This window comes from Miscanthus floridulus, chromosome 1, assembly GCF_019320115.1.
Source record: "Miscanthus floridulus cultivar M001 chromosome 1, ASM1932011v1, whole genome shotgun sequence".
Classification (NCBI taxonomy): domain Eukaryota; kingdom Viridiplantae; phylum Streptophyta; class Magnoliopsida; order Poales; family Poaceae; genus Miscanthus; species Miscanthus floridulus.
Genome location: NC_089580.1, coordinates 47,287,600 through 47,359,688, shown reverse-complemented (window position 1 = coordinate 47,359,688; position 72,089 = coordinate 47,287,600). Strand labels below are relative to the sequence as shown.

General features: G+C 44.6%; 2 protein-coding genes and 2 pseudogenes across 4 annotated transcripts; all 4 read right to left on the bottom strand.

Moving 5' to 3' along the window:
- Positions 1–32,834: 32,834 nt before the first annotated feature.
- Positions 32,835–34,434, bottom strand: LOC136482760 (putative F-box/FBD/LRR-repeat protein At5g22670). The gene is made up of 3 exons (XM_066479969.1): positions 33,576–34,434; positions 33,341–33,475; positions 32,835–33,234 (listed from the first exon to the last, which is right to left on the bottom strand). Exons 1-3 carry the CDS (start codon positions 34,416–34,418, stop codon positions 33,064–33,066), a joined length of 1,149 nt encoding a protein of 382 aa, XP_066336066.1. The 5' UTR covers positions 34,419–34,434; the 3' UTR covers positions 32,835–33,063.
- Positions 34,435–35,111: 677 nt separating this feature from the next.
- Positions 35,112–62,260, bottom strand: LOC136456234 (uncharacterized; annotated as a pseudogene).
- A 123-nt stretch (positions 62,261–62,383) lies between these two features.
- Positions 62,384–67,218, bottom strand: LOC136456225 (uncharacterized; annotated as a pseudogene).
- Positions 67,219–67,371: 153 nt separating this feature from the next.
- On the bottom strand, positions 67,372–70,655 carry LOC136482744 (protein OSB1, mitochondrial-like). Of its 3 annotated transcripts, none has more exons than XM_066479944.1 (4): positions 69,967–70,655; positions 68,731–68,869; positions 68,158–68,251; positions 67,372–68,076 (listed from the first exon to the last, which is right to left on the bottom strand). In XM_066479944.1, the coding sequence occupies exons 1-4, from the start codon at positions 70,368–70,370 to the stop codon at positions 67,760–67,762; spliced, it is 954 nt and encodes a 317-aa protein (XP_066336041.1). In that variant the 5' UTR covers positions 70,371–70,655; the 3' UTR covers positions 67,372–67,759. The 3 variants fall into 3 exon arrangements, with proteins under 3 accessions (XP_066336041.1, XP_066336046.1, XP_066336056.1); XM_066479949.1 differs by having other exon boundaries at positions 70,000–70,655; XM_066479959.1 differs by having other exon boundaries at positions 67,856–68,026.
- Positions 70,656–72,089: the final 1,434 nt, after the last annotated feature.

The following is a 72,089-nucleotide window of genomic DNA, read 5'->3' as shown; positions in this document are numbered from 1 at the left end:
CTTGAGGCTCGGAACTCGTTGGCATGGCAGGAGGCAGAGAAGAAGTCAATGAAGAAACAAGAGAAGACGAAACACTAAAAAGTGATAAAAGGAAGCACCGATAAGAACCAGAAGAAGGAAGATAGAAGCCAAAAAAGATAAAAGCCAGAATCTACTCACCCGACCACTTTCTTCTTCGCGAAGCCAAAAGAAGGCCTCGCAGGGGGAACCACGACGGCGAAAATGTCCCCGCCACCCGGCGACGGGAGTGGGATAGCCAACAACGGAGCCGTGGAAGAAGTCGGGGCTGGAGCCATGGAAGAACTCCGCACTGGAGGAGCGGTAGAGCTCGGTACCGAGGCTACCAAAGAACTCAGCACCAGAGCTTCAGAAGAAGTCGGCACGGGAGCCTTGGAAGAACTCACACCCGACCTCCGATTACTTCAAAAAGTTCAAGACTAAAAGTCAAGACAAAGAAGAGAAATTCAATGCAACAGGAATATGAAAAATAACTCACCACCGCATGATGAGGGGTACTTCATCATCCTCTTCTTCCTCAGCCAAGGAAACCAGAGCACCTGCTGAAAAGAGGATAAAAAGTACTCGGTTCAAGAAAGAAACAGGAAAATAAAGGAACAAAGAGTATTAAATGTGCTCACCTAAGAGCATGCTAGCAACAACTGGAGTACCTGAGGGAGTACTTGGTTTACGAGGCTTCTTGGAGACAGGCAGGCCAGATGAAGACCCATCCGTTCGCCCCCTCTTTGGGACACTGCGAGGACCACGAGGGACTAGACGAGGAACATATTCTTCATATACATCAACAAATCCGGAAGAAACCCCAGGAAGGGCTGTAGAGGTTTGGGACTTACTAATTGCAGAAGTTCCAGCTAGACGATCCCCAGTCTCCGCCATGGCAGGGAGAACATCAAGGGGGATCGGGTCGACAAAGTTCTGCCCAAGCTCCTGCAAAAAAGGATAAAACACCGAGACAAAGAAAAACTAAGCAAGAAAGGATGCAGCAAGAGTACATAAAGTACTCAAACAAAAAGATAGACAACTCACAGCTAGGGGCGGGTTGTTGGCTGAGAACTCGGAGACAGCAGGAGGAATGACGCTCACTCCTTTCAGCATCTTCTGGAGACGCTCGAGTACCTCCTCATCGGTCAGCTCAAGAGCTGGGACCATGCGTGAAGGATCCTCGGCCCCAGAATACTCAAAGCCAAGATGCTCCCGCTCTTTCAAAGGCTGAACCCGGTGATGAAGAAAGCTCAAAACAATACCAAAGCCGGTCAAACCCTGCTGTTTTAGCATGCTAATCCTATCAAGGAGTGGCTAGATCACTTGAATCTCAGCAGGTGACTCAAGCTTCTTGTCCCATCGGTCATTCACCATAGGACCAGATCTAGAGTGGACGACGAGGGAAGGGATCAAATTGGCAGCGTAAAACCACTCGGCACGCCAATCTTTTACAGAATCGACCAGGTCATAGTCAAAAAACTTAATCTTGAGACCCTGGTGAAACTGAATCCCGCAACCGTCAAGAATGCTGGTTTCTTCACGGCGGGGTTGAGGTTTCAGATGAAAGAAAAAGCGAAAAAGAGATAGAGAAGGAGGGATTCCAAGGAAAGCTTCACAAAAATAAACGAAAACAGAAAGATAGAGAATGGCATTGGGAGTTAGATGGTTCAGACTAACCCTGAAATAACCAAGAAACTGATAAAGGAAGGCGGAAGCAGGAAGGCAAAGTCTGGCGCGGACAAAGGAAACGAAGAGGACAATCTCACCAGGACCCGGAGCTGGAACCCAATGCTCGCCCAGAACTCTCCATTCAGCGATGACTTTGCTTTGGATCAAGCCATCGCTAACGAGCTCGCACAGCTGGTCTTCGCTTGTTGTTGGAGCCGGCCAAACCTTCTGAGCAGCCCTCATGGCCATGAACTCCTGGTTTTCGATCAAAGAAAGGGATGACTCCTCGTCCACGAAGGTCACCTGAGACTTGCTTGCGGTTTTCTTCTTTCCCATGAACTAGCGGAAGCAAAAAGGCACTAGGGAAGGTGAAGCTAGGATGGTGGTGCTCGGGTGACGGCGACGATGATGGCGGCGGATTTCTAAAAGCTAGGGTTTAAAGGCAGGAGCTGAGCAGCAAAGGAAAGGAAGATGAAAGGTCTTTAAATAGATTTTTCAGTAATAAAAACGGCCCACTAGGCCCATTAAAACATAGTGTGAGAACGCAACGGTCCATTCACCGACGTAGCTAAAACGACGGAGGGCATGAATCCACACAACGGTACAAACCAACGGGCAGATTTCAGACTTATCCATCCAGCACCACGGCAGGGTTATCAGATCGCTACAAGAACAACTCATCAAACCAAGAAGAAAGAAAGGGCTACCTTGCAAGGAACAAAGGAACCCGGTTATTTAAAGAAAGAACTCGGTAATCTCATGAACGACAGGGATCATAGCAGAAAAGTAAAAGACAACTCAGAAGACAAGATTCGTTACATTACAAGCGACTTCAAAAATAGAAGATTACAAATCTTAGAAGACCCAACGAACTCGGCACCACGAAAAGCAAAGTAGCAAAGAGGAACACGGACATGGCTAGGCTCTGGAACGACTACGTGTCCCAAATTGCTACTCAGAAGGACAAACCGCCATCAGCTACACTATTTTCTTCAAAGGACGGACATAGTGCATCCAAGGTGGAAATCGGCAGCACGACAAGACAACATGGAGCAGAGAAGGCCGGCAGGCATCTATCTACCCAAGACCGATGTGATGCTGGATATGATGTTGATCTGCACTGAACAGTCTCAGGACAGGCGACGAAGATCAACCCAGAACTGCCCGATGAAGAAACGAAGCCCACATCACAAGACTTCCTCCAACTATCACCACGTACATCCTGGCACAATGCTATCGCGGGATTAGCCTACCTCTAATCCCTATCACAAGACTTCCTCCAGTTACGACAAGACACACAGGAACTACAAAATATGCCCGGGGGCTATTCTACTTCACAAACTACCATGTTCATGACCATGAAGGTTTCAACAGAATGTCCAATGGATGAAAACAAGCACTCCAGAACAGTATTTATAGACCAAAGGAGCGGCGCACATGGACTAGGAGTACCAACGAAATAAGCCTAACAAAGGACACAGTGAAAAGACAGGACTCAATAATGGATGACTCAGGCGAGAGGAAACAGTACTCGACGATGGGCATATTCGGAAGAATATACCAGCACAGTACAACCCGTGAACAAAAGGCATTTACACTCAACCACCACCATACAACTACATCTAACAACAGCAGACTATCAAAGAATACGCCAAGACCTCGCATCCGAGTTCTTCCTGAACAAAACAACATGGATATACGCTCGGGGGCTCGGCCAGCATCATAGCTTAATCAACACTAAGCTAGGGAGCTCGGCCTTCATTTCAACTACTCCCGGAGGCTCGGAACCAAAGACAAAGGACCAAGAATATAAGAAACTCAAGACTACAACGACGACGACACATCAAGACTCTTCATCCGACTTCTTTTCTAAAGAGAAGAACTCGGAGAAAGCACGGGGCTATGGGATACATAGCCCTAGAATTTTTTGAAGATAAGAATCTGGACCCTCCAACTTTGCAAGCAAAAGCAAGAGGCTCGGGGGCTACACTCAGTGAGTGCAATTTTAACAAAAAATTGCACCCACCCAAAAAGAACCCAGACATAAGCTCAGAGGCTGCATGCCGCGAAACTACTCGGATGATGGTTTAATCCAAGACTAAAGGACCGCTTTGGAAAGATGCCACAAAACTACTCGGATGATGACATAATCCAAGTCTCAGGGACTACTTCAGAACACAAATTTTCAAACAACATAAAGGATCAAGACCCTCCAACTTTTTGTTCCAAATAGCAAGAGGCTCGGGGGCTACACTCAGTGAGTGCACTTTTTCTTCGAAAAAGCGCACGTCACCAAAAGACTTCCTCAACGCAGACCACTTCAAGACATTACGACAAAAAGAACCCAGAACGAGCCATATTTGAGTTCTTTTTAATAAAACTTCAACGAACAATTAGAGCAACTTCAAGACAAGATCCTCTAGCTCCTTGTTCCAAATAGCAAGAGGCTCGGGGGCTACAACCAGATGGATGTACTTTTTCTTCAAAAAGCACTCACCACTCGAAGATCCTAAGAAGCGCTACAAGGTTTCACTCTAGAAAGCACTCGGATGACATTTTGTTCCTACTCAACAAGACTTGAAGGAGCAAAGCGAGACTTTCAGAGCTCAACCATGAAGTGCTCGGGGGCTTGTCGATGCAGGACCCACAGGATACCCCACAAGGGAGAGAGAAGATCTAGTCCAACTAGGATTCTTCCCATGTAATCTTAGTAGTAGAACTATTAAGTAATCCTACTAGGAAATCTCATTGTAAACCAACTAGGACTCTAGCCTCCTGACTATATAAAGGAGGGCAGGGCTCCTGAGAGAAGAGGACAATTGTACAACACAACATATCACAATCAATCCAACGCAAAGGTTAACGCCGACTGGACATAAGGTTATTACTCGATCTACGATCGAGGGCCTGAACCAGGATAAATCGACTATCTCTTGCGTTAACCATCGAGTTCAGCATACGCCGAAGCCTGAACATACTGCCCCGGGTACCCCCGTGGTAGGCTATCGGTGGTGAAACATCGACAGTGGTGTTGTGAGAGGCCTCCCTTGATGACGGGACACCCAAGGAGTTGCCCGGCAGGCCCTCAAGCCTAAGACAGCTGAGGTTGATGGAAGGGGGAGATGGGGCGGCTGAGTGAGTCAGCACCAGCTCTCCTCCTAATGTGACGATGAAATCTAGGTCACCGAAACGCACGTGTACGCCCGGGGCCCAGGTGATTGCATGAGTGGCCATCCGAGGCCTAATTTGGAACGTGCAGTCCCCCTACCTGGCACGCCAACTATCGGTGTTTCGTATAAGCACCGGCAAGTAAATTTATAGTAATGCACGTTAGGCTCGGATGGTGCGCTAAAGGACACAAGATTTATACTGGTTCAGGCCGAATGTCCCTATGTCTAGTTTACTGCTGCTCGTGTTATTAGCACCGTGAACGGTCTGTAGTAAGGGGTACAAACGATCGAGAGAGGGACTGGTCCCAAGTCTCTGATGGAAGGGTTGAAAGGAGGTCAAGAGCTTCGTAGCCGCTTGACTATGTGTATGAGTGCGTGGTATTGTTTCGGTCCCGTTTATGGGAGAAGTGCATCCCCTTTTATAAATCAAGGGGCTGGCTTTACAAGGATGAGGGCTTTATCTAATCTTGTGGTTCACGTCTACCCGGCCTGGTCCTTCATTCTGTTGAGTGCTAAGGAAGATAAGTGCCTACAACACTATCGATGTCCATGTATAGTGTCAGGTTGATTATAGAATGTTGTCCTGCTCAGGGTATGGGCCATAGTACAGTGGTTTTGACTTATTAGCCTTTCCCAGCCTTGCTCCGCATGCCTTCTGGTTCTTATGAGTCTTCGTCGGATTGTCGAGGGATCGGGGTCTGAAGTAACGCCGAGGTCAAGGCCTTCTGGCTTTGGACCTGAGGGGTCGAGGAGCGGGCGCCGCTCCCTCGGGTCCATAGCATGATGACAGAATTCCCATCGTTCGTGGAGATAGCAAATCTTCTTCTGGAGTGTAGCGGTTGTCGTATATCTTCGTCGGGTTCCGTGTCCAAGGGCTGAAGGCAGCGCCTACAATTCTACAGGGTGAGGAGCACGCACCTGTACAACCTTTCGGGCCTTGCGGTGGCCGGAAGGGTCTAAAGCACCCGTCCCATCATCCCCTGGCAGTACTTTTCCTGCCCGGGCACAGGGTATGGTTCTTGGAGCCATGGTTGACCCGAACGTCTTGTCTTGCCCTATCTCTATCATCTTGAGGGAACAGGGAGAAGTGGTCAGATAAGATGAATCCAAACTTTAGATATGGAGTAGGGTGAGGCTTGTTCCTTGCCGTCGGGCGAAGCGGAGACCAATCCCTGCCTCCTGGGCGAGACCGACCTTGCCCCTCTAGGGTCGGGCAAGGCAGAAACTATCCCTCAGCCCTCGGGCAAGACTAAGCCCGCCCTAAAGGCGTCGGGCGAGATGGAGACTAGCCCTAAGCCCTTGGGCGAGGCAGAGCCACCTCAAAGGCGTCAGGCGAGTCGGAGTCTATCCCTTGGCCTTTGGACGAGACCGAGCCCGCCAAAAAGGCACCGGGCGAGACGGAGACTAATCCTCGGCCTTTGGGGCGAGACCGAGCCCACCCCAAAGGCATCGGGCGAGGTGGAACCAAGCTCCTGTCATTCCAGTAAGGGGTGAAGCAATGCTCTTATGCGTCTAGAAGTTTTTAACGTTCGGTGGTTATTGGTTCCACCTTCTGGGGTACCCCCGGATTAGGTCCCCGACACTGTCCTTTTGGGTTTGCATAGTAGGAGGGTGGCTAACTATATCTGACCAAGTGTAACTTGGTAGTTCACTTATGTGCCTACTTGTTGTGGGTTGAAGCTTTATTTGTACACAAACTTGATGTATTAATTAGTAACCTATGTTGGTTACCGCTACTGCTAGTTTATTTCACTTTTATGTTCTTGTTGCTTTGAGAGGACTGTATTACATTGTGATGTTCATGGGTGTCATGGAACCTATGGGACACATCCATTCCCTAGCAGTAGCATAGTCATACCATGCTGATGGCAGTGAATGGATGTGCCCATGGATTTCGTGGCCTTCATGATCTTAGGAATGGCCTTGTTTCAATCTTTATGTCATGCTTTCATATATTTCTATCATTTGTTGGATTTCATATATGTGTTTCCATGACTTGGTGCCTAGAGTGGGTTTTGATCTGGCCTATGATGCAAAATGTGAAATAAACTATGAGGTGGCTACACAACTGTTTCCTATTGTTATTGTTTTTCATGGCTTATTCTTGCTGGTTTTCATGACTGTCATCAAATCCATCAGAACCATCCATTCTCTAGTAACACCACTTGGATGACGACAGAGAATGGATGGCTAGATGGGTTCCATGGTAGCCTTGATGTTGTGTTCCTACTTATTTGCATTATCAAACTTACTACTTCTCTAGACTTGTTTGGTACATGTGCTTACCTGTGATGAGTACTTACATGAATTGCAGCACCAAATTCTATAGCTGAGGCCACCATTTTTTAAAGCCTATGATGTCAACAATTTAAGTTGATCAAGATGAACCACCTCATTGGTGTGGTATTTAGGATCATGGGTTGCTTCTTCTCTCAATCCCAAGATCTTCAATGCCACACTCATGGCTTGTTTCATGATTTACATTTGACTGAGGCTAATGAACTTTTTAATTTGACAGCAAATGGCCCCTTGCTATGTGGTTTTTGAGGGGAGGATCCCTAGGATTTACTAGACTTGGCATGAATGCAGCCTTCAAGTGCTTGGGTACTCTGATGCTAGGTACAAGAAGTACAAAAACTATGATCAGGCTCTACTTGATTACAATGCATCCAAAGAGCTTCAAAGAGGGCTCCAGAAACAGTAGCATAGGCATAGTGTGGCTATGCCTAATGGTGCAACTGATGGTAAGCTAGTAAGTTGGAAAAATGTGCTTATATTGGCCCTTTGTGTGATGTTGTTTGCTATTTGGCAGAAGGTAAACAAGTCTCCCTCGTGTAATTGCAATGTGTAGGCCAATGATGACAACAACCTAGGCTTCATTAGCTGCCTTTATGCTTTTGTTCTATGTCTCGTGAACCCATGTCTTAGTTGGTTATGCTTTTGGACAGATGTTGTATGTACTAAATTCACATTTGTGTTGTTGATCTCTCTGTCACATTGATTTTTAATTATATGGAGGCAGCTATGATTAATTAATGCATGGCAACACTAATTAGTCTGAGGCCAATCTGATCAAATTCACATTGCTATTGTTGTATCCTCTTATCTGATCATATTTGCATTCTCAAATCTACTCTTGTTTTCTCTACATTGCTGGTTCTGGTATTTAGCCTATGGCTAGCCGGGCCAAAATCAAACACTACCTCCATATGGTAGTTGGAGGTAGTTGGTGTTGGGCCAGGCTGGCTAAAAGAAAACAAACACAACCTCTCCTAGGCCTGTCTCACCAGTTGTAGGAAATCAAACACACCCTTGTGTGTGCTCTAGACCAGGCCATGGCTGGCCTAGGCCTGGCTGACGGGCTCAGCCACCCCTACGCCCTATATCAAACATGCCCTGTAGATCCACCCTTCAGGACACATCAGGACCACAAAACTGGATGTTGAAATATTTTATTAACAGAATTCAAGATCAAGAGGGATGTGTAACATCATGTGTACTAAGTCCACAGAAGTCAAAACATCACTTCTCATTCTATAGCAACTGAGGCTAGAACCTCTAGTTGTAGACTTGTAGTTTTCCTCAATTTGTTTACTCAAACTTACGCATAGGCAATCATGCCCTGTCAAAGAATCCCTACGGTCTGCGCATTGAGAAAATGCTCTCTTAGAGTGTCAAATATATAATATAAGATTTGGAATTGTGTAGGTAAAATATTAGCATTAGTTATATGGTTACAAGTGTTGTGTAACTCTACGACCAGGCACTTCTAAATGAGAAACCGAAAACCGAACTGAGCGGAACCGAGCCGAAATGTTGGTTCTTCAGATTTCAGTTTTGGCTTCGCTTTTAGTACCTGATATCTTTGGTTATTAGCTATGACTTCGAAGCCAGCTCCCAACCGAACCGACAAACCTAGAAACTAATCCTAGCCTTCCTAGGCCTTCCTCTACCCTAGCCCAACAACCCTGTTCCACTTCAAAAATAGAAAAACCAAGCACATCAAAGCCGACTCCTTTCCTCCTCCTAAGATCTAGGTCGGTCCTTTCCTCACCCTCAATCCTCATAGAATTGGATGGCGATGGTGGCCGACACCTCAGCATCGGTGGTGCGTCTACGCTGAGTGGGGCGGTGATCGGCTGAAAGGTCCTTGTGAGGTTTTGGTAATTGAGTGACAACCTAGGTAGACTAGTTGTGTTTATGTGAGATACATAGGTGATTAGTCCACAGGTACATATGTGTGAGCGATATATGCCATGAAGGTGAAAATGGCTTGGAGATGTTGCAAAGCTCACACATGTGATGATGAAGGAGCTCATTGCACATGAGACATGACATTGAGTCATGTGATCATGGTGGAGAAGATCAAGACAAGACTTGGCTTGATGGACCGGTTGCAAGCATGAAGGGCAAGTTGGAGGCTTTGGAGCAATGGACCGCGTGGCGGTGAAGCTTGAGCAAGACTTGGCGCTGATGGATGAAGGCAACGATGAAAAGCAAGCGAAGTCAAGATCGATGAACCAATATGATCACATGATGATATGAAGTGGATCATATCATTGTTGATCATGTTGGTGCATGTGTTGCATCGACATTGGAGGAGATGGAATGGAATGCACAAGGCAAAGGTATAACCTAGGGCATTTCATTTTGCCGGTCATAGGTGTGTAGAGAAGTTGATGACCGGGTTTAGGATAGAAGGCCGTACTATCAAGAGGGGCAAACTTGTTTGCATATCGGTCATCTAGTGCCACTTGAGTGATCTAACTTTGCATCGTCGCTAGGATCGAGTGGCGTGGCAAGTTGAGTGGCTAATCCTTTGGGAAATGATTGTAAAAATGCTAACACACATACACATGGTGATGTACACTTGGTGGTGTTGACATATTTATAAAGGAGATGAAGTTGGAGTTGATGTGGATCAACTCGGCGATGGAATGGAGGTGAGAAGGGTTTCAAACTCCACCGACACACTAGACAGAAAAGATAGGGTCTCATAGAGTGCATCGGACGCTGGTCATGTGGTGACCGGACGCTGGGTTCCAGCGTTCGGTCAGTAGTGGCTGACAGCGTGCAGGCGTCGGTCATCGACCAGACACTAGCACTGGAAGTGACCGGATGTTGACTGTGTGTGTCCGGTCAAGGTGACGTATGATGATGCGGGCAGAGTAGAGAAGCTAGAAGTGACCGGACGCTGGTGCTGCATCCGATCGTGACCGACCAGACGCGTCCGGTCATGTCCGGTACCTTACTGGAAACGACCGGACACTGAGGTTGCTGCGTCCGGTCAGTTCAAGCTAGAGCGTCCGGTCGATAGATGACCGTTGAGATCTAGTGAATAGCATTTGAAGAAGGGGACACGTGGCATGCATCGCACGACCGGACGCTGAGAGCCAGCGTCTGGTCGTCTCGACTTTTGCCCAGTGAAGGGGTAACGGCTCTATTTGTTCGTGGGGTTATAAATAGAAGCCACGGTCGGCCTTGGGTCACAAGCTGAGCACACTAGAGCCTTGGTGGCTTATGTAGTAGTGCTTGGGAGTCCTCCATCTCACATATACTTGATAGTGATCATTTGATTGTGTGAGAGAGCGATTCTAGTGCGATTGCATCGAGTGGCACTAGGTGATCGAGTTGCAAGCCGGTGGTGCTTGTTACTCTTGGAGGTTGCCACCTCCTAGATGGCTTGGTGGTGGTCTCCGTTGAAGCCTGCAAGAAGCTTGTGCGGTGCTCTAGAGAAGAGCTTTATGAAGGGCATTGTGCTCGCCCCGTGGGAGCCGCGAAGAGCAACTCTAGTTGAGCGTGTCATTGAGCTACCCTCACTTTCGAGGTAGGTTCTTGCGGTGCCCGACGTGCGGGCTTGGTGGGTGATGCCAATTAGCCACCAAACCACCAAGTGAGAGGTCGACACAACGGGGACGTAGCGTGTTGGCAAGCACGTGAACCTCGGGAGAAAAATAATCATGTCAACCTTGTTCTTCCCTTTAGTTTGCATCCTCATTACACAAGCTTGTAATTACTATTGACACCATTTTTTGCACATGTTAAAATGTTCAGAGTGGACTAATCGGCAAGGGGAAAGTTACTGTATACTTTGATAGCCGATGAAAGCCAGCTTGTAAAGATGGTTGCCGATAGCTGGTGATGCCGATAAAGGGAGGCTTGAAGACTACTGCCGATGAAACAGGGAGTATGCCGATGAAGGGAGATTTGAGGACTACTACTGATGAAACAAGGAGTATGCTGATGGGGGAAGACTTGAAGACTATTGCCGATGAGACAGGGGGTATGCCGATGGGAGGAAGGACAGTGAGATTTCCATCGTAATTAAGGCGGACAGGGAAATAGATAGGAGTTGATTTCTTTTTCTATATTTGTTAGAGTATGATTCATGTAAGAGTCACGTGTTTCCTTAGATATGGGCTTGGTGTCCTAGTTGTGTTTGGTTGTGTTTCTTTAGATCAGGGTATAAATATGGAGTGAGGGGCAATGTAAATAGAGATATCAATCAATATCAAAACCAATTTTTACTCCTATTTGCATCTACTTACTTTTCGGCGACTTCGTCAATTTGCATTATTTTCTCTTTACGAGTTCTCATTGATTCGGCGAGCTGCATCGCTTCAGTGCGACCTTCGGCGATCCTCGAGTTCTGCGTGAGTACCTCTTGGCCGTGACTTCCGGGCATATCGCTATTGTCAGGACCAAAGTGCTCGTATTTTTCATCCTTGTCGATTAGCAGGTCAAATCGACTGGCACGCCTTGGATACCGATTCGGGTATTAGCCCTTTGTGTTTGCAGATCCACTTTTGCATCAACACATCTTTTGGCACGCCCGGTGGGACAAATCAATCCGATCAATATGTTCAATTCCGAGATCGATGCAGGGAATATTATCGCGGTATCAGAAGAAGATCTTAAGGAAGAACAGAGGCAGGCTATGGAAAAGGCCGTAGAAGAATACAGGCAGCTTTGTCTGAAATCGTTTAGCCTGAACAAGAGTGGACAAGTTATCTAAAAGCAAGATTTGCTGTTGCCTCGGCAGGTTACCTTTGATTCCAACCCTGGTAAACTTCAAGAGATGGTTAATTCTGCAGTAAATCATGCTTTGATTAATCATTCCAATGTGTTGTCCAATACTGTTCATAATGCTGTGGTTTGAACTCTCAAAGAAGGACAAGCGTCACTGCATTATGTTGGGCCTGCCTATCACCAACCAGAGCCGGCATCTGTCAATACTCCATCGGCTCCCTCGGCCATTGTGGGTACAGAAGTTACTTCGTCTCCAGTATCGGCAGGCTTACCTAATATTCAATCTACACTGGTATGATCAGATCCGGTACTACCAGGAGGACGAATTCAGCTTAGTACAGATCTATCGGCATCAGCTATGTCAGGCCCTGTGTCTCAGAATAGCCAGATTCCTACTAATTGGTGGGGATATGGTATGCCTCCGGAGTCATCTGCTTTCAATCCTGGATTACCTCAAATGTTTGACGCAGTAGGTAAAGCTCCTATACCATCGGCTATTTCGCTGATGGCCCAAGTGCCTCAATATGCCACAACAACTACTGTGCAACCAACTCCAGGGGGTTTCCAGATGCCTGCGGTTCAAACGCCCAGTTCAAATCCATCGGCAAGTTTACTGCCGATACAGCAGAAAGCCCCTGTTATGAGTCAAACTGGGGTTCAGTTTATGCCTCAAGCTGGTTATAATTATCCAACAATATCAGCAAATTACCAGCCATCGGTGAGTTTTGTACCGATGGGTTCTAATAATGGTTGGTCAGGACAGTTACCTGTTCAACACACAGTTCAGCAAAATCAACAGATTGCAGGGATTCAACAAGGTTATATGCAAGCTGGTGTTCAGAATCAAGCATCGGCAGCTCAGCCGATGAATCCTTTCCAACAGGTTAATGGACCACAAGTAACGGCAAATATGCCGATTGCTGGAGATCGTGGGCCACAAAGATATGTGGAAGGATATCAGCAGGTACCTCCTATAGAAATTCAGCCAGTTCGTCAGCAGGAAGTTGATGCTTTTTAGGCCGATAGGATAGCAGAAATTATGAAGGATCAGTTTGGGATAAAGCCCAAGGTCAATACTTATTCTTATCGGACTCCATATCCTCCTGCATATGATTTAATTCCTCTCCCAAATCGGTACAAGGTACCAAATTTCACTAAATTCTCTGGGCAGGATGATACATCAACAATGGAACACGTCAATCGCTTCATTATTCAATATGGAGAGGCAGCTAGCAGAGATGAATTAAGAGTTTGATTATTTTCATCATCTTTGTCTGGATCGGCATTTACGTGGTTCATTTCATTACCACCAAATTCTATTATTACCTGGGCTGATCTAGAAAAACAATTTCATAAGTATTTCTTTGCTGGAATCCATGAAAAGAAGCTTACTGATTTAGTAAAATTGAGACAGCGCAATGATGAATCGGTAGAGAGCTTTGTGCAAAGACTACGAGATGTAAAAAATAGGTGCTACAGTCTGGTGCTGGATGATCGGTAGCTTGCCGATCTAGCTTTCCATGGGTTATTGCCACATCTTAAAGACAGATATGCTTCTCAGGAATTTGAAAGCCTCAGTCATCTTGTGCAAAGGATCTCCGATCAAGATACTAGGGTTTTTGAACCTAAAAAGAATTGGAGTAAAAAGGTATCATTTGTTGAAGAAGTAGGAGATTCTGATTCTGATGAAGAACCAGTTATCGGCTTAGCTGAGTGGATTAAGAATAAAAAGCCAATATCTTGTCCCTTTGGTAAAAAAGAGCCAGAAAAGTTTACCTTTGATATCACCAAGGCTGACAAAATATTTGATCTTCTGCTTCAAGAGGGTCAAATTAAGCTGTCACCTAATCATGTGATCCCATCAGCAGAAGAGTTGAAGAAGATCTTGTACTGCAAATGGCACAATGCAACTTCACACAGTACAAATGAATGCAAGGTGTTCAGGCAACAGTTACAATCGGCTATTGAATCTGGGAGAATTAAGTTTGGTACTTCTAATGCCCAAAGGCCGATGAAAATTGATCAACACCTCTTTCCAGCAAATACGTTGGAGGCCAAAGGGAAGACCAAGGTATTGACGTCCGAGGCTGCTGAGAAAAACGCATCAGTGGATCCCCAACATCGGATAACTACCGATGATGCAAGAAGTAAGGGATTGCTGGGAGAAAGCAGTAGTTCCAAAAAACCTCCTCGACCTGGCATTGTGATTACTCATCGAAGGCAGCAGGAGGGTTGGCGTCAGCGTAATGATCGATATCGACAACAGCAAGAAGAAAAATGTCGGGAAGAATGGCATCGGCATAAAGATCATTGGAGGTGTCCGTTTTTTATCCATTGCTGGGAAGAGGGTATTAAATTGCCAACTGTTGAAAATTGCCCTGAGTGCAATGGTTATTATGGGGTCAATCGATCAGAAAGAAGATTTCAACCTGGCAATCGGGGTTTATTTATCAATGAGCCGATTAGAAGCAGAGCATCAGTACATGATCGGCTGGGGGGCAGACTTAGTGTACATGAAAGGCTTGGTAAATGCGCTGGATGTTTTCCGAGGAATCAAGAGGAGCTTGAGGAAATGGCAAATGCAAGAGTTCCTGATGAGGAAATATTCTATAGGGACCCTAATATACGCCGTGTGGAATCGACTAGGACCTGTTATCAGCCGGTTTGGAAAACCAAGTTTCCTTGATGGTGCCCGGAGGGTCTAACAAAAACACAGAGAAGGAGGATGCAACGTGAGCGTCAGGAGGATTTATACCAAGAGGAAAATTCCTCCAATGAGAAGTCCGGTCATCAGCAGTGGCAGGTAAAACACAAAAATAAGGGTCCATCGGCAGATGTTAATATGGTATTCATGTTGCCAATTGAATTTTTGGCACTATCTGATAATGAGGAAGAAGTTATTCTCTCTGATCAAGTGGCTCAATTGACACTAGATCCAATGATGGCTGTTTTTGAGAAACCTACCGATGACGAGAGACAGCATCTTAAGGCTTTGTTTGTGAAGGGCAGAGTTGATGGGCAGCCTGTGTCTAAGGTACTTATTGATGGAGGGGCTGCGATTAATATTATGCCTTATGTGATGTATCGGAAACTTGGTAAGGGAGATCAAGACTTGACCAAAACCGATATGATGCTGAAAGATTTTGAAGGCAATGTGTCGCCGGCTAAAGGGGCAGTATGCGTTGAATTGACCATCGGCAGCAAAACCTTACCGACGATGTTCTTTGTTATTAACGGCAAGGGTGCATATAATCTGCTTCTAGGGAGGGATTGGATTCATGCTAATTGTTGTGTTCCTTCTACAATGCATCAATGCCTCATACAGTGGATTGGGGATAAGATTGAGGTTGTCCCTGGTGATTCTTCTTATATCATCGCATCGGCAGAATCAGATACTTATGAGCGAACTAAATGCATATCAGGAGAAGTTTGGGAAAAAGAGTTCCTTAGAGTTGCTAATTATGAAATTCCACCGATCCAAGCAGTCGGTTCTGAAGAAGAATTTTAATGGATAGGTTTGCCGATGATGGAAAATTAGGTCAAGGGTTCACATCGGCAGATGATTTAGTAGAAGTAGATATCGGTAATGGCGATAGGCCAAGACCTACTTTTATTAGTGCTAAGTTAGATTCCAAGTGTAAGCAGCAAATAATTGATGTGTTAAAGGAGTATAAAGATTGTTTTGCTTGGGATTATACTGAGATGCCTGGATTAGACCGATCGGTAGTTGAACATCGGTTACCTATCAAATCTGGATTTCGGCCACATCAGCAGCCAGCGCGCCGATGCAACCCTAATATACTTCCTGATATTAAGGCCGAAATAACTAAATTAATTGAGGCAAAGTTTATTCGGCAGTGTCGATATGCAGAGTGGATCTCTAACATGGTTCCTATTTATAAGAAAAATGGAAAACTTCGTGTTTGTATTGACTTTAGGAATCTCAACAAAGCCACACCGATGGATGGCTATCCAATGCCGATTGCTGATTTATTGATTGATGCTGCAGCCGGACATCAGATTATCAGCTTTATGGATGGTAATGCAGGCTACAATCAAATATTCATGGCTGAAGAAGATATTCCCAAGACTGCTTTCAGATGTCCAGGTCATGTAGGGTTGTTTGAGTGGGTAGTCATGACGTTTGGCTTGAAAAATGCCGGTGCTACTTATCAGAGAGCTATGAATTTTATTTTTCATGAATACATCGGCACATTAGTGGAAATCTACATTGATGATGTGGTGATTAAATCTGGAGATATCACAAAACATCTAGCCGATCTGCGAAAGATACTGGAGTGTACAAGAAAGCATGGATTAAAGATGAATCCTAATAAATGTGCATTTGGCGTATCGGCAGGTCAATTCTTGGGTTTTATGGTGCATCAGTGGGGCATCGAAATCAGTAGGAAGTCTATTAATGCAATTAACAAGGTGGTTGCTCCTGTCAATAAGACTGAATTGCAATCTTTGATCGGTAAGATTAATTTCATTAGAAGATTCATATCTAATTTGTCGGGTAAGATCAAGGCTTTCAGTCCATTACTTAAATTAAAAGCCGATCAGGAATTTGTATGGGGAGCTGAGCAGCAGTTAGCCCTCGATGAAATTAAGAAATATTTAACAAATCCTCCAGTGCTAGTTCCACCTCAACACGGGAAGCCTTTCAGGTTATATTTATCAACTGATGATACAGTTATCGGTTCAGCTCTTATTCAAGAATTTGAAGGGAAAGAACGTGTTATTTATTATTTGAGCAGAAGACTAGTGGATGCTGAGACGAGGTATTCGGCCATCGAAAAATTATGTCTATGTTTATACTTTTCATGTGTCAAATTAAGGCATTATTTGTTATCTGCCGAATGTACGGTCATATGCAAAGACAATGTAGTCAAGTATATGCTGTCGATGCCGATATTAAGTGGTAGAATCGGCAAGTGGATTTTAGCATTATCAGAATTTGAACTACGTTACGAATCAACTAAGGCAGTTAAAGGGCAAGTGATGGCTGATTTGGTCACTCAGCATTATGATTCAGTGGACTCTTTGGAAGTTGCTCCCTAGACACTTTTCTTCGATGGGTCCACATGTGGTGAAGGAGCAGGTATCTGCATTGTGTTAATTTCACCTCAAGGAAGGAAGTATGAGTTTTCATTGCCGATTGTTGCTACGTCGATGAATAATCAAGCTGAATACCAAGCCTTGGTAAAAGGGTTAGAATTACTGAAGGAGATACGTGCCGATGCTGTTGAAATATTTGGTGATTCTATGCTAGTTATAAATCAATTGGCTGGACTTTATGAATGCCGAAGTGAAGCTTTAATTTTGTATTATGAAAAATGTGTGCAATTGTTGAAAGAATTTAGGGATTTTCGTCTTAAACATATCCCTCGATTGCATAATGAGGAAGCTAATCGACTAGCTCAGCATGCTTCAGGGTATCAACTTATTCAGGAAGTGCTAACATCGGCAGTTAATACCGATGACTGGAGAAAGGAGATTGTCGATTATTTAAAGGATCCATATAAAAAGGTTGAAAGACGTGTAAGGTTCCAAACTACCAAGTATGTGCTCCTCGATGATGAATTATATTATCGAACTATAGATGGAGTTTTACTCAGATGTGTTGGTAGTGATGAATCAAAAACTTTGATGGGTGAAATTCATGAAGGAGTGTGTGGTGCGCATCAATCGGCTTTCAAGATGAAGTGGATGATCAGAAGGAATGGATACTATTGGCCGACTATTCTTGAAGATTGTTTTAAATATTTTAAAGGATGTCAGGGATGTCAAAAGTTTGGTAATATTCAAAGAGCGCCTGCATCGGCTATGAACCCTATAATCAAACCATGGCCGTTCCGGGGATGGGCTATTGATCTCATTGGTCAGATTTATCCGCCATCGAGTAAGGGACATAAATTTATTCTGGTTGCTACCGATTATTTCACAAAATGGGTTGAGGCAATTCCTTTGAAAAAGGTGACATCGGTTAATATGATTGATTTTATGAAAGAGCATATTGTTTACCGATTTGGTATTCCTCAGACTATCACTACCGATCAGGGCACTATGTTTACGTCAGGAGAATTTGATGAGTTTGCTGTAAGTATGGGAATTAAAGTTTTAAATTCTTCTCCATATTATGCTCAAGCTAATGGTCAAGCTGAGGCTTCTAACAAAGGGATCATCAAACTCATTAAGCACAAAATTGAAGAAAATCCTAGGAGGTGGCATACAGTATTAAATAAAGCCTTATGGTCATATCGGATGTCATGTCATGGTGCAACCAAAGTAACGCCTTATCAGTTAGTATATGGACACGATGCAGTATTGCCTTGGGAAATTAAAGTTGGCTCTAGGCAAATATGTTCTCAAGATCAGCTGACAGCTGATGATTATAATACTCTTATGAAGGATGAGTTGGAAGATGTGGCGGGTCATCGGTTAAGGGCTTTAGTTAGCATCGAAGAAAATAAGAAAAGAGTAGCCAGATGGTATGACAAGAAGGTGAAGATAAAGGAGTTTGCCGATGGAGATCTGGTCTGGAAATTGGTTTTACCGATTGGGACCAAAAGTTCAAAATTTGGAAAGTGGTCTCCTAATTGGGAAGGTCCATATCGGATAAATCAGTTTGTTCCTGGTAACACATATATTCTAGAAACCCTCGAAGGGGTTGTGTTTCCTAGAGCATTAAATGGAAAATATTTAAAGAAATATTACCCTAGTATCTGGATGGATGCATAAAAGTATAAGTGCCGATAACAGTCCTATCGGCTGGAATTACTCAAGGATGTCAATGTCTCGTAAAGTGCCGATACAATAAACAAGATTACAAGTTCAACAAGGATTGGATAGCTAATATCGCACGCAGGCGAATTTGCTCGGCTTCCTCCATTTCTTTGATATCGTCATCGGCGGTACCCTCCATGGGCTTGAGTTTTTTCTTCATGGCCAAAGCTTTGCGAGCCTGGATATCTCTTTCTTGCTGAAGGGTTTTGATGGCGTTGGGTAGCTGGCTTTCTTCTTGTTGAGCATGAGTTAAAGCTGCCTCGATTTCCTTCAATTCAGCCAATAGAGCCATCTTCCTTGCTGATAAATCCAAGATTTTCTGCTTAAGTTTAGCACCCGAAGTCTGCAAGTTGCCGATGCCCTTGTGCTTCTCATCGGCAATTTGTTTCAGTTGTAGCATCTCTTCCTTGAGTTGAGCCTGAGCTGCTCTATCGGCAATACGTTGGGCAGCCCGTTGATATTGTAATTGGCGACTCTCTAAATGGGTTGCTGGGAAGAGTACTTCTTCAACATCGGCAGGGACCTGGCCATGGATTGTTTTGAAAATTGCCTTTGCGAGGTTCAAGTCATCTACCAGTTGGGCGGTATCCTGCTGTAGCAAGTTTAGGAGAGCTTCCAACCTGGACTTAGTTTCTGCCGATATTGTTCCCAGTACAAGGGAAGAACTTGTTTCCTCTCCATCATCGTCAGAGATGTCAATAGCGAAGGAGAATAGGCCGTTTGGGGAGTCTTGTTCCTGAGAAAAAGAAAAGGAGGTCGGTTAAGGATAAGTATGAATATTGTAAATCAGCTAGGTTAATCGGTTTACCTGTTTCAAGGCAATTTCCTGTGCCTGACTGGAAGAAACAACCTGGAGTGTGTTGTGTGAGGGATCGGTTGAGCTTGCCGATGGGATGTCCTCTGTGACTTCATCAGTGGTTGGCTCTTGAGGTATGATGACCGATGACATTAGGGCAGATGTAGGGATCGGCATGGACCTTTGTCATTTTGGCTGTGCCTCGGCATCTGTTAAAGCTTTGCGCTTTGCTTGGGCATCGGCAACGATTGGCTGGGGGGCATCGGCACTTGTTGGTTGTGAAGCTTGGACATCTAGTACGCTTGCCAATGTACCCAATTGTTGCTGCAAGACAAGTGTAAGGTATGATATTTAACGGATAAAATGAGAAGTCAAGAGAATACCTCTGAAGGTTTGTCAAAAGAAGTGGTGCTTGATATCGGAGGAATTGCCGATGACGATCCAGTGGCAGCTCTTACTCCCTGGTGATTAATGTTAATACAGTTTGTAATCGGTATAAGTAGAAATAAACAAGGTTGTTACCTTGAATGCCTTGACCAAGGTTGTAGCAGCAGCCGATGGAGTGGCCCTAGCTGTAGCCAATCTGGACTTAGAGGTGATGGTCTTGGTACGGATCTTCTGGTGGGTCAAAGCAGTTAAGGTGGGGGCATTGTAGCCGATCGGTGATATCGGGGAAATAGGCTGAAGATCGAAGGGTTTCCCACTTTTACTCACCGATGGTGCTGGGTTGTTAACCTGTCATGCGAGAGTCGGTTACTGATATATGTAGGGAAAAGCAAAAAGGAGTTAAAAGAAACTTACTGCGTCGTCAGGGATGGCATATTCAGGGTCGATCATGTGCCGATATGTGTGAGCAAAAGTTGCAAACAGTTGTTCCTTCCACTCTCGCCACCATTGCTTGTATGACTCGGTGATGAAGGATACTGGCGTCCAGGTGGATATATCAACATCTGTGATATCGGCATCGGGGGAGAGTTGTACCACCTTGTTCCAATCTGTTCCACAGGTGATTGTTTCCCTGGGTTTGATCACATCGGCAAAGCAAAGTTTGATTGACAGTTGCCCAAAAGCCAATTGACGGGATACTGCCGATGGGTTGTAAAATTCATATGAAATGTTGGTGTTTTTCCCGCTACCAAATGTATTCACTGGAATTGCCCTGGGAGTAATGATGGCCATCATGAGTTCCTTATCCTGATTCAGGGTGTCATCGGCAAAGTTGAAAAGAAGGGGAAATCTGTTGTCCTCGTCAATATAAGGTACCCAGGCCCTATGATCACGAGAAAGACCATTGTAGAAGTTTTGGAAGAATCTGCCGATCTGGTCTTCATTGGCCTCTGTTCCGGGAAGGATAATTATGGCTTCACCAAAATTAAGGGGTGAGCGTGTTGCTGATTCATCATCCCCAAGCACATGGTCTTCAGCAATTTCTCGTGGGAATTGTTGGGCAAAAAAGTCCCATTGCAAGCGTTTGTGCATATGGGCATTCAGCCACATGTTGATGAACCACCACGGGCCTCCTAGGTTGCCGATGGGTTCGCCAAGCAGAAGTTTCTGAGACACTTGATGAAGAAGGTGATAAGTGGAGCTCAGAAGGTATCGGCCAAGAGGAAACCTTACGCCATTAGCCAAAAGTTCAGCTGCGGGGAGGAAGGCGTTGGTTGGTCCTACTGATCGACCACAGAAAATAAATTTTTCTAACCACATATTCAAGAATGTGGCATGTTCCCTCTGGTTAAGTGTCCCAGTCTTCTGGTATTCTTGAATGTATCCCATCCAACCGCCGATGTTGCGGGTATTCACCCTATATTCAGATTTTCTACCATAAATGGAGCCTTCATCGGTAGTTGAAATATCCAAGCCAGTGAGCATGTGGACATCGGCAAGTGTAGGAGTAGCTGGGCCGTGTCCAAACATAAAAGTGTTTGTTGTGTCTGACCAGAAGTAAGCAGCTGCAATCATCATCGATTCATTCTTCTGCATATCGGCAATAGATAGCCTAATGCATTGGTCTAATTTCCGTTCTGCCCAGTATACTTGCATCGATCTATTAACCCTTAAGTACCAATCTTTCCACCCTTTGGTGGTTTTGGGCCAAGATCAGAATGTGTCTTTCCATAAATTCAGAGAGAAATTTTGGGCTCTAAAGGGGATTCTGTTAACCTCTGCATTAATCAAATCGGTTGGATCTGGGTTGCCTATTGGTCCTAGGCATTGGACATGCGGCTGGTCGGTTGGGATAACTAATTTGTTGCGCAGTTCCTAAGTTTGAAAGATCCGGAGAACAAAAGAAAGGAAAAATCACCAACTGTATGGATTTGCAAAAACTAGGGGAATCAAAGTAAAGGTAATGGAAGAGGAGCGAACCGCGGGGACATCGAAGTTGACTGCCATGATCTTGAAGAAGATGAAGGCACGAGCCGGAGACTTGAGGTAACGCTGGAGAAGGGTTCTTGTTGGTTGAGGTCGTGCAGTGGTTCGTCGGAGTCGCCGCCGGAAAGAGAAATGTCAAAGATTGGAGTCTGAGGGTAGAAGACAAGTGTTCCGGAGGAGTCTATTTATAAGCCGCTTGGAGTAGGGGTATTTTGGACTTATCTCTATGCCGCGCGCATGTAGGTCGAAGTGGTTCAGATGGATATGGTAACTGTTTGCACGATGATCAGGGGATTGTACAGATGGGTTGATGGCAAGTAATCATGACTTGGGAGAAATATCGGTACGGGATATTTTAATTCTGAAAATGACAGCATTATCATGTTAAGATCTTGCCGATGGGTTATTGTTTCGGTATCTTAACCATAATCAAGGCAAGAGTGGTTGGTGATTGTGCGATATTTGCTGAAGTGCGTGAATCAGGATTAGATTTGATTGGATTTGATAACAGATCAGGTTTTGGCTTGGAGAATAAGTTACGGTAATTTGGAGTAAATTTCGGAGCATTAATGGTTTTATACTCCGAAATTGGGGGGCATGTGTTGACACCGTTTTTTGCACGTGTTAAAATGTTCGGAGTGGACTAATCGGCAAGGGGAAAGTTACTGTATACTTTGATAGCCGATGAAAGCCAGCTTGTAAAGATGGTTGCCGATAGCTGATGATGCCAATAAAGGGAGGCTTGAAGACTACTGCCGATGAAACAGGGAGTATGCCGATGAAGGGAGATTTGAGGACTACTGCCGATGAAACAAGGAGTATGCTGATGGGGGAAGACTTGAAGACTATTGCCGATGAGACAGGGGGTATGCCGATGGGAGGAAGGACAGTGAGATTTCCATCGTAATTAAGGTGGACAGGGAAATAGATAGGAGTTGATTTCTTTTTCTATATTTATTAGAGTATGATTCATGTAAGAGTCACGTGTTTCCTTAGATATGGGCTTGATGTCCTAGTTGTGTTTGGTTGTGTTTCTTTAGATCAGGGTATAAATATGGAGTGAGGGGCAATGTAAATAGAGATATCAATCAATATCAAAACCAATTTTTACTCCTATTTGCATCTACTTACTTTTCGGCGACTTCGTCAATTTGCATTATTTTCTCTTTACGAGTTCTCATTGATTCGGCGAGCTGCATCGCTTCAGTGCGACCTTCAGCGATCCTCGAGTTCCGCGTGAGTACCTCTTGGCCGTGACTTCCGGGTGTATCGCTGTTGTCAGGACCAAAGTGCTCGTATTTTTCATCCTTGTCGATTAATAGGTCAAATCGACTGGCACGCCTTGGATACCGATTCGGGTATTAGCCCTTTGTGTTTGTAGATCCACTTTTACATCAACAATTACTTTCATATACATTGTGCTAGTGTAGTTGCTCTTGTAATTAGTTAGCTTGTGTAGCTTACTAGTTACCTTCTTGCTTGTGTAGCATAGAAGTAGCTCCCTTACGTGGCTAATTAGGTTTGTATAACCTTGTTAGTCACTTTGCTTAGTTTGTGTAGCTAAGTATTTACGCTCTCTAATTTGGCATTGGTTGCCTTGTTATTGAGCATTGCTAGTGAGCTTAGTTGGCTTTATGCTTTTGCTTACTAGCATGTGTAGGAGCTCCCTTGTTGCTTAAAGTATTAGTGGCATAGGTTTGTGTGACCTTGCTCCTAGAATTAGTTAGGTGAGCTCTAGCTAGCCCGGCACCTTTGTTGCTTAATTAGTATCTTTGGAAGGTGCTAGAGAACATAGATAGAGGGGTGTAGTCTTGGCTAGACCAATAGTTCTAATTCCGCACTTGTTTCGGTTAGCCGACGTGATTAATTTTAGAAATGACTATTCACCCCCCCTCTAGTTCGCCATCTCGACCCTACACCGGCTGAAAGGTCCTAATGGCTAGAGGGGGTGAATAGCCTATTAAAAAATCTACAACAACACTTAACAAACCGGTTAGACAATTATAAGGCGAAGCAAGTGTTGCGCTAGCCTACTAAAATAGCAAGCCACCTACCACAATTCTAATTTATATAGTTTCTATCCACACAATAGCTATGACACTACACTAAGTTAGTGTGCTCTCAAAAGCTAACTAAAGAGCCACACTGTCGACGAAATATGGTCGGCAGTCCACCGAGGGGGGTGCTCGTGGTGGTAGATTATCGGTAGGATGCGTGTAATCAGGAACCAGATGGTGACACAAGGCGCAGAGACAGCGATTTAGACAGGTTCGGGCCGTCTGGTCGACGTAATACCCTACGTCCTGTGTCTTTGGTGTATTGTATTGAGATGTATACTGATTAACCTGTCCCTGAGGGGGACCCCTGCCTCTCCTTATATACTCCGAAGAGACAAGGTTACAAGTAAAGTATCCAATTTGGTACTATTACAATATCTAGTACAACTTGTAATCTTGATGTGCACGCCTTGATCTTACGGGCCGGGCCACCTCGGATGGTGCGGCCCATGTACCATCTTGTGGTACCCGGGGGTATATCCCCCACAGCTAGTCCCCGAGCGCCATGTATTCTGATGCGACACGCCGTTTCAACCTTCTTCGAACAGTGAGGCTTAAGTTCTTGACATCTTCGACCACCGTTATCGCCGAAGAAGTAGGTTGTCCGAAGAATGTATGGTGCTCTTAAGAAGAAAGAAAAAGATTTCCGTCCTGGAAAGTGTGCCCACTTGTATTTTTGAAAAGAAATGTAAGTGCGTCTTGAAGCGTAGCGTCCTTGATCGTCCTTGATCATCAGAGGCGTAGAGGTCAAAAAACAAACACATTCACCGCAAGGTGAAGTGTGCCCACTTAGTCCCCGAGCCTGGTAGTAGGTGACGTAGGCACGTGGTGCCAGGGTCTAAAAAGAATTCCCAGTTAAGTTGAGAATCCAATCGTCGTACAGGCGATACGAGATGCACCGGCAGGTGCATCATACCGATGTAGTCCCCGAGCTTGCTGGAAGGCGAGGTATGAGCCTTGTAGCAAGGTCCAAGTGAGAAAAAATATCCCAACTGTATGCGAGTTGCCAGTCACATGTAGTCGAGACGCAAAGTCCCCGAGCCGTGGTCGGAGAGTGGTCGAGGCAGTCACCGAGCATAGGTCGAGGAGCGAGCGAGGAAGTTCCAGAGCCGTGGTCGGAGAGTGATCGAGACAGTCCCCGAGCACAGGTCGAGGAGCGAGCGACGAAGTCCCCGAGCCGTGGTCGGAGAGTGGTCGAGGCAGTCCCCGAGCGTAGGTCGAGGAGCGAGCGACGAAGTCCCCGAGCCATGGTCGGAGAGTGATCGAAGCAGTCCCCGAGCACAGGTCGAGGAGCGAGCGACGAAGTCCCCGAGCCGTGGTCGGAGAGTGATCGAGAGAGTCCCCGAGCACAGGTCGAGGAGCGAGCGACGAAGTCCCCGAGCTGTGGTCGGAGAGTGATCGAGGCAGTCCCCGAGCACAGGTCGAGGAGCGAGTGACGAAGTCCCCGAGTCATGGTCGGAGAGTGATCGGGGCAGTCCCCAAGCACATGTCGAGGAGCGAGTGACGAAGTCCCCGAGCATAGCTCGAAATTTCTACAATATAAATATGTAGAATGGTAGTACATGATGTACAAAATAATAAATTATGGAGAAGAATCAGCGGTGAAGAAATAGCGTATGACGCTCAGTAGTCATTTGCAAATGAGCATGATGTGATAAAGCAGTTGGTGCTTTGTAAACATCAGTGTTAATGTAAAGTTTGTGTTTACACTTAACATAAACCGCCCGACCAGTTAGTATGTAGCTGAGTCTCCAGCCCTAGCTAGCCCGTGAACCATAACGTGGGGCGCGGAGCCCGTGCACGTGTAGGAAGAACAAGGCATAGCTAAGGAGCCGCTGCCGACCACCCATAACGCAGAGGGTAGACGCTCGTGCACGTGTAGGGAGGAGCCGGAGACAGGGCCGTCTCTGTAGGCATCGAGCGTCAACATGACTGGTCGAGGATTTGCATTAAGTATAGTTGTATGTTAGATTGTATACATGGACAAACGTTATTTGAAGAATAATCATGACAAGGACGTTGTGGAGAAACGTCGTAATAAAAATTATATTAAATATAAATATTAGAAGTGTACTTATCTTTGATAGACATCTGGTTGGTTGCGATGAAGTTGTCCAGACCTCGAGCTTTTCGGCCTGTCGCCATGACTGTGGTCGCGATTGTCGTAGCGCCGTTCTTCGCGGTGATCATCATTGCGACGTGGTCTGGTGGTCGATGTGGTCGGAGCTCGGCGAAGCTGCTCGGGACGAGGTCGACGTGGTCGTGGTCAACGTGGTCGGAGCTCGGCGGAGCTGCTCGGGACGTAGTCAACGTGGTCGCGGTCGACGTGGTCGGAGCACGGTGTGGCTCGCTCAGCGGCTTGCTCCGCGGCTTGGCGTGGCTTGCATACGGCTTGGCCGGCTCTCTTGATGTCTCGACGTGGCTAATTTAAACGGCTCGGACGCTTCTTTTGGTAGCTCGTGCGGCTCAGTTAACAACTTGATTCGGATGGCTCCATGTATTTGAACTTGGACGTATTTCATTGTACGTATTAGTATTGTATGGATGCCTCCGATGGATGCCTTAGCACGACATGCAAGCAAGTGGATCCGCTCCCAACGCATATATGGGCTTGTAGATGCACACATACTCCTCTATTTGCTTGTGCGTAGACCTCCGTGCGTTGCTATTGGCTTGCATCCGTGCAGATGTATATACATGTATACATGCTACGTATCTTGTTAGCTTTTTCGGCAAATAGACAAGTCGTCTTGACCTCTTCTGCCCGATCAGATGGCTTGCATGTATGCTTTTGTGTAGACGTATACGCGTATATGCATGACTCTTGGCTAGCTTGCTATCTGGAGTTTCGGTCGACTCCATAATGGACGGAGTTGTTGGCTTCCATATAGATGTACACGTTACACCTTCCTTATTTGCTTGCATGCCCGTCGATCATGCATGAGCCTGAATGGACCACGTTCAAGTGCCTAGGCATGATGATGAGATTGGATCTGATCGGCAGGAGTTTCTCGGAGACACGGATCTGATCGTGTGTCGCAGACAGGCTGCCCATCGTGCCCGAGTCCCGCACGGTGATCGTAGGCTTTCTCTCGGAGAGTCAGAGCCGGTCAGGGTAGACTGCCCACGTGCCGGAGCCGGTGTGGACTCAGCAGAAGTTGGACACTGGAATCTAACTCGACGATTCGACCAGGTGCCTTCCGAGCAGGTCAAGGCGGTTGCACTGGCCCCTGATGCTCTGCAGGTAGCCGAATCGCCGTAGATGATGACGAAGAAGTTTCCGTGCAAAACCGAAGAACGATCCTGTGGACAACGTCATGTTGAACGTACTTGAGGTCCATCTGGTTCACCGGAGGATCAGCGCGCACAACCCCTAAAGGGGACCCCTACCTGGCGCGCCACTGTCGATGAAATATGGTCGGCAGTCCACCGAGGGGGGTGCCCGTGGTGGTAGATTATCGGTAGGATGCGTGTAATCAGGAACCAGATGGTGACACAAGGCGCAGAGACAGCGATTTAGACAGGTTCGGGGCGTCTGGTCGATGTAATACCCTACGTCCTGTGTCTTTGGTGTATTGTATTGAGATGTATACTGATTAACCTGTCCCTGAGGGGGACCCCTGCCTCTCCTTATATACTCCGAAGAGACAAGGTTACAAGTAAAGTATCCAATTTGGTACTATTACAATATCTAGTATAACTTGTAATCTTGATGTGCACGCCTTGATCTTACGGGCCGGGCCACCTCGGATGGTGCGGCCCATGTACCATCTTGTGGTACCCGGGGGTATATCCCCCACACACACTAACCAAACTAACAAGCTCTCACAACTAGCTACACTAAAGAGCTTGACAACTAGTTTGCGGTAATATAATGAGAGTGAGCAAGAGGGTTATACCGCCGAGTCTAGGAAGGAGCCAATCAATCACAAGAATGAATAACAATAAAGACCAATCACCTCAGAATCAAATGATAAACACAATGATTTTTTACCGAGGTTCACTTGCTTGCCGATAAGCTACTCCTCGTTGTGGCGATTCACTCACTTGGAAGTTCACACGTTAATTGGCATCACACGCCAAACCCTCCATAGGGTGCCGCACAACTAACACAAGATGAGGATCACACAAGCCACGAGCAATCCACTAGAGTACCTTTTGGCTCTCCGCCGAGGAAAGGTCAAGAACCCCTCACAATCACCACGATCGGAGCCAGAGACAATCACCACCCTCCGCTCGACGATCCTCACTACTCTAAGCTATCTAGGTGGCGGCAACTACCAAGAGTAACAAGCGAATCCCGCAGTGAAACACGAACACCAAGTGCCTCTAGATGCAAACACTCAAGCAATGCACTTGGATTCTCTCCCAATCTCACAAAGACGATGAATCAATGATGGAGATAAGTGGGAGGGCTTTGGCTAAGCTCACAAGGTTGCTATGTCAATACAAATGGCCAAGAGAGTAAGCTTGAGCCGACCATGGGGCTTAAATAGAAGCCCCCATGAAATAGAGCCGTTGTACCCCTTCACTGGGCACAACATGGGGTGACCGAACGCTCCGGTCATATCGACCGGACGCTAGACCTCAGTGTCCGGTCACGCGATGCATGCCACATGTCCCCTCTCTTCAAATGTTGATCGCCCGATCTCAACGGTCAAGTGACGACCGGACGTAGTAGCTCAAAGTGACTGGACGCTAGACCTCAGCGTTCGGTCGTTTCCAGTAAGCATCCAGAAATGATTATTCATGACCAGACTCTCCCCAGCGTCCGGTCACTCGGCGTCTCCTCTATGTACTACCACATTAGCGGAACCGGATGCAACCTATCAGCGTCCGGTCACTAAATGACCCAGCGTTCGGTCAGAGACCGACGCTGCGCGCCCTCTGCTGCCACTGACCAGATGTGTCAGTCCAGCTGAGACCAGCGTCCAATCACTTACAGTGACCTTTGTCTTTTCTGTCTAGGGCACCGGTGGCACTGTTGGACTATCCGCACTCTACGGGTGGACACTCCATCGGTGAAGTTCCTAACCCTTGCTCAAATGTGCCAACCACCCAGTGTATCACCTTGTGCACATGTGTTAGCATATTTTCACAAACATTTTCAAGGGTGTTAGCACTCCACTAGATCCTAAATGCATATGCAATGAGTTAGAGCATCTAGTGGTACTTTGATAACCGCATTCCGATACGAGTTTCACCCCTCTTAATAGTATGGCTATCGAACCTAAATGTGATCACACTCTCTACGTGTCTTGATCACCAAAACAAAATAGCTCCTACTATTTATACCTTTGCCTTGAGCCTTTTGTTTTTCTCTTCCTTCTTTTCAAGTCCAAGCACTTGATCATCACCATGGCATCACCATTATCATGTCATGATCTTCATTTGCTTCACCACTTGGGATGTGCTACCTATCTCATGATCACTTGATAAACTAGGTTAGCACTTAGGGTTTCATCAATTCACCAAAATCAAACTAGAGCTTTGACCGGCGAGGGCACGGCCATGCTGTGGTGGGGTGGCTGCTCGACAGCGGCCGACCGTGGTGCGCTTGTAGCTTGCGTGGGATGGTGCAGCTACTTGATGGCGGGGTGCGCTCTCGGGCTCGCGTGGGGTGGAGGGGCTCATGGCCGCGACATAGTGAGGCGGCGCGCGACGCACTTCTCTGATTAGCGAGGTGTTTTATCCCTCTATCTTCTCTGTGCTATATGTTTGGTTTGGAGCGAAGAATGAACTGAAAAACCCGAAAACGAACTTGTTGGTTGTTTTCCATTTAATCTTGAGTTATATGTATATTGTACTATTAAGAGGGATGCAACGTGATGATATCTACAATGCTCAAGTCAACCCATTTGAGATTTGAGTGAGAGAGGCGCCTCAAAGGAACTACCTTGGTGGCCATACCGGACTAGTGCATACCGAAATGAACATGTAAATCTTTGGGGTTGGAATTTCGACCAAGGTTTCTGTAGAACTACCTTTTATTAACTAGAATTTCCAATGGGGTTTGAAATTTCTGAGGTCTGGGAGTTCTTTGCACTAAGTGTTCCAGTCAGGTTCATATCTGACACTAACTCGACCCAACGGCTAGTAACGTCTAGTTTTGAAAGTGGGGTTATAAGTACCCCAAACCTTCTCCTTTGAGAGGGTTCCTGATTCTGGTGTCACATAGACATTCTAGAGCTCTTGAGACACTCTCCATACCTCCCTTTGTGAGATTAAGTGATTAGTGAAAGATACAATATGTGGGTTGAGTGAGATTCAAAATAGAGAGCAAAAGAGAGCAAAGTCAACACTTGAGCACTCATGGCATTCGTCGATCTCGTGATTCACATTTGTTACTCTTGGAGCTTTACTCATAGACGACTAGGAGTAGGGATGAAAACGGTATGGATATTTTTCGACCGTATTCGAGATCGAATCCGTTTAAAGGGGTTTAGATCTGTTCGTATCCGAGTCTGGATATTCAACATCCGATACCGTATCCGTATCTGAATACTCAAATCACATATTTATGATATCGATATCCAATCGTATCATATCCGATATGGTTGACACTATCCGTATTCGAATCCAAATCCAGATAGAAATATGAAAACAAATGTAATATTAGTGATATACGTTCGTATCCGATCCATTTTCATCCCTAGCTAGGAGTCATCGGTGAGCAACCAAGGATTATGGTGTGCCATGACATGTTTGTGAGGGCCCAATCTCACATCCGCAAAGGGAAGGGATCAAGCTTAGTGGATCGAGGGTTGTGGTTGAAAGGGACCAAGCTAGAGTGCACCTCGAAGTGGTCACTCATTGCCTTCTAGGGATGAAAACGGATCAGAGCGGAGCGGATAATGGTTTTTCCATATCCTAATCCTAATCTATTTTTTATCGGATTCGGAGCGGATAGGACATTATCGAATTTGGATGCGAATACGGATTTTTTAGGATGTCAGAAATGGTACGGATTCAGACCGGTGTCAGAGCGGATGCAGACTTTTTCAAATTGGATAATATGTGCTTACATGTTGTTTTTTTATGATGAGAAACAATTCATTAATCAAAGTCATAAAGCAGCCATACAACTTGAAATAATCACCATCAACCCACCACTTCGATTTAAGCGCTCACAATCACAAAATTAATACAAATTCTTAGTTTGGATTTATAAGAGTATAAAACAAGCGTGTTAAAGAAATAAATATTCTTAATTAAGCAAAACTTCGCCTTCACTTTTTGCCGTGTCCTAATCCTCCACTTTGGTAGATAATAATTCTTTGGTTACCAATAATTTCCACTTGGGCTCCTTAAAATATTAGGATTATCTTATTATAAGCGTAGGATAATCCGTGTTTAATATCAGATAATCCATATCCGTCGGATTTCGTCAATCCCATATCCTACACCGCATCCGCATATAATCAGATTTATATTATCTGCATCTGCACAGATATTAAAAACACTTCTCCATATCCTTAAAATTCAGATTCGGAGCGGATCGGAGCGAAGGATTATCCATACCACTTTCAATGCCTTCTCAACAGAGTAGGACTCAAGTGGGAGTCCGAACTTTGGTAAAACAAATATCGTGTCTCATTACATTTTGATTTAATATATTGTGTTTACCTCGATCTATTCAGCTTGTGTTTAATCCTTTGTTTTGCAGGTATTTAGCTCCTAGGTTTGTTTAACAACCTTTATATACTTAGTGTATCTATCGGGGGGTTTATATCTCTGATTTGGGATTTCAAATTCCTATTCTAATGCCTTTCGCATTTTAAGTTGTATTTTTTTAGAAACGCCTATTCACCTCCCCTCTAGGCAACATCCTCAGCCCTTTTAGTACACCCCTTGCGTATCCCACTCGATATCGTCACATTGTAGCTACAATCACCAGACTTGACATTGCTCATGCAGTTCATATTTTGAGTCATTTTGTAAGTTCTCATACTTTTATACATTATGGACATTTAGTGAAGTTATTATACTGCATATAACTACACCCACAGAAGTAAAAAATTTAGTCAACACCTAGTAGCAAATGAAAAGCATGAATTCACATGAAAGCAGATAATGTGCCGCTAGCCGGGAGCGGGATCCAGGATCGAAGAGGGCGAGACACCAGGAGCATAGGCAAGAGCTGGGCAGTGGCGGTGACAAAGTTGGGCGAGCGGTTTGGTGGGCGCGGGACTTGCGGCGGAGTTGGGAAGCTAGAGACTCAGAAGGATGAAGAGGTAGGGTTTGGAGAGGGCAGTATTTGGGCATTTTGCCACGGTCAGGCCTTTTTTCCTTTTCAGAGCACGCCAGGGGCACGGCCTATACCGGCTAAAGGTTCGTCCTCCCTAGGGACCTATCCCGACCAATTGTTTGACTGTATAGGTAAATATTTATACCTACCGATAGTTCATCGTAAAAAGTATATTTACCAACACTTGATCCATGGGCTAGTTATACCGACCGATAGTTCAACGGTATTAGTATATTTATAACGACACAAATGTGACACTATATTAGTGTTGTGGTTTAGTTCCATCTTAAGTTTTAAAGGGGGCTGTTAAGTGTATGAAGAGCCATCTACTATAGGCCCATATGGTCCATGAGGCTTTCTATATATGGTTATCTTCACTAATGGAGTGATTATTCTCTCTCAAATCTCCAGGTTAGTAACAATAATATCGGCATGGGCTTCATGGCTTTACAAAAGAGGTTTTCCTTTAGTAAGGAAACACCAGTATATTATTTGATGTAGGATATATGGAAATAGCAATTGTTGCAGCGACAACCAGGTGGGGGAAAAACAATGAACATCTCGAGAGCCCTTCTCTATTAAAAAGGAAATACAGCACCAAATAAATCAGTTGACAAAATCATAGTATATGAGGAAAAGAGATAACAAATGACAAAACAATGCAAAAATGACTAAACTTCACACGATATTCGTCTCACCTAAAAACCACGTCTTAATTGGTGTCATTAGAACTATGAAGCTTTAGAAAAGGGTCGGTTGACAAATCATGTACTTGCTTGGCAAGTAGAAAGCCATCTGAACCGGTCAATATGTAATTTTCAGGGGATACAAAAGCGACCCGTGCACCACTCCAAGCTCTCTTTTTTTTGTGGAGTAGCCTATGTTGTCTTGCAATCCACGTGTTGGCAACGTCTCCAACTCCTGACTCGAGCATCAATGACTCCACAACATACTTGCATTTGACAAAAAGAACCTGACAAAGTCAACATGTGATTTGCTTCCTTGATAGTTTCTCAACACAATTTTTTTGAGACGGATGTCAAGGGTGCCTATAAGTTCCGGGTTTGTTTGATACCACGTATTTTCCACACAATCACTTGTTGCCTGAGATGCGAGGTGAACAGAGAAATGGTGTCAATGATGGTCAACTTAGCTTGAAAACAATCAAACATGCAGATGCATTATTCAGTACTTCGACACAAGGATTCACCTTGATGTATAACTTCTCCAAGTGGGGAAAGCACTTCAATAAGTTAATAACCACATCCAAACAAAGTTTCACGTCAGATAAAGATAGAACCTTCACACTTTCTACTACATTCATCATGCTAACAACAGCCGATCCCTGAGTTAATAAACATAGAATTAGCACATCATGATCAAGCGAAAGGGACTCGGATCCCACTCATGAAGGCTGGTGAAAGTGAGAATGACAACGCGTGTACCTGAAAAACTGTATCGCTGAACTGAATTCTAGGACGGTTGTCAAACAGTTTCCCCAAAGTAGCCAATCTTGGCGCAGAGATCACCCAGATGTCCATCCATATTCTTCCGGAATATAGTAGTCCTTCCAGACACGGGGCATCCTCGATGACAAGCTGTTGTAAGCTGAGACTTCTGTAACTACAACCCACGCTAATGCTTCTGAGGCTAGGGGACACGATTTGTAGTCGAGGGAAGCCATAGTTGTCAAATAGCGCCAAGCTCTGAAGAACAGGGCAGCCGGCGAGCAAGGCGTGCAGAGAGTTCCCCGAGATGCAGACATCGCAGAGGGTTAGGCTCTCCAGAACCGGCAAGAGCAGCGCGCCGCCATGGTCCCCGTCCGGGAGAGTGCAGCCACCGAAGCGAGCGACGCGGAGCGTCGACGAGAAGCGGTGTAGTGATGGCGGCAGCAGAAGTCGAGGATAGGGCTGGAACTCGAGCTCCCGGAGGTCGTCGAGGGAGGGTGACCGGAGCCAGCCGTCCAGTGTCGTTTCGGAGTACTCGTCGTCGTAGCTGAGGTAGCACTCCGGCATGGAGAAGCGGCGGCCGGGGCCCGGGTGTGCCGCGAGGATGCGGGACACCTCGCCGACAGGGATGCCGCACGCGCGGCCAACTGGCGAGAGGTTGAGAGGTGCGGCGCGCCATAGGTGGCGCCAGCGGGAGGAGAGCACCTGCGTGCGAGCGCCTTCTTTGGTGGGGAGAAAGGAGACGATGTCGACGAGGACGTCATCGGGGAGGCTGCTGATACGGTCCCGGAGGCGCTCCTCTTGCAGCCGCCTCTTCTTGGGTCTCGTGACCACCCCCATGGCGGCGCGCGCTGCGATGGGGATCGGCAGTTCGCGGCGTCGTCCGCTGCGACTGCGATGGTCACCAACACCCAGGCGGGCCAGACATATATCTGAGCATGTTTCTGGCCCATTCCGTTTTTTGGGCCCACTGTAAAACCTGCTTATTTCTGTCACTAAAGCCCATTCAACAAAGTAAAAAAAAATAAAGGAGATTTTATTTGTCTCCTGCGCAAATAAAAATACAATCAGGTCATTCGAAACAGTGAAATTTTACTGTCGGGAAAATTTGCTACAGCAGCAATCCAAATCAGGCGCTTTGTCGTGATCGTGTAAGAAGAAAGATCAACCTAACCATTCTTTCACAAAAGGCTTCTAAATGTGCATTACAGAGTCAGGAGTCATTGGACTGACGAATGATGATCCAAACCTGATCACCACTCCTCGGCATGCCTGCCAGCACATTCCCCGTGCTGTAGGTTTTCGATGATTTCAACCACTACACTACACAACAAAAGAGAAAAAGTACACGATAACCCGGTGGGAGTGTTTGGATACACTAAACTTGTCCCTGACCAGTCACATCGGATGTTTACATGCCTATCAGACTAAATATAAGCTAATTATAAAACTAATTGTATAAGTTGTAGCTAATTCGTGAGACGAATCTAATAAGCCTAATTAATTCATAATTAGTACATGTTTCCTGTAACATCATATGGGCATTTCTTCGGGCTCATACATCATCAGCAGCATGTCCAGATACGTGTGGATTTCCGTGCGTATTTCTGGCCTAGCAAAGCTTCATAGCACCTGGGACAACTCCCTTGACCCTGTTTGCTTCGCTGAAAAAACAAGCCAAAACACTGTTCCGACTGATTTGTTGTGAGAGAAAAACATTATTCCGACTGAAAAATGAGCTAAAAAGTACGGATTATAAGACAAGCGAACATGGCCAATTGGCTGCTTCACAAAAGTAACTTCATGTTCAGACCCTCTCATCCGAGTGATTTCTACTTCTTTGAGGCGATTCAACACCAGGTGCTCGGTTTCCCAGTTTTGGTGCTCACCGCAAATGCAACCTGGTGGACATGTAGTTTGTGCCTAGAACAAGAAACACATTATGTAAGATTCACTGATATTGTTGGGTGGAACATTCAGACAGAAAATTCCAAAAAATGTCTTATTACTGAAATATGCAAACGGATTCATTCTGGATATCACTTTGAAGCCAACAGATTGCAGCAATATAACTGCTTTGAGCTGAGAGAGAGTGGTATACCGGACATGATTATGATGTCAAAAATGTCCACAGAGATTTTTATTTACAACAGGACTCATGTTATCCAATGGACGTATGGAACCTTTTACAAATTGCAGGCATTTACAAAATTGGCACTATTTTTTTATGTACCAATACCCACTAATATCTCCTAACCCCTAATTGTCAAGGTCAAGTTCCAATGTAAATAGTTAGACAGTTAGTTACTATAGAGCACAGTGTTTTCATTAGTGTTACAGAATGCAACTCAACTATATTGCATAGCCCCAAAGGGGATGAGAGGTATAGGTACAAATGCTGAAAAACCTGCCATGTGAAGTCACAAAAAAATGAAAAGAAGGGTCATACAAGACAATTGGAAAGAGACAACATCTCATCTTAAGTAGTTTTAATGCCATTGCTGTTACCATGTAGGACATGGTCATTATAACTTAACTGCAAGCATGAATAAAATCACATGGCTAGTTCTAAGCCAGCAAAAATTAGTCCCTGGCAAGTTGTATATCCTCACATTTTGTGTTGGACAAACAGCCAACCAGGCATGCCAAACTACGTTTTTTTCCTAATTCTAACAATAAAGGCTTAAATATGGTATGCCTTGAGTACTTAATTTTATCTTCCTTGTCAATGTAAGAATGTTGTTGGATGGAATAAACAGACAGGAAATTGAAAATGGTCTGAGTGCCCAATTATGCAATCAAAGGCAGCATACTGCAAATGGATTCGTCCCAAACATTACTTTGAAGCCAACAGATGCAATATGACTATGGTGAGCTAAGAGAAAGTGGTATAGCAAACATGATTATGATGTCAATAATGTTCAAGAAGATTTTCATGGGCTCAGGTTATCCAATGGAAGAATGGAACATTTTACAAATTATGGGCATTGCAAAACTGCCCCTGGTATATTATTTACCGACACTTACTGATATCTCCTAATTCCTAGCTGTCAAGATGAAGCCTATCATGCAACAACTCAGTTAACTTTCTGATCAATGCCATCATCATCATCAACAACAACAACAACAACAACAAAGCATTTAAGTCCCAAACAAGTTAGGGTAGGCTAGAGTTGAAACCCAGCAGAAGCAATCAAGGTTCAGACACATGAATAGCTGTTTTCCAAGCACTCCTATCTAAGGATAAGTCTTTGGGTATATTCCATCCTTTCAAGTCTCCTTTTATTGCCTCTACCCAAGTCAACTTCGGTCTTCCTCTGCCTCTCTTCACGTTACTATTCTGGCTTAGGATTCCACTACGCACCGGTGCCTCTGGAGGTCTCCGTTGGACATGGCAGACAGAGAATAATTCAAATAAAACAAATATTTTGCAACCTAAATAGTAGAACACTCAGTCAAAACTGTAAAATATAGAGCACAGTGTTGTCATTAGTGTTACAGAATGTAACTCAATTATATTGCATATCCCCAAAGGGAAGATGTATAGGTACAGATGTAGAAAAATTTGCCATACTAGGGAGTAATAAGTAATCACACAGCTATGTGTATGCATAAATACATATACATTACGAGAATATGAGCTATAACTTTCAAACAAAAAATAAGAACAAATGCCTAGGGGCACTGATCAGGCCATGGTAAGCCAAGAAATACAAATGCATATTGGATAAAAATGATAGCCTTACCTCCACCATAGTAAGAGCAAGAAATGCCAGCATCAGCTTCCTTATGTTAGATCCAGAGATCACCTAGAGTAGCATCTAGTCGGGTGGTTCTTTGCATTTGGGATGAACATGTAGAAATCCTAATAAACCGTACTATAGAGTGATAGAGAGAGATGAGTAGATGGGAGTGTACAGACCATCGGAGGGCGTCGTCGAGGAGGATCCGACCATCTCTTTCGGTCGGTGAAGCTCTGCGCATGGGTAGCGATGGTCGGAGAAGAGTTGGTGAATTCCGGCGATGTAGTGGCAATGCAGTGAGGCCGACGGTGATGACGGTGGCGGCTTCCTATCGCTGGCTGCGCACCCTGTTGAGATCGGACTTAGGGTTTGTTGGTGAGGCGGAGTGGCTTATGGTGAACCTCATACTATGAACCGTCGACCCCACCACTTTATATAGCGCAGTGCAACGGGGGCCCACCAGCCATGTAGGGTTGGGCGCCCCCGATCAGGGTGCGTGACCAAGGCCCAATAGGCCGTTGGGCTTATTGGCTGGGAGATCATTCCAACATTCTCCCCCTTGATCTCACACTATTACTTTTATCTTTAAACTTTAAACTTCAATCCTTTTCTCCTTTCTCATTCCTTCACAGATGATGCATAGAGCATGTTTCATCGTCACGGTCAATCGCCGATAGATTTAACAGCTACAATGCACGTCTCTGATCTGAAATAGATACTTTAACTTTTGGGCCCTTTATAGTCCAGGTATCATAGGCTTTCCCTTAAACCCATGCCGGCTACATGTTCTTTGAACACGTTGGGTGGTAAGTCTTTTGTAAGCGGATCCGCGAGCATCTTTTCGATACTTATATGCTCAAGACTTATCATTTGATCCCAGACTCTATCCTTCACAACATAATACTTTATGTCAATGTGTTTGGCAGCACCACTTGACCTATTGTTGTGAGCATACTGTACTGTTGGATTATTATCGCAGTATAACTTAAGTGGTCTATTGATGTCGTCAACCACTTTCAAACCGAGTATGAACTTCTTTAGCCAGTTCACCTGCCCCGTTGTCTCATAACACGTTACAAACTCGGCATACATTGTGGATGATGTAGTGATGGTTTGTTTTGAGCTTTTCCATGAAATAGCTCCCCTGCGAGAGTGAATACATATCCAGACGTGGATTTTCTATTATCTCCCGCATAATCAGAATCCGAGTACCCCACCAATTGGAGAGATTATGATCTTCTATACATCAACATGAGGCCTTTCGTACCTTGCAAATATCGCAAGACTTTTTTTTACCAATTTCCAGTGTTCTATTCCTGGATTACTCTGAAATCTACCAAGCAACCCGGTAACAAAAGCTAAGTCAGGGCGCATACATACTTGAGCATAATGTAAGCTTCCGACAGCTGAAGCATATGGAACCGCTTTCATTTGATCGAGCTCGTACTAGTTTCTGGGGCATTGAAAATCCCCATATCTGTCGCCCTTGACTATAGGAGCAGGTGAGGGACTATATTTGTGCATACTGAATTTCTTTAAGACTTTTTCTATGTATGCCTTTTGTGACAGTCCTAATACCCCCTTTCTTCTATCTCGGTGAATTTCTATGCCCAAAACATATGATGCTTCACCAAGGTCTTTCATGTCAAACTTTGAGGACAAAAACTTCTTTGTCTCCTATAGCAGACTCACATCACTACTAGCAAGTAGAATGTCATCCACATACAGAACAAGGAAAATAAATCTCCCATTCTTAAACTTTGTATAAATGCAATTGTCCTCAATATTCTCTTTAAACCCAAAATTCTTTATTGTTCTGTCAAACTTCAAGTTCCACTGTCTTGAAGCTTGCTTCAATCCATAAATGGATTTCTTTAGGCGGCAACCCATTCTTTCCTTTCCTTCTACAACAAAACCTTTTGGTTGTGCCATGTAAACATTTTCCTCTAAATTTCCATTTAGGAATGCCGTCTTTACATCCATCTGATGTAATTCTAAATCATAATGTGCCACTAAGGCCATTATAATTTTGAGAGAATCCTTACATGAGACTGGAGAAAATGTCTCATTGTAATCTATCCCCTCTCTTTGTGTAAAACCTTTTGCCACAAGTCATGCTTTAAACCTTTCTATATTCCCTCTGGAGTCATATTTTGTTTTGTAGACCCATTTGCAGCCTACTGTTTTGGCTCCTTTAGGAATTTGTTCTAAATCCCAAACACCATTTAAACTCATAGATTCCATTTCATCTTTCATAGCTTTCAACCACTTTGATGAGTGTTCGCTTCTCATGGCTTCTTCATATGAGGTGGGATCACCCTCCATATGAAACTCTTCAGTATTATATATTTCATAATCATAAAAAATAGTTGATCTTCTAACTCTTTGAGACCTTCTAAGGGCCTCCACATTTGGCACATTTTCTATTTGAGGCTGTTGTTGCTCCCCCTCATGTGTGGCAATAGGTTCTGTAGGATTCTGAACCATGGGTTCCTCATCCTTATTTGTTGTTGCCATAGGAGGAATAACAACAGGTGCTGGCACCACAACATCTTGCGTTGTAGGTGTAGCAGCAGTAGGTAGCTTGAAAAATGGCTCCTAAACCATCAGAGTGGGTGCATACACCCGTTTCTCCTCAAGATCAATTTCTTGAGCTACCATGCTCTCCCTCATCATTTCATCCTCTAGGAAGACAGCGTGTCTTATTTCCACAAACTTTGTATGTCTATCTGGACAGTAGAAATGAAAACCTTTTGATTTTTCTGGGTAGCTAATAAAATGGCAACTTACTGTTTTGGGTTCTAGCTTCTTAATATTTGGGTTAAACACTTTAGCCTCAGTAGGACTCCCCCACACACGTAAGTGTTTTAGTGAGGGTACTCTTCCTGTCCACAACTCATACGATGTTTTGGGCACCGACTTACTTGGTACTCTATTGAGAATATGAATGGTGGTTTTTAACACCTCCATCCACAGGCTCAACGGTAAGGTGGAGTAACTAATCATACTACACACCATATCCATTAGGGTACGGTTACGCCTTTCAACTACTCCATTCTGCTGAGGTTCGCCTGGTGTTGAATACTAGATGACTATACCATTCTCCTATAAGAACCTTGCAAAAGGTCCAGAAACTTGTCCACATGGGGTATGCCGACCGTAGTACTCCTCCCTACGGTCAGACCTGACTATCTTAATCTTTAAATCATGCTGATTTTCAACTTCTGCCTTAAATATTTTGAATTTATCCAACGCTTCTGTTCTTTCTTTAATTAGATAAATGTAGCCATAACGAGAGTAATCGTCTGTGAATGTTATGAATGAATCATAACCATCCACACTTTTCACAAGAAAAGGACCACATATGTCTGTGTGAATAATCTGTAGAATTCATGTGCTTCGTTCGGCATCTTTCTTAATTTTCTTTACATACTTTCTGTAATAGAACCGACCAATTATACGAGATTAAGTAAGAAAATCTTCCGCCGAAGCAGATAATTTAGCAAACTTAAGCCCGTATAACCCGATAGTCCGTGAAACCATGAAGGATTTCAAACCAATCGACATACAAACCAAGATCGTACAAGTTTAGCAAGGACCGTCACACGTTACATAAAGTTCACAACGACAGTAGATACATCAGAGTTTAGAACATAAAGTTATTATAAACCAAGTTCAACTGAAATAGCAGAAGTAATTAGTTTTAAAGCCACACACACACTTTTAGTTTAGATACCATGCCAGTAGCTAGTCATCTCCAACAAATGCATCAGATGAGAGATACGGAGTGACCATTTGCCCTTGGTCCTAGTTGTCACCCATCGCCGGATACAGGCAGTTAATGCAATAGCCGTAGTACATTTGACCATCTGCAACAACAATGGGAACAACGCCCTGAGTATGAGAAGATACTCAGCTAGACTTACCCGTCTTAAACCAAAATAAAGCGACACCAAGGATTATGCAAGGCTTTCTTTAGTGGACAAGCTGACTTGTTTGCGAAAAGCATAAGCTATCATAAAAACATCATTTTAGATACTTTGCATCCTCTTTATTATAACCTACTCATCTAGGTAAGCACCTATACTATAGCAATCACATGATTAACCATTAACATCCAGTTACCAATTTAGCTTTAGCATGTCCATACCATCCAGATAACCATCATTGTTCCATAATAATTACTACAATGCCGTAGCTCGAGTCAAGTGCTCACTATCCAGGAGCGATGGCAATTCGAATCGATTCCTAACCAACTGGTGATTTATTCCTCACACAAACCACACCCACCGATCAAGTGAGCTACAGATCACCAATGTCACTTTTTAGGTAGCCACGGGACAATCTGGAGCCGCAGTACCTAGGGACTGCCCGACTGCTAGGAATTAGGTCACACCTGCCCTTGGGCTCACTCTTCGTGCCCCTGTCATACCCCCATCAGCACCAATACGCGCACCCGTGTAGATCCTGGCCTGAATAGTGCCACTAGCTTCGTAGTCGAAAAGTACTTTATTCGGCCAGCTAAATGTGAGGCATGCGTTCAACATGACAAGAGGGACGAGCAACGATTGGTCCTTAATCGACACAGACAGAAACTAACAGCATCCTAGAACCCTGTCTAGTTGCCTCCAACTTTTCCGTCCGATCTCCAAATTTTCCATCACATATGGTTAATTCTAGAATATCATTCTTTCCATAGCTAATTTCTTCCAGTAACCACCTATAATGTAGGTGATCGGGTATCACCGATCGCTACCGGTCTAAGCAAGGCTAAGCAGTTATTCGATTCTGACCTAACAGGGTAAAAGGTAAGAAGGTAGGCAAGGATAGTAATAAATGCATCAACGGTTTCAGTCAACTCCTACAACTTAATGCAACAATATATAAACTCATATATATAGAAAGAATTGCTTTTATAAAGTAGGAGACTTAGAATGCTCCGGGGCTTACCTCATTCGAATGAACTAGGTTGGTGATCCACGCACTCTGGCAAGTCCTCTCCTTACTCCTCTTCCTCTGGCACCTCCTATGCCTGGACTTCTTGTGGATCTGCCTCGGTCTGCTCTTCTTGAACTACTACTAGTAACTCCTCCTACGATCCTATATGATGAAGATGTATAAGTGCTAATGCATAGGTGCATTGGAGAGATGATATGTAATGATCAGGATGCATGAAATGTGGATGAGCATGTTTAACTTCATTGGACCTGGTCGTAGCGAAGTTCTTCTACAAGGTAGTCAACATCATCCAAGAACATGTACTACTATCTACTATGACAACCACTGTACTAGCTTACCAAATCACCACAGCAAACTAAGATGCTTCAAAGATACACCAAAGCGAACATTATTAGCTAAACTCGCATTAAAGATCATTTGACTTCATTTTAAACTAGGGCTACACATCAACATGTATTTCTAGTGCTCATAAAAATCTGAGAAAATTATAGTAGCATAGTACTACTCTAAGTAGACTACCATAAAATTTTCATGGCATTGGGATAAGTAAAATAGCCTACACAAAAATGACAAGGCATAACTACTTAAAAAGGCATAAATAGGAAACCTTAGTTAAAAGTGTCAAGCAATAGATTTCACATTTTTCCTAGTATCATTCTAGCATAAGAATAGCACTCACCAAATTTTACCTTTACTGGATCTATAGAAAAATTATGAAAATTCACACAAGTATTAATCAATGATAAAAGGAAAATCTATAACTCGAAAACCATATAGGCAATGACTCTCAAATTTTTACCAGAGCTTCTATGAAGCAAGACTAGCATACCCACAAAATTTCATAATTTTTGGACCACAGAAACTCAAGATATAATTCAAACAAGTTTGCATGTATCTAAAAACACATTTCAAGTTCCTATTTAATTCATCCAAAAATTATACTATAAGTGCTGATGTTATATTTTTCTTAGATACTAGACTTCACTGAGATCCTAATAAAATTGGACTCACTCAAATTGGATCTACCAAACTTGAGATACAATTTTTTTACAAAATGCATTCAAAAACTGAACAAATGAGCTATCCTACTGGATCTGAGTCACTGACGGTCGGGACCCACACGTCAGCGACAAGAAAACAGGGGGTGGCTCACATGACGACGCGGCAATGGCAAAACTCGCTGGCGGTGGCCTCTCCGGCGAAACCAAAGGCACCAGCGTGTTCTACGCGATGAGACGACTCGATTGGAGCTACCAGCAAGGTCTAAGATCTAGCGGAGGTGGCTCATCGCCGGTGATGGCGGCTCGGCAGCGCTCCGGCACGAGGCGCTGGCGATGGTGAGCTCCCAATGTCCCTTCCGAGCTTGGTACAAGCTACACGGGGGTCACCACAGAGCTAACTACGCAGAGAAAGGAAGACAAGAAGGGCTCGGTGGTGGTTGGCCGCGGTGAGGTCCGCTCCGGTGAGGTGCGGCCATGGAAACGGTGGCGAAAAAATGGCCAATGTGCCCTTACCGAGACCCAATTGGTGTAGCCTAGGGGTGGAGGAGGTAGAGGAGAACACGGCGGAGCTGTGATGAAGATGTAGTGAGCGATTTTGCGACAGTGAGCAAGAGCAAGCTCGCCGGAGTTGCTGCGGGCTGCTGCTGCGGAGCTACGAGCGAGCGAAGAAGGCGAAGGAGATGGAAAATGAGCAGGTGAACTGGTCGGGCAAGCGCGCGGGGGGATTAGGCAAGGCCAGTGGTGCCAGGATGGCCGCGGCGCATGGCCTGCATGAGCAGAATACCGGCGACGCACGGCATCCATGCGGTGGTGTTCTTCTGAACCGATCGAGTACTGTAGCTAAGATTCAGCGAACAAAGAGCTGACTGACAACGCCAATTGGTGATGCTCTATCTCCTAATCCGTTGATCCTTAGCGAAAATAGTATAAATGAAAGTTATATCTCTAAGTACCAGCTACAAATCATGTTAAAGGACCAAGACCTAGATCTCACTAGATCACAAGTTATATCAAGCCCAAGTGGAGTACATGAAACTGGAATTTGATTTCTAACTTAGAAAATTCTAAGTGTTGAGTCAGCCCCACAAATTTGACTTGTGGGGCCATTTAGAGCCTGTTGTGCACATTTTCATGAGTTGGTCATAAAACAACTTTTGATCCTTATAAAATTTGCTACAACTTTGTTTTAGGTTGCTCAGACATGCATAGACTCTAAGTTATACTTTTTAAACAGTCAAACTAAAGAGTTTAGGAGTCAAAATAAGTCAAACCACTATTTGAAAACTTAATTAGGCAAAATGGTCAACATGAACATTGTTCCTAATGACTTTATAAGCCTAGCTAAGGTGTTTGAAAATATATTTAGCCCTACCACACATTGGTCACACAAGAATCAAGCATAGAATGCACTGAAACGATGAAAAACAATTGAAATGTTACATTTGTTTCATGGTCATGTTTCACATGTTTCATGATCTTATTGTATCATACTAACTAGCTAGGTTCCACTAAAGTAAGTTGCACATGTTGCACTTGAGTGTTGCACACTAATCATTTCATAAACAAAAACAACACTCATGAAATATACAGTATGTTGCAATGTTTCGATAACATGTTTCATGTAATATAAGCTCATGAATGGATGAATGATGCTCATGTTCATGGAATGCAAGTGCAATCATGCAAGCCTAACACCAGGGGTGTTACAGCCCTCTCCCCTTATAAGAATCTCGTCTCGAGATTTAGAGTTACGAACCATTCGTTATAAAAATCTTTATAAGTGTTTTGCAGATACTCTCCTATTTCCCACGTCGCATCACCATCATCGTGATGACTCCACTGTATCTTATATGTTCTTACCACTTTATTCCAAGTGACTCTATCCTTAGTGTCCAAAACTCGAACCGGTTGCTCATGGTATTCCAAGTCTGATTTGAGTGGAATGCTCTGAGGTTCTATTCTCTCTTCTGGAATACGCAAACACTTCTTCAACTATGATACATGGAAGACTGGAAAGATCAAACCCATCGCTTCGGGTAACTGTAACTTATAAGCCACGGGACCCTTCTTTTCTACGATTTGGTACGGTCCTACAATCTAGGTGCAAGTTTTCTTTTTATTCCAAACCATTGTACTTTCTTCATTGGAGTAACCTTCAGATAAACGTAGTCACCAACTTGAAATTCTAGCGGTCTCCTTCTCCTATCGGCATAGCTCTTCTGGCGTGACTGTGCCGCCTTCATGTTTTGTTGGATAATATGGACCTTTTTCTTGGCATCGTCAATAAAATCGACTCCGTAAAACCTTCTTTCTCCCGGCTCGACCCAATTCAATGGTGTCCTACATTTCCTACCATACAATGCTTCAAATGGAGCTATCTTGATACTCTCTTGGTAGCTGTTGTTGTAAGCGAACTCTGCCAAAGGTAACCATGATTCCCATGAACCCTTAGACGACAACACACAAGCTCTAAGCATATCTTCAAGAACAGCATTAACTCATTCTGTCTGCCCATCTGTCTGTGGGTGGTAAGCTGTACTCCGAATCAAGCTAGTACCCAACCCTTTATGAAGATGCGCCCAAAAATGAGTGGTAAATTGTGACCCATGATTAGACACGATAGTCTTTGGTATACCATGTAAGCGGACAATCTCTGTAATGTACTTCTCAGCATACTGAGGTGGTTGAAATGTTGTTTTGACTGGTAGAAAATGAGCTGATTTGGTAAGGCAATCTACAATTACCCAAATCGAATCATTCCCCTTTGGTGTGGTGGGGAAACCGGTGATAAAATCCATATTTATGTCATCCCACTTCCAATATGGTATTGACAAAGGTTGAAACATTCCTGCGGGTCTCATATGAAGAGCTTTCACTCTACAACACATGTCGCAACGAGCAACATATGCTGCAATCTCCTTCTTCATCTTCGTCCACCAATAATGAGGTCTCAATTCTTGGTACATTTTGTTACTTCTAGGGTGGATAGACAACTTAGAGTGATGAGCTTCATCCATCAATTTGTTTTTGAGCTCTCGATCTTTCGGTACAACCAAACGGTCCTTAAACCATAACACTCCTTGTTCATCCACTCTAAAGTGCTTAGTTGGTTCTTTCTTTATTTTCTCCTTGATATAGAATATTCCCTTATCTGTTTTCTGACCCTCAATGATCTTGCTCTCCAAGGTACAGCTAACCTAGATATTATGCAACACAGCAGGATGTAACAAATTGAACCCATCCTCAAACAATGGTTGCACAGCAAGAGAATGTGACTTCCTACTTAAGGCATCTGCTACTACATTTGCCTTTCCCGGATGATAGTGCACATTCAGATTATAATCCTTTATCAACTCTAACCATCTTCTTTATCGCATATTCAACTTAGACTGAGTAAATATGTACTTGAGACTCTTATGATCTGTAAAGATATTGCACACATTCCCAAGCAAGTAGTGTCTCCAAATCTTTAGAGCATGCACAACAGCTGCAAGCTCTAAATCGTGCGTAGGATAGTTAACCTCATGCTTCCTCAACTGATGTGAGGCATACGCAATAACTCTTCCATCTTGCATCAGGACACATCCTAAACCATTCTTTGATGCATCACAAAACACATTAAATGGCTTCTCTATGTCTGGTTGCGCTAGAACAGGAGCAGTGGTTAGCAATTTCCACAAGGTGCAGAAAGCTGCCTCACACTCCTCTGTCCAAGCAAACTTATGGTCCTTTTGTAGCAAACTTTTCATTGGCTTGGCAATCTTTGAGAAGTCCGAGATAAAACAGCGATAGTATCCGGCTAATCCAAGAAAACTTCGAACCTCATGAACTGTGCTTGGTGCCTTCCAGTCCATAACCTCTTGTACTTTGCTTGGATCTACTGAGATTCCATTCTCAAATAACACGTGACCGAGAAAAGGAACTGTCTTCAGCCAGAACTCACATTTACTAAACTTAGCAAACAACTGGTGATCTCTGAGTCTAGTCAAGACAATTCTTAGGTGCTCGGCATGATCTTGTTCGTTCTCAGAGTATATCAGAATGTCATTAATGAACACAATCATGAACTGATCCAACTCTGGCATAAAGACCGAATTCATTAGATACATAAAGTATGCAGGAGCATTTGTCAAACCAAAGGACATGACAAGATACTCGTACAAACCATATCTAGTGGAGAACGTAGTTTTGGGTATATCTTGTGGTCTAATCTTGATCTGATGGTACCCTGATCTCAAATCTATCTTAGAGAACACTTTGGCTTTTGACAATTGATCAAACAAGATATCAATCCAAGGTAAAGGATACTTATTTTTAATTGTCACCACATTCAGTGGCCGGTAGTCCACTCACATCCGTAAGGAGTTATCCTTCTTCTTCTTCACAAACAGTGCGGGACATCCCCATTTCGAGGAACTAGGACGAATCAAACCCTTAGCCAATAGATCATTGAGTTGCTTCTTCAACTCGGCTAATTCATTTGGAGGCATCCGATATGGCCTTCTTGAGATTGGTGGTGTTCTAGGGATTAACTCAATGGCGAACTCAACATCTCAGTCCGGTGGAAGACCAGGTAACTCATCTGGAAACACGTCCGGAAACTCACACACTACTAGAATCTTAGCTAGAAGTGTAGTTTGGACTGCACAAGTTATACTGGCCAGCTCTATTCTCTGAGGTAAAGTTACTTGAAATGTACCTTCTCCAACAGGTTCCTTGAGAGAAATGCTTCTTCCTCCAACATCAATTACTACACCCATCTTAGTCATCCAGTTCATTCCTACAATCACATCCAGAACTAGCCCTGGCATAACTATCAAGTTAAGCTTATACTACCTGTTTGCTATACATAGGGTCACTCCCCAGATTATCTGATTAGTTAATAGATCAGCCCCAGCTGAACTGATCCGATAAGCACATTCCAATTCAACTATCTTTTGCTCATACTTTCTTGCAAATACTTGACTTATGAATGAATGAGATGATCCAAAATCAAACAAAACGACTACAGGATGATTGTTGATAGAAAACATACCGGCTATCATGGGCTCTCCTTCCGGGATGTCATCAATGGTGGTGTGGTGCACACGAGCTTGGTACTAATTCTGCGGCTTCTTGGGATATGGGCAAAACTTCACAAAGTGCCCAGATTGATTGCAGTTGTAACACGGTCCTCTTACTTGAGTAGCAGCTCTAGAAGAACTGCCTTGTCCAGTCTTGGCTTGTGGCACCGCCATCTTGAATGGCTTCTGATTCCTCTAAGGTTGCTGGGCATTCTGATTCCTACGTTGGGGTGGCCTAAACCTTGCACCAGGGGTAGGCGAACGATATGTAGAACGGTTTGCCATCGGGGCCCTTGGCTGGGACGGACCCGACTCAAAAGCTCTCTTGCGAGTCTTGAAAGTAGCATACACATTGTTGTTCTTCTCTTGCTTTAAGCAGTCACTAACAAAGTCATTAAAACCCGTTCTTGTGTTAGTACCCACATGCTTCATCATCTTGGGATTCAGACCTCTCTTGAAACTAGCAATCTTTTTGGCATCGATATTCACCATGTCAGAGGCATAGCGACTTAGATTATTGAATGCATGTAGATACTGGGTCATAGTCTTGGTGCCTTGGGTCAGTGCGAGAAATTCTCCAAACTTCATTTCTGTCAGACCAGGTGGAATGTAAACTCCACGAAAAGCCTCTGTGAATTCCCTCCAAGTAATGTGGGCATTAGGTGGAAAAGTGGTGCGGTGATGCTTCCACCACATTCCTGCAGGGCCTTGTAGCTGATGAGTTGCATACTCAGTTTTCAATACTTCGATCATCCTGAGAACACGAAACTTATCTTCCATGGTGTTTATCCACTCTTCTGCATCCAACGGCTCTGCAGCTTCTTTGAAAATTGGTGGTCTAGTGTCCATAAAGTCCTTGAAACTGCTATGCTGATTCGCTTCATGTCCATCTGGGTTTAACCCACGGCGGGTGTTGTCAGCAATATGGCGCAATGCAGCTTCCATGTTCTGCTGCATGCCCTCCATGTTGTGTTGACTTCCAAGGAACTGTGCGAAGAACTATTCCGTAATGTATGGTGGAGGAGGAGGTGGTGGCGGTTCACGGTTCTCATTTCCAACAGCACTACCACCTGCCTCAGTAGCATCATACATGGTGCAGCGAGTGTTTGGCATCTGCATATTTCAGCAACAGTAATCATTAGGCGATGTTGTAGAAATTGTAGGTGAATGGAAAGAAATTATGCCGTACTGAATTCACTGGAGAGAATAAATTCATACAATAAAATAGGGGCACAATAATTCATTCCAATTAACACAACATCACTAACTAGATTACTTAAGCACACACATCACGTCCATTACAACCGGGTTGCCAGCATACATACACTGGACTTTTATGCGTTCAGATATCGCATTACTAGCCAAGTTCCAATCACATGCCATGTCTCATAAGTTCGAAGCAAGATACATTAGGTTACATGCGACAAAAGAAAGGTCATCACGATAGGACCTACACACTAGTGCAAGGCCACTAGCCTACTCCTCGGGGCCATCGTTGAGGTCAGAGATGTCACCATTGCCCCCAGGTGAAACTATAGGCTCGTCCTCGTCGATGTCCATACCAGTGACGTCTGGAGGAGCATATGGGCCAACCCCATTGTAGAGCACGTGAAACTCCTCGTGCAGGTTGATGTTGTACTCCTCTAGCTCATTGACCCTCTATCACAGAAGGTTCCTTGTGTTCCAGGCTTTATTCCTTTCCTGAACCAACTGTCCAATCATGCGGTCTGAATTGTTGTTGGCCTGAGTCAACATATGCACCCACTGCATAGCTCTATTACCTCTCTCTGCTGCCTGGTCCTGCTGTAAGCTCATATCAGCCAACTGCTCCTGCAAACTAGCTATAGCACATGCCTGCTGCTTCTTCTGCTTTCTTGCTTTGAGCTTATCATCACCACGCAAACCAGTCAAAGTCCAGTAGGTACACTCAAGACCCTGATACGCTCTGATAGCGGCAAACAAAGCACTCATAGCATGGTTGTCGCTAGCCTGTCCCTTAGCTAGACCTCTAACCAAAGCACTTCCCTAAGGCTGAACCCAAATAGCATCATAAGGATCATCCCTAGGAAAGGTGCCAGCTAAAGCTACTGCAAGCTCACTAGGAAATCTGCTCATGATGTCCCTGATGACACGGAAAGCTGCTCCCTCTACACCCTCAACAGGAGTGCGACCCTCAAACTCCAAGTGCCAACCATCCCACTCTGGAGCATCACCAAGAGCAGGAACGGTGATCTCTACCACTACGAGTCCATCCTCTACTAACTGGCTCTCATTCCAAGAGTACACCGGCTCTTGACCCTCTGGGTACCCCACATCATGGAGCACTCTCCAAAGCAAGGTCGGCATGCCAAACTCGCTCAAGAAGGTGTCTATGGTGCGGTGCTCCCTCAGGGCCAACTAACGTCGAGGTGCCCTTCCTTCGGTGGACTTATGGGCAGTCTGCTTCGTGCGAGCCATCTGTAGCAAATTGTTGTTTTATTACCCACGTGAGAACAAGGTTAAGTTGTCATTTTTATCAAAATGAGATAATCAACTTATAAGGGGAGGAACAATGCCATGAATGATATGTAACAACATGATGCATGCACGTTCCGTACGTTCTCACCAACTTAGGAAAAAATAACAATCGCTAGCGGCATAGATGGTGGCATACGACGATCTCTCATAACATAGCTAATACGTACTACACAATAGCGCTGGTATGTACCTGCAAAAGATCCACTTCAGCCCAACCCTTGATAGTATGAACATTATGCATGAAAGCAGTAAAGTAATCTACTCGTTCTACATGTATTCCCTGATACGCGTACAATGGTAGCAACTACCCAAACCATCGTCCTATCGACGGCATCATCACCACAGGACGGAATTCCCCACACATTGGATACTTTCATACAAACATGCGTATGGCATGTAAATAATCCGGCATCATATAAGCACTTCCCTAGATCGGCAGTGTATCTGATCATGCTCTCACAACTCTCACTTACCGAGGCGTAGAGGCAACGGATCCATACATTACCACTCAAGTGAATGGCACTCATACAATAGCACGCTGTATGAGCGATGAAATAGAAATATGACGCAAAGACCCCCAAGTTAGTACTTAAATAAGCCACCTAGAGTCCTTAACTGGGCATACAAGACATGACCACTGGCACACTCTTAAGTTTTAAATTAGAGGTTGAAACACCTATATACTATAAGTTTGTAATTAGTTTTGTAACACAAAACCCATTTGTTTTAAATACACGCATGAACAGTAATCTGCTAAACCTTGCTCTGATGCTAGCTGTAATAGAACCGACCAATTATATGAGATTAAGTAAGAAAATCTTCCGCCGAAGCAGATAATTTAGCAAACTTAAGCCCGTATAACCCGGTAGTCCATGAAACCATGAAGGATTTCAAACCAATCGACATACAAACCAAGATCATACAAGTTTAGCAAGGATCGTCACACGTTACATAAAGTTCACAATGACAGTAGATACATTAGAGTTTAGAACATAAAGTTATTACAAACCAAGTTCAACTGAAATAGCGGAAGTAATTAGTTTTAAAGCCACACACACACTTTTAGTTCAGATACCGTGCCAGTAGGTAGTCATCTCCAACAAAAGCATCAGATGAGAGATACAGAGTGACCATTTGCCCTTGGTCCTAGTTGTCACCCATCGCCGGATACAAGCAGTTAATGCAATAGCCGTAGTATATTTGACCATCTGCAACAACAATGGGAACAACGCCCTGAGTACGAGAAGATACTCAGCTAGACTTATCCGTCTTAAACCAAAATAAAGCGACACCAAGGATTATGCAAGGCTTTCTTTAGTGGACTAGCTGACTTGTTTGTGAAAAGCATAAGCTATCCTGAAAACATCATTTTAGATACTTTGCATCCTCTTTATTATAACCTACTCATCTAGGTAAGCACCTATACTATAGCAATCACATGATTAACCATTAACATCCAGTTACCAATTTAGCTTTAGCATGTCCATACCATCTAGATAACCATCATTGTTCCATAATAATTATTACGATGCCATAGCTCGAGTCAAGTGCTCACTATCTAGGAGTGATGGTGATTCGAATCGATTCCTAACCAGCTGGAGATTTATTCCTCACACAAACCACACCCACCGGTCAAGTGAGCTACAAATCACCAATGTCACTTTTCAGGTAGCCGTGGGACAATCTAGAGCTGCAGTACCTAGGGACTGCCTGACTGCCAAGAATCAGGTCACACCTGCCCTTGGGCTCACTCTTCGTGCCCCTGTCATACCCCCATCAGCACCAATACGCGCACCCGTGTAGATCCCGGCCCGAATAGTGCCATTAGCTTCGCGGTCGAAAAGTACTTTATTCAGCCAGCTAAATGTGAGGCATGCGTTCAACATGACAAGAGGGACGAGCAATGATCGGTCCTTAATCGACACAGATGGAAACTAACAGCACCCCAGAACCCTGTCTGGTTGCCTCCAACTTTTCCGTCCGGTCTCCAAATTTTCCATCACATATGGTTAATTCAAGAATATCATTCTTTCCATAGCTAATTTCTTCCAGTAACCACCTATAATGTAGGTGACCGAGTATCACCGATCGCTACCGGTCTAAGCAAGGCTAAGTAGTTATTCGATTCTGACCTAACAGGGTAAAAGGTAAGAAGGTAGGCAAGGATAGTAATAAATGCATCAACGGTTTCAATCAACTCCTACAACTTAATGCAACAATATATAAACTCATATATATAGAAAGAATTGCTTTTATAAAGTAGGAGACTTAGAATGCTCCGGGGCTTGCCTTGTTTGAACGAACTAGGTTGGTGATCCACGCACTCTGGCAAGTCCTCTCCTTGCTCCTCTTCCTCTGGCACCTCCTGTGCCTGGACTTCTTGTGGATCTGCCCTGGTCTGCTCTTCCTGAACTGCTACTAGTAACTCCTCCTGCGATCCTGTATGATGCAGATGTATAAGTGCTAATGCATAGGTGCATTGGAGAGATGATATGTAATGATCAGGATGCATGAAATGTGGATGAGCATGTTTAACTTCATTGGACCTGGTCATAGCGAAGTTCTTCTACAAGGTAGTCAACATCATCCAAGAACATGTACTACTATCTACTATGACAACCACTGTACTAGCATACCAAATCACCACAGCAAACTAAGATGCTTCAAAGATACACCAAAGCGAACATTATTAGCTAAACTCGCATTAAAGATCATTTGACTTCATTTTAAACTAGGGCTACACAGCAACATGTATTTCTGATGCTCATAAAAATTTGAGAAAATTACAGTAGCATAGTACTACTCTAAGTAGACTACCATAAAATTTTCATGGCATTTGGACAAGTAAAATAGCCTAAACAAAAATGACAAGGCATAAATGCTTAAAAAGGCATAAATTGGAAACCTTAGTTAAAAGTGTCAAGCAACAGATTTCACATTTTTCCTAGTATCATTCTAGCATAAGAATAGCACTCACCAAATTTTACCTTTACTGGATCTATAGAAAAATTATGAAAATTCACACAAGTATTAATCAATGATAAAAGGAAAAATCTATAACTCAAAAACCACACATGCAATGACTCTCAAATTTTTACCAAAGCTTCTATGAAGCAAGACTAGCATACCCACAAAATTTCATAATTTTTGGACCACAGAAACTCAAGATATAATTCAAACAAGTTTGCATGTATCTAAAAACACATTTCAAGTTCCTATTTAATTCATCCAAAAATTATACTATAAGTGCTGATGTTATATTTTTCTTAGATACTAGACTTCACTCAGATCCTAATAAAATTGGACTCACTCAAATTGGATCTACCAAACTTGAGATACAATTTTTTTACAAAATGCATTCAAAAACTGAACAAATGAGCTATCCTACTGGATCTGAGTCACTGACGGTTGGGACCCACACGTCAGCGACAAGAAAATAGGGGATGGCTCACACGACGACGCGGCAACGGCAAAACTCGCCGGTGGTGGCCTCTTGAAAGCTCTAGTTTGGTTTTGGTTAATTGATGAAACCCAAAGTGCTAACCTAGTTTATCAAGATGATTATGAGATAGGTAGCACTACTCCAAGTGATGAAGCAATAGCGAAGATCATGACAATGGTGATGGTCAAATGCTTAAACTTGGAAAAGAAGAAAGAGAAAAACAAAAGGCTCAAGGCAAAGGTATAAAATATAGAAGCCATTTTGTTTTAGTGATCAAGACACTTAGTGAGTGTGATCACATTTAGGATAGATAGCCGTACTATTAAGAGGAGTGAAACTCGTATCAGAATGCGGTTATCAAAGTGCCACTAGATGCTCTAACTCATTGCATATGCATTTAGGATCTAGTGGAGTGCTAACACCCTTGAAAATGTTTGTGAAAACATGCTAACACTTGTACACAAGGTGATACACTTGGTGGTGTTGGCACATCTACAAAGGATTCGGTGTTTTTGGGAAAATGAAATGCCTATTTTCTATTGCACCGGATGCAAAATTCTTAGTGGTTGCCACATTTGAGCAAGGGTGAAGAAGTTAGAGTTGAAATGGAGTTGGTCGAAATGATGCTGGCGTTGGTCTACTGACCGGACGCTGGGTCACTCAGCGACCGGAAGCTAAAAGGCTGCGTCCAGTCGAGCTGTCAGACGGCACAGTGGCTAGGGTATTGCACCGGACACTGGTCTATGTCCAGTCAAGGTAGACCGGACACGTCCGGTCGAAAAAATATGCCTTGGGGAGCTTACTGGAAACGACCGGACGCTAGGGCTTCAGCGTTCGGTCAGTTTTACTGGAGCGTCCAGTCAGCTTTGTAGCCGTTGAAATCTGACGAACAGCGTTTGAAGCTGGTGATGCGTGGCGTCCATCGGGCGACCGGACGCTGAGGGCCAGCATCCGGTCAGTATGACTGGAGCGTCCGGTCAGAGCGCGTTTTGCCCAGTGAAGGGGTATAACGGCTCTATTTGATTGGGGCTCTATTTATAGCCCCATGGCTGGCTCAAGGGCATACTCTTGCACATTTTCATTGACATAGCAACCTTGTGAGCTTAGCCAAAGTCCTCCCACTCATCTCCATCATTGATTCATCATCTTTGTGAGATTGGGAGGGAATCCAAGTGCATTGCTTGAGTGATTGCATCTAGAGGCACTTGGTATTCGTGTTGCACTATGGTTTTCGCTTGTTACTCTTGGTGGTTGCCACCACCTAGACGGTTGGAGCAGCGGTGGAGGATCGGCACGAGTTGGTGATTGTTCGTGGCCGTCTTCGGTGATTGTGAGGGGAGTTGTACCTTCCTCGGCGGAGCACCAAAAGGTAACTCTAGTAAATTGCTCATGTCATTGAGTTACCTCACTTGTGGGTCGGTTCTTGCGGTGTCCAATCGTGTGGACGAGGTTTGTGAAACACCTCTTAGCCGCCGAACCACCAAGTGTTGGTCGATACAATGGGGACGTAGCATGTTGGCAAACACGTGAACCTCGGGAGAAAATCGATTGTCTCTTGTCTTTGGCATTCTCCCGGTGATTGGCTATATATTCATCTTGTGATTGGTTCATCCCCTACACGTTGGTATAATCACCTTACTCACTTATTTACATTCTTGCAAACTAGTTGACACAAGCTCTTTAGTGTAATTAGAATTGAGAGCTTGCTTTATTTTTTATATTCATCTAGTTGAGCTCTTTGGAGTAGCAAGGTTGAGAGCTCTTAGTGAGTAATTACATAGCAAGTTTGTGTGCCTAAGTAATCATTGCAACTAGAATTGTTGGATAAGTGGCTTGCAATCCTTGTAGAGCTAGAGCAAGTTTGCATTATGCTATTTGTCATACTAATCAAATTGCTCTAGTTGATTTATAGATTTTTAAATAGGCTATTCACCCCCCCTCTAGCCATATTAGGACCTTTCACCTCTTCGGCAAAACCAAAGGCACCAGCGTGCTCTACGCGATGAGATGACTCGATTGGAGCTACCGGCAAGGTCTAAGATCTAGCGGAGGTGGCTCGTCACCGGTGATGGTGGCACGGCAGCGCTCCAACGCGAGGCGCCGACGATGGTGAGCTCCCAATGTCCCTTCCGAGCCTGGTACGAGCTACATGGGGTCACCACAGAGCTAACTACATAGAGAAAGGAAGACGAGAAGGGCTCAGTGGTGGTTGGCCGCGGTGAGGTCCGCTCCGGCGAGGTGCGGCCATGGAAACGGTGGTGGAAAAACAGCCAATGTGCCCTTATCGAGACCCAATCGGTGCAGCCTAGGGGTAGAGGAGGTAGAGGAGAACACGGCGGAGCTGTGATGAAGATGTAGTGAGTGATTTTGCGACGGTGAGCAAGAGCGAGCTCGCCGGAGTTGCTACGGCTGCTGCTGTGGAGCTACGAGCGAGCGGAGAAGGCAAAGGAGATGGAAAATGAGCGGGTGAACTGGTCGGGCAAGCGCGCGGGGGATTAAGGCGAGGCCAGCGGTGCTAGGATGGCCGCGGCGTGTGGCCTGCACGAGTAGAAGACCGGCGACGCGTGGCATCCACGCGGCGGTGTTCTTCTGAACCAGTCGGGTACTGTAGCTGCGATTCAGTGAACAAAGAGTTGACTGATAGCGCCAATTGGTGATACTCTATCTCCTAATCCGTTGATCCTTAGCGAAAACAGTATAAATGAAAGTTATAGCTCTAAGTACCAGCTACAAATCATGTTAAAGGACCAAGATCTAGATCTCACTGGATCACAAGTTATATCAAGCCCAAGTGGAGTACATGAAACTGGAATTTGATTTCTGACTTAGAAAATTCTAAGTGTTGAGTCAGCCCCACAAATCTGACTTGTGGGACCATTTAGAGCATGTTGTGCACATTTTCATGAGTTGGTCATAAAACAACTTTTGATCCTTATAAAATTTGCTACAACTTTGTTTTAGGTTGCTCAGACATGCATAGACTCTAAGTTATACTTTTTAAACAGTCAAACTAAAGAGTTTAGGAGTCAAAACAAGTCAAACCACTATTTGAAAACTTAATTAGGCAAAATGGTCAATATGAACATTGTTCCTAATGACTTTATAAGCCTAGCTAAGGTGTTTGAAAATATATTTAGCCCTACCACACATTGGTCACACAAGAATCAAGCATAGAATGCACTGAAACGATGAAAAACAATTGAAATGTTACATTTGTTTCATGGTCATGTTTCACATGTTTCATGATCTTGTTGTATCGTACTAACTAGCTAGGTTCCACTAAAGTAAGTTGCACATGTTGCACTTGAGTGTTGCACACTAATCATTTCATAAACAAAAACAACACATGAAATATACAGTATGTTGCAATGTTTCGATAACATGTTTCATGTAATATAAGCTCATGAATGGATGAATGATGCTCATGTTCATGGAATGCAAGTGCAATCATGCAAGCCTAACACCAGGGGTGTTACACTTTCCTTTTATGCAATCTCTGTATTATTCTAAGTCTGAGAGCTCTAATGGAGGAAGAATATCATTCTTAACTAATCTTTCTATTCTCCCCCTCGAAATATGGCCTAAACGACAATGCCATAATTTCGACAACTCATCGTGAGCTCTTTTTCGTTTTTTGTTTTCATTGTTTGATGAGGATACTTTCTGATTCACATCACATACGGAATTCACATTTTCACAAAGTGATAATAAATAAAGTTCGTCTTATCGGAAGGCAAGACCAATACATCTATTATTAAACAATATCTGACATTTGCCATTTCCAAAATAGCAATCATAACCATCGTGGTCTAACTTTGAAACACTAATCAAGTTTCTTTGCAAAGAAGGTACATAAAGAATATCTCTAAGAAAAAGTATGAAGCCATCAGCAAGCTCTAGCGGAAGATCACCAACGGCCTCAACATCTGCTTGTACTCCATTTGCGACTTTAATGAAACTTTTGCTTCTTTGCAAAGTTCTTATCGAACGGAATCCTTGTAAAGAATTAGCAACATGAATAGTTGCACCTGAATCAATCCACCAAGTAGATTTTGAAAACTTGACATACAAGGATTCATTTACGAACATAATAATGTTCTCACCTTTCTTTTTCATGATCATCTTTAGAAAATCAGGACAATTTTGCTTATAATGTCCCCTGCCCTTACAATGAAGATATTGATCTTTATCCACTGGAAACTGCTTGTTTTGATACTGTTGCATGGGACCCTTTCCAGGTGAATTGGAGGAAGAGCTGTTATTATAGTTCTTTTTCTTATTATCTTTTAGGTAGTTGATAGTACCACCCTGTGAAACTTTTATTCTTTCCCCCTCTTACACACACATAGCTATGAGCTTTTTTAAATCCCATTTCTCGGGCTGTATGGTGTAATTAACAACAAAAGTGTCAAATTCTTTTAGCAAAGAAGCAAAAATCAAATGAATAAGAAACTCATCCTTGAGAGCCAAATCCATTGGTTTGAGCTTAGATGTCAAATTGCTCATTCTCAGTATGTGCTCTCTAATGCCACTACCGCCACCAGAGTACCTTTCTGTCACCAGCTGCTTGATCAGCTGGGTTGCATATGTCTTTGAAAAGCCAGTAAACTGACTCTTTATTCTTTCTAGGTACTCTATGACTATGTCACAGTCTGGAATTGAGCCTACTATTGCAGGTTCAATCGTATTCTTTATCACAGCCAAACATTTCTTATTGGCTATGACCCACTTTCTATGTTCAAGGTGAAAAGACATCTTGACGGGAGCAAAATCCCGCTCTCTGTTCTGCCATGCAGCATCAGTCTCATCAGTCTCCCTCACTGGTGCCTCAGGTTCTTTAGGACACGGTGTGGTGACTACCCAGTCAACCTCAACCAAAATAAAGGCCAAGTCGATCTTTTTCTTCCATTCAACGTAGTTATCCCCTTTGAGAGTTGGGATATCTTTGATAGAAGCCATCAAAGAGTATCCTCCTGAAAACACAATTCAAATAGTGTGAGAACATAAATAATAACAATAACAATTGCATGCTTTATTTCCAACGTTGGTTAAAATTAAAACATACAATTGTTCTCTACACTAATTCTACATCACCGTTGAGCAGAAATAGAATTAATGCAAGACAAAATATTATAATATTGCCATTAATCAACGTTGGTCAGAATAATAACAATATAATAATCCATTTTCAAAATTAAATTCTCCCGTTGGTTCGAATTTAATAATGAAAATTACATCTTTAAATACGCAGCGGAAAACTTTCAATTTGATGAATTTTACCCACAGGGAAAAATACTTTTTCTATTTTATTTTGAGCCAATTTCCATTTTTCAATTTTCTGGAAAAAAATGCGAAACTGGACTCAAACTTTTCTGTTTTGGCCCAAAACCGCAGAAACGGCTTGGCCCATCTCTTCGCGCGCGCGCAGGCCGCACCCAGGCCGCAACCTGGGCCTGGGCCAGCAAAGTCGCGCCCCGCACGCTCCCGCCTGGGCCGCAAGCTGGCCCGCTCTATCTCGGCCGTTCATCCATCATCGGACGGTCGCGCGCGCGTTTCGCTCGGAATAAAACCCGACCCCGCGCGTCTCCGAGCCGAAACCCTAACTCATTCGGCCTGGCCCTCTCTCTCTTCGCCTCACTCTGCTATCTCTTCTCACTTTCCTCAGCGCAGCAACGCACCGAGCGAGTGAGCGGGCGAATCAGTGGAGCAGCCAGCCCCGGCGCCGTCGCCGACCCCCTCGCCGGCGTGCGCGTTCCCCAGCGGGTGAGCATGCCGCCGTCGAGCGGCCTGGCCGCGGCGCCCCTGTGGCCGGATCCCAGCGAGCAGTGCCCCCGGAGTTCGGCTCTTTCTTTTCCCCGCACGTCGGCGTGCACGACGGTGAGGTAAGCCACCCCTTTCCCGTCTTCCCCTTTCGGTTTCTTTGGTTCTTGTGCTCGAATTTCATCCGATTTCCCGATTAGGGTTAGGGTTAGGGATTGGGGATGGGGTTTCACTGTTTTCTTTTTCCCGTGATATCTTCACGGGTTTGAGGTTCGGTTTCCAGTTGAAACCATGTTTTCATCTCTATCCCAAAACCCGATCTAGGGTTTGGATGTTCCTTTTCTTCACTTTTCCCGAACCCGATCTAGGGTTAGGGTTAGAGTTTCTTTCATCCGAATCAAAATTCGAATTGTTCTACTTCTTTCTCTTTCTACCCCAAGATCTAGATCCACACCTAGGGTAACAACCTGGCTCTGGTACTATTGTTAGATCCAGAGATCACCTAGAGTAGCATCTAGTCGGGTGGTTCTTTGCATTTGGGATGAACATGTAGAAATCCTAATGAACCGTACTATAGAGTGATAGAGAGAGATGAGTAGATGGGAGTGTATAGACCATTGGAGGGCGCCGTCGAGGAGGATCCGGCCATCTCTTTCGGTCGGTGAAGCTCTGCGCACGGGCAGCGATGGTCGGAGAAGAGTTGGTGAAGTTCGGCGATGTAGTGGCGGTGCAGTGAGGCCGACGGTGATGACGGTGGCGGCTTCCCGTCGCTGGCTGCGCACCCTGTTGAGATCGGACTTAGGGTTTGTTGGTGGGGCGGAGTGGCTTACGGTGAACCCCGTACTATGAGTCGCCGACCCCCACCACTTTATATAGCGTAGTGCGACGGGGGCCCACCAACCATGTAGAGTTGGGCGCCCCCGATCAGGGCGCGTGACCAAGGCCGAATAGGCCGTTGGGCTTATTGGCTGGGAGATCATTCCAACACCTTATACCAGAACACATCCTGAGAACATGAAATACGCTGGCCCCAAAAGCATGTTTGTTTGCCAATATATTCAGGTGCAAAATCGTGATGTCCGGGAGCATTGTCATATCTTCCATCACATATTGATAGTCATCCATGTCCTGCGTGTCCATGGGAGGTCACAAAAAAAAGGGTCATATATGACAATTGCAAAGAGCCAACAGCATTCATCTTAAGTAGTTCTAATAAGGTGACCATTGCTATTACCATGCAGGAAGTGTTTAATATAACTTAACTGTGACCATGGAGAATAAAATTGCATGGCTAGTTCTCTATCAACAAAAATCCTTTTTAGTGCCAAGCAAGCTGTATATCACCAGATCACCACAATTTATGTTGGACAAACAGCCAACTAGGCATGCCTTACTTGAAGTGAAGCTACATCTTTTTTCTAGTTCTAAACTTCTAATAGCAAAGACTTAAATATGTTAATTTTATCTTCCTTGTCCATGTTATGTTAATTGCATTGATACCATAGGACACTGCTTGCATCAATGCCTTAGCTTTCAAATCCGTGCACAGGCAAAGAAAAGATGCACGCACTGAAAATTCACGTAAGTGGGGAAGTGGACTTACCCACAGATAGGTCAGTGTGAGTATAAGATGTTCAATGACCTTGAAACGCCGAAAGAGACTTAAACAAGACTGATTGTGTGTGGAGCTGTCATCACCATAAACAATAAAGAAGAAAGGCCTCAGTAATCGAAGATGTCTCATCTCGCCAAGATGGACAGAGTTTGGATCATATGGATCCATCCACCGAAGGGTTGCCAGCTGAGGCGCTGTGATGCTGGCAACCGGCTGGCTCGGACTGTAGAAGAAACAGTGTGCAACTTTCAATTCCTCAAGAGCCGGTGCCACAATGTTGAGCTGCCGCAAGCCGCGCAGATCGGTGAGCTCCACTTGCCAGAGAGAATCTGAATGGATGGCGAGGTTGTCCAGCCCCCTGGCGTCACTGACGGTGAGCTTCTGCAAGCACGGGCATCGCGGCCAGGAAACAGCGCCACCGAGATCCCCCGGACCGTAGAGCCGAACGCGAGCCAGGGACAGTCTGGTGAGCCGAGCGAAGACTCCGGCAGGCGGCACGGCGAGGCCGAGGAATCCTAGGTGAAGCGAGACCTCCGTGGCGCGCTCCAGGCAGGGGAGCTCAAAGGCGCCTCCTTCCTCCATCCCGAAAAGAAGATGTTACGGACGTGCCGGTCAAAATTTTTCAACTTTGACTAGCATTTCCTTTAAGATCTAGCATTTCGATGCTCTCATACAATACGGTTCATAACATGAAAACAGAAACCATAAAGAAGTGCCTACATTGACAATCTGGTGTGCTAGTACTCAGATGCATATAACACCTTCCTATGCTTCTGATATAAGTAAAATTTCGTGCATACTCCTGGCCTAGAGAAACTCTGAAATACTTGGTACAACTCCTTGGTCTTGACTTGAGAGATCGAACGATGGAAATTTACTGTCATCTCTTTAAGCTTTGTCTCCCAATCGAAAAGTCGTTCCACAAAAGCAACTTCATGTTCAGTTCCTCTCCATCCAGTGATTTCTACTTCTTCAAGGTGATTCAACAAGAGTTCCTCCCTTTCCCACCCTACTCGCTGAAGGCATATGCAATCGGATGAGCATACAGTCTGGGCCTGACACCAGGAAGTATATTAACTTAATAAAATTAATTGGTGATTGCATGATAAAAAGGAGAGAGGGTAAATAGTCAGATTCCTGACTACTTTTGAGCCTAGTAACTAGTTGCAGCAATATAATTTTCTACCAAGAGAAAAGATAGCAAACAAGAGCATAATTCTGTTTACAAAATCACAGAAAATTCCATGTAACAGCAACATGCTATTAATCGCCCAGAATTAAGGAGATTTTGAATCAATCTTAGTGCATAGGTTCTGAATGGACCAACAGAACCTTTTTATCTTTTTAAAAAATATATATATATATATAAATACTTAGGCCAATTACTCCTTCAACTTTCTGTTCAGTGCCATATTATTTTCTAACTCTTATGTATATTACCGATGTTGATCTGCTTTAGTGCCATCCAACGACTCACCACAGGTTCACAGCCATATATATTTCAAGAGAGAATTATTTATTTGGCACCGAAACAAACTAGTGTTTCATATTTGGCACTCGAATATTTGAACTTTCTTATCTAGCATCAAGTTAAAATTTCCTTTCGTAAATGGCACTGCCGTCCATTTAGGGCCATAACGGTGTCAATTGACTGACAAAAAGACATAAATACCCTTATTTGCAGCAGAAACCCATGGTGCAAAATAGAGAAGTTCAAGTATTTTCGTATGGTGCCAAATAGGGAAGTTCAAGTATTTTCGTATGGACGATATTGGCCTCAACTACTTCCCTCATCCTAGTCACTGACGTGTAGGCCTCACGCGTGCTCATCGTCAACTGCAACCTCTTCAACCCGACGCCGTCGCTGGCGTCCATGGTGGTGCACTGCTACAAGATGTGGGAGGACGTCAAGTCGTTCAACCTTGGCGGCACGGGGTGCAGTGCGGGGCTCATCGCCGTGGACCTCGCCAGGGACATGCTGCAGGCGAACCCCGGGGTGCTACGCCGTCGTGGTGAGCACCGAGAACATCACGCTCAACTGGTACTTCGGCAACGACCGCTCCACGTTGTTGTCCAACTGCATCTTCCGCATGGGCGGCGCCGCCGCGCCGACGCCGGGCGCGCCAAGTACCGGCTGTTGCACACGGTGCGCACCCACAAAGGCGCCGCGGACGAGTGCTACGGCTGCGTGTACCAGCGCGAGGACGGCACAGGCCGCGTCGGCGTGTCGCTGGCGTGCGAGCTCATGGCCGTCGCCGGGGACGCGCTCAAGACGAACATCACCACCCTGGGCCCGCTGGTGCTCCCGCTGTCGGAGCAGCTCAAGTTCCTCAGGTCCCTCGTGCTCCGTCGCGTCCTCCGCTCCCGCAGCGTCCGTACGTACATCCCGGACTTGCCGATGACTAGGAACAGCAGGCTCCCCAGCAGCTGAGGCACCTGCACGCTCGACTGCCATGGCCGAGAAGGCAGCCGCGCCATGGCTGGTGAGCGCGCGCGAGCAGGCCGCCACGCTGCTGCCGGGCAAGTGCGCGAGCGAGCCGCCGAGCCGCCGCCGGTCTCGCACGCAGGGGCCAGGACGGCCTTGCCGGCAACCGGAGCTGGCGGAGGCGGCGGCTATGTCCAGGCAACACACGGCTCCAGGCGCTAGTTCGACTGCTTGATGGAACGTACTCGTTGCTTTCGGGGCATGCACTTCTAGCAAACTGATCACTCGACACTGGTAGTGGTGCACTGGTGTTTGCCTCAGTTGGGTCGTGTCAAACTGTTCTGGCTCGTTTCTAATCAGTTTTTTTTAACTTCATATCAAATCTACGACAATATATTTTAAAATACGTTCTGATAATACATCAATATATTTATCTAAATATATGATCAGAGAAAAATCTATTAAAGAGCGAAATGTTCTTCGTCCTTCATCGCTCACTACCGTCAGATGGAGTACAAAAAGTTACAATACCGTATGCAAACATGTTACGAAGTCCGATCTAAAAAACGAATTAAAATATGAAGTGTTTCCATAATCTGCCATTCTCTTACATGCCCAAGTTAAGTGTTCATATATGGTTTGGAATCCAGCCCTAAAGCGAATCAGAACACATGACACGACCATTGATAAATCTTTAAATCTCTCATACGCATGAGTTAGAGCAGCACACACGCAGACATAATACAAAGTTCGATTTCAGACGACTTAAATCTCGAACCACGAGTCGTTCGCATATAACTACGAAATAATAAGCTGAACGTTTCGTCGCTACGCATATAGCACCCCGGGGTTCGCCTGCAGCATCTCAATCCGCTAATTAGTTGATGGGTACACACGTACGGGAACTGCTGGTGGCTGCAGTTGACTATGAGCACGCGTGGGGCCTACACGTCAGTGACTAGGACGAGGAAAGTAGTTGAGGCCAATATCGTCCATATGAAAATACCTGAACTTCCCTATTTGGCACCATACGAAAATACTTAGAACTTCCCTATTTGGCACCATGGGTTTCTGCTGCAAATAAGAGTATTTATGTCTTTTTGCCGGTCACTTGACACCGTTACTGTCCTAAATGGACGGCAGTGCCATATACGAAAGGAAATTTCAACTTGATGCCAGATAAGAAAGTTCAAATTTTCGAGTGCCAAATACGAAACACTGATTTGTTTCAGTGCCAAATAAATAATTCTCCCATATTTCAAACAGGCTAACAATAACTAGAAAGAGAGAAACAATTTACAGACCAAATAGTATACCAACAGTTAAATCTACAGAGTAAAGTGCTATCATTAGGATATCAAATAAATCATACATCTGCCAAAAAAAAAGAAAGCAAATTCAGGTTTTTTCCCATTACTTCCCTGCAAGTTAAATACTTCCTCCAGTAAGAAAACGAGTTGTGTTTCACCCTTCTACGGATCATGTCTAACTAAATACAAACACATACTTTTTCATAAAAATAGCATGCACTGATCTACCTTGAAAAATAGTTGCATAATGGTTTAACTTAATGTGGCTTTTGATATATAATTTAATAGATCAAAATGTCTTTTAGGGACCAAAACGCTACCTTTTTTTTTCCGTGTCTGGAGAGAGTATTAGGCAAACAAAGAATAGGTTTACCTCTGAGCGAGTAGGAGATAACAGCAGCATCAACCTTCTTATACCCGTAGACAATCTGAGAACATGGAATGCGCTGGCCTCAAAGGCATGTCCATTTGCCACTACCATTAGGCGCAAAAACGTAATGTCAGGGAGCACTACCATGTCTTCCATCTTGTATTGACAGTTCCTTATATCCTGCATTTTCGAAGGAATGAAAATAAAGGGGGTCATACTCATCTGTGACAGAAGGGGAATGAAACCTAAAGCTGTTTCAGTATTGTTGCTAGCTGACCATTGTTGTGAGCATGCACGAAACGGTCATTATAAGCTAACAAGTTCATTCTGGGTTTCTTACACAAAGCATGGCAATTTTGAGCTGCTTAAAAGACTGGACTACTTGTTCTCCAGAAAATACTTTGGCTCTCATGCTTCTTGAAGCTATATCGGAAAATAGTAACTAATGAGTGTGCTGAGTAATGTTGGAGGGACCTGAGGTCCTAAGTAAACCAAAACATGCGATTACTTCTACCAATGATGGTTTCCTGATATCACCATCACCCAGACAATTTGACAAAAAGTCAAAATAGTGTGCACCATCACGAGCAGAGACTCCGAATGTATAGAGAGATCGCCCAGCCCCCGGGCGTTGTCAACGGTGAGCCTCTGCAAGCACGGGCACCGCAGCGAGGACATGGCGTCGCCGAGCTCGCCTGGGCCGTGGAACCAGACTTGGCTCGGGTGGAGCTATGTGAGCCGAGTGAAGACACCGGTGGGAGGCACGGCGAGGACCTAAAAAGCCAAGACGAGCGAGATCGAGGTGGCCTTTGATAGCATTTCTGGAACCTCTAAGGCATAGATCAGTGGGGTAAAAACTCAACTTATATGGGAGACTTGGGTGATGTACCTCACCATGCGCAGCCACGGCCACGGCGCCACCGCGACATGGCCACTGAAGTTGTAGTAGTAGTGGAACTGCACTGGTAGATGGTAGTTCATGACTTTGCAGGCCTGCAACAAAATCAAGTTGCCATGAAAAAGGTCTGCACTGCTGCGTCAGTGTATGTCTCAATTTTTACTTTACTATTCTTGCATTGTAAAGTTCTTGGGCTCCTTCGTGAAAAAGGGGAAATACTGAGAACAGATTGCTGATCAAAGATAATTGGCATGGAAGAACAGTTCCCAGGAGCTCAGAATAGGTCAGGGGTTCTGACTTCAGTTTCATCCTGAAATGCTAAAACCTGCTGATCACAGATCTCGCACAGGATGTTATCCCACCCAGGATATCTTGTTTCCTGCACGACTGGATGAGCGTGTTTGGTTCAAGGAACCATATCATGCGGAATGAGTTGATCTCTCGTGGGTTCAGCTTGGCTAGGATCGGACCCACGAAGAATATGGTCGTCCGCTGATTTCTGAGGAGCCGGATGGTCACAGGAAATGACCTGCGCATGGATTAGTCGGTGTCGGTGTCGGTGACGAATGGATCCGTTTGATGAGGCAGACCAAACGGCACGGCTAGCTTTGGTTTTTGGATCGGATCTCCATCTGATGAGGCAGACCAAACGGCACGGCTAGCTTTGGTTTTTGGATCGGATCATTCCGGATCATACGGCAACGCAAACCAAACACGCTAGTGCTGCAAAACAGACTCATGAGAGGAAAAATTGAAAGCAATTCTAAGAATACATGCATGCCTTTTGTGAGTTGACAATATCGCTTACCAAACTCCGAGACATTTTAATTGATAGGGCCTCGCTAAAATGTCGATGTCCCCTCACATTTGCACCTTGCCATACGCATAAATAAAATTACAAAGTACACAATAACCTTGCAGTCCCAATAATCAGCAAAGTCAAAACATATTCACATCCTACCAAGCATACCATCTATACAATTGAGTAAGATCACTGGACAAAGAAAAAGCGCATCCCCACCCACCTAAATGGCCAGGTGAATTCTTCATTCTCAGCAGACAAGGTCATGTGTCCTATTCATGCTTCCGCACAATGCTGTACATCATCAGAGTAGTCAAAATCTTGGGCTTTCCAATTTTGACTTTTTAACAGTCGACTGTTACCCCTGTGACCATTCTCTGCTACTTCCAGGTCATGCAATTCAAGCTGCTTTCGTACCCAGGGAGGGTCGTCTGGACGAAGCCATATTTTCTCACGAGTGTCCTTGTGCTTGAAATCAGCGTAGGTGGGCCATGGTTTGGATTGTCGGTTGTCCCACCATTCATAAGGGTTGGCAAAGAAGACCTGCCACAAGCGAAGCCGGCCTATACACTCATTCTCTTTTTGCATTTGAGCTGACAATGTAAACAAAGGGGGCTAATAAGAGACGAATAGCTACAATTGCAAAATTGTACGAGTAAATGGGCAAAACTTACGGGTGACAGATGGCATTGATGGTGGACTTGTTGAGTCTGCGTCATTCTGAGGCTTATTTTGATCAAGAACATAATTCAGTTCACTGACATAAATCTGTAACATGATGGGTTCCCAATTAAAAATGTATGAAAGCGATAGTGCACTGAAAAAAATTAACAAAACTAATACCATCACAAAGAAAAATTGAATAAGTAAATATCGTGCACATATTTATGTTCACTAATATCCGATTGAAAAAAAAAAACTGTCTACAACATTGCGGTATTAAGACATTGAATAGATGAATTTATATACCAACGGTAGGAATTTATATGAACACAAGCCCACGTCTGATCAAAGGTTGCATCAGTACTAGATGTATATATGATCGCATGTCCACATCTCACCATCAAAGGGTGCATCAGTTAGACGTATATTACAATTTACAAGACACAAGATCTACTGACACAACACATGGGTAGGTGGTACTACTACGGACTTACGGAGCCACTAATTGTACAGTTGTTTTTTAACAGACAAGCATATATTCAGAATGGTAAAGAAAATAATAAACATAGTTACAGCTATCGGACCTTATAGAAAATATACCGTTCACCACTTGGACTGACTTTATGATAAGAGCCCAGACAACCAGATACATAAACAAGGTCATTGCGCTTCAGATGCTTTAGGCTAACATTTGCCAGCTCACCGTTCAACTGCAGTGTCACTCTGTTCAAGTTTTTTATATCGGAAGCATAACGATAGAATTTCAGTTTCATTTAACCAAAACCACAATAAAGTTACTTGAACAAGAACATATAAATAAATCTATTGTTGGATAACCTTGCTTAAGTTCTTCATACTGTAAGCATAGTTATACAACCTAACTTTCATTCAGTCCAAATCATAATAACAGTTGAACAAGAACATATGTAATTAGCTGGTAGTAGGAAAAACAAAAGGAAAAAAACTATTGTTAAATCAGGCATACATTGTGGAGCTCCTGATTTGTTCCTGGGTATCATGAAAATGAGTTTACTTATGCTATTTTCTGGAAAATAGTGCTTTCTTTGCTTGACGAATACATTCTCTATTTGGATGGTAGATTGGCTTTTCTTATTTCAGTGTATTCATTGTGATAGTCATATTAGCAACCCAACAAACTAAAACCATTTTTGTTCAGCAACATTCATAGCATTCCATTAAAGCCAAATTTTGAAATGAACAATCCAAGTTGATTCTTGCACACTAAGCATGAGAAGATTTAGCCTTAGTCAAACATAAGGCTTCCAAATTTGGATGCGTAACAATTTGGAAGTATGACTTTGACTTTGTTTGGTGCGAAATGCCCCAAGCTATTCATGATGCACCAAATTACTTTATACCAAGATGGCAGACCTTGAGCTAAATGTTTGCTCCACTGAAGCAGGGAAGATGGGTTATTACCAGGATGGAGTAAATGGCATAACAGAAAGTTCCTACTGATTTTGTTAGAACTGTGCTCAATTGTGTTATGCTCGTATGCACTTTGTTTCTCATAGGGCTTAAAACACCAAGTTTTACACAAGATAAATATATGCATTAACTTATTTCTTCTACTCACTAGGACAAAAGGAAGGGATTAATATTTTAACTGAAGCATATTAAATCTACATAGTGGTTAAACCATACTTGCGCCGGAGCAAATACGGGAACAACATATTGCAAAGCGAAATCCACATCATATATACTACAGAAAAGAAGGACGACATGAGAATGCATCCAATTTCTAGGAGAAATTGAAAAAAAAAAACTCTGCAGCAAGCGAGAAAGGAAATAGCACGAACATTGGCTGGGGGGCCGGGAGCGAGGGACTCAACGTTAACTTGGACGAGCTCGAGGAGGGCGCGGGCGACGAGGAGGCAACGGAGAGGTTGGACGAGCTCGAGGAGGGCGCGGGAGACGAGGGGGTGACGCAGAGGAAGGTGTACGCCCTGGGGTCTTCATCGGAGCTACCGTCGAACGGCCTCACCGGTGCGTCGAGGCGACCGATGAGGCTGCACGAGTTCCAGGTGAGCCCCTTCTTCCTGACGGAAGAGGGGCGCCGCAGCATCGACATGCGGTACGCCACGCTCTCCGGCTCCCCCGAGCTACATCCACCACCTCCTCCACCGTTGTGAAGCAGCCGACGGAACGCCGCCGGCGTCCGCGAACGCAAGGTGGCCGCTCCGCCGACGAGGCGCCGCAGCATCCTACTATGTTTTTCTAGGGGCTCTCTCTGCCGGCTTGGTACATCGAGATGAGCTTTTCTGTCAATCTCACCGGGCCCGGCTTTGGTTGTCGCGGATGGCAGCGTGGTGGTGGGCGGACGGGGCGCGGCGGCGGTTTAGTGGCGGGCGGACTGGGGCACGCCTTCTGGCGCGGATGGCGGCGTGATTGTGGGCGGACGGGGGCGCAGCGGCGGCGGCGGCGGCGGCGGACAGCAGGCCAGTAAGCACGGCTCGCGGACAGGGACTACGGAAACGACGGGGAGGGGCTTTGTTTCAAAAAAAAAAAACATGGAGAGTATTGTTGTCTCATCTTATTATATCTATCTAGTAGGAAATTTAGAAGATCTCTCAAAAACGTAGAAAAGAAAATGTAATAGAAGATTGTGCTCCTCATGTAACCACACCCCGCCGAGCCTAAAGGGCGCGTTTGCGACCCTGGCCCGAAGGCTCGGCTGCGCTTGTGGGCTGCAAGTTGCCATGTTTGTGGTCGTGGCCCCCAAGCGAGCCTGGCTTCCCAGAGCAAAAAACGACCTCTCCGCCTGGCTCTCTAGAAACGACCGAAACCCTCGTTTCTTTGAAGCCGAGCTCGTGGCGACGCATGCAGACAATTTTGGGCGGCGGCGGGGTGGCTCGCGCGGGCTCTGGCGGGAAGGGGAAACTTCTTCGCGCGCATCCCCGCTCTCCGCTCCCGCTCTGGCCGCCGCGCGCGAAGCGAAATGGCGGCGATTTCGTCGGCCTTTATATACGGGTTCCCACTCTCCACTCTCTCCTTTTTCCACTCGGTGCTTGCTCTTCCACCTCCCTCGTGAGAGACCAATGGTGAGTGGTGGTGCGTGGCGGCGGCGGCGACCTCCGGCTGGTTGTGGGTTAGGTCACCGGCGTCGAGGTTCTTCGCCGCGTCCCCGCTCCGGCTGCTGCTGGGACTCCATGGCAGCGGTGTTCCTCTTCTTCGTTCGCATCTGCTTCGTCTTCTTTCCGATCTGCATCCTCTACTTCCAGATCTGCCTCCTCCCCGTTGTTTGGACCCCGAGCCAAGGTAAAATCGACCCCCCAATCTTCTTTTTTGTGGTGCTTCTTGAAGTTCTTAGGGTTTCTTGTTCGTTGCTGTTCATGATCTGTTAGGGTTTTATACTTATTATAACTGCTTCATGCTCCTATTAGGGTTACTTGTACCTTGCTGTTCTTGATCTGTTGGGATCGTGGTCTGTTAGGGTTGTTGATTTGTTTCAGATTAGTATTGTACCTTGCTGTTCATAACTGTTTGATACAGTTGTTAGTGTTACTTGTACCTTGCTGTTCTTGATCTGTTAGAGATGTTGATCTGTTTCTGATTACTATTGCTCTGAGTTTTTTGTTCCATCATTGGTCGATGATGTTGTCCAAATTTAGCACTGGGAGGCATCACATACAAGATGCAGTCGTGCTTTTGTTGGCATGCATTCATTTCACATTCATGTTGATGCCTAGCAGGGTATATTAAGCTAAAATCATGTTACATTTTTACATGCTTGTAGATAGATCTGTCTTTGAGCCGTGACATGCTGTGTAGGAAGGCAGTTGCCTTGACTGTTGTTATGGTTTCCTTTGTATCTACTAGGCTAAAAAGGAAAACCTCTGAACCTGAAACCCCACTGCCTGATCCTATAGCACTGGCCCTAATTAGGGATAAAAATGAACAGCACAGACAGAGAACACTGAGA

Coding starts and splice junctions, on each gene's coding strand:
- LOC136482744 (XM_066479944.1), bottom strand. CDS start 70,370: ATGCTGCGGCGCCTCGTCGGCGGAGCGGCCACCTTGCGTTCGCGGACG. Junction 68,252..68,730: donor AACGGTATATTTTCTATAAG/GTCCGATAGCTG, acceptor ATCATGTTACAG/ATTTATGTCAGTGAACTGAA. Junction 68,077..68,157: donor ATCAATGCCATCTGTCACCC/GTAAGTTTTGCC, acceptor TTACATTGTCAG/CTCAAATGCAAAAAGAGAAT.
- LOC136482760 (XM_066479969.1), bottom strand. CDS start 34,418: ATGGGGGTGGTCACGAGACCCAAGAAGAGGCGGCTGCAAGAGGAGCGC. Junction 33,476..33,575: donor TCAGCGATACAGTTTTTCAG/GTACACGCGTTG, acceptor TTATTAACTCAG/GGATCGGCTGTTGTTAGCAT. Junction 33,235..33,340: donor TGGAGAAGTTATACATCAAG/GTGAATCCTTGT, acceptor CTCGCATCTCAG/GCAACAAGTGATTGTGTGGA.